Raw genomic sequence first — 72,089 nt, forward strand, 5'->3', positions numbered from 1 at the left:
TGGCCTGCCCTCCTACCCCTTTGTGCACCCTTCCGTTCCCCTGAACATGTGTGTATCCTGCTTCCCCTTCATCGCTTCTTTGTTCTATCCATCTGCATATATATGCACCCGTCCCCCTGCAATCCCTTTGTGCCACTTTGCTGTACCCATGTTAGATGTGTATCGCTCTGCCACCCTGCTTCAGCCCATCTCTGTTCTCCACTGCCCCCTTCAGTCCATTTATGCCACCTTGTGCCACTGTGCCTCAGCTGGTGCTCTGTCTGACTCTCTGGCCCTTTCTCATCCCTCTTTGTGCACTCACCTTCCACAGCATTTCTGTGTTCCCAGCCCCCATTTATGTGCCCCCAGTCATCTACAACTCTTCTGTGAATCCTGATCTCTGCAGATGCCATTGCTTCATAGCCCCTAATGAACCTTTACGTGCCACAACCCTAGGAGCCTGGTTGTGCCATCCTGCCCTTCAGACCTTCTTTGTGGTCCTCCCAGCCCACAGCCCCTTTGCATGACCTTTCAGCCTCTTGTATTCCCGGTGAGTGTCTGTTTGCACTTGCAGTACCTTTGTGTACTATCTCCATGGTGCAACATTGACAAAGGCAATAGGTGTGCCATTGCCAATGTTTTTAAATCTACCTTGATGTTTGCGAACAATGAGAGGGAATTTTTATAAATTGTGCCTGGGGACGGGTATGGTGTTTCTTTAGGAGCCCCACTATCTGGGGTAAGTTCTTTAACGTAACCCTCATAGACAGAGGTGTTCCAAAAGGTGGGGTTATTTAATAGTTAGGGGGCTGGTGTCCTGAATCTTCCTCCTTCACACATAGCACAGTTCTGCAGGCTATGGAGTAACAGTCAGCTGGCACCCAGACCTGTGTCATGTTGAAACAAGATGCAGGATCCAGTTGCAGCTCTATATAAATAAGCAAACACACACAGTATGTTTATCCTGTAAAGTAGCTTTCTCAGTTTCTCAACTCTATCCTCCCTTGGAAATACAAACAAAATGTAATTCTATTTTTGGGCGTCTTTGTTTATATTTTTAAATATAAGGTTCACAGATATAGGTTTACATGCACACACACACACACACACACACAGACATACGAGAAGAAAGAAACTTTTGCATATTCTCTTCTGTTCCCATTACAAAAGCAACTGCCTGCGTACAACAATTGAGTAAAACTAGAAATATAACACATTGAATGGTGCCTGCTCTGATGTAAGTTTATTTCGAAAAACACCGTTTTTCAAATCCTGAACTCAGTTTTGCACAGGATGTCTCCCTGTTGCTATCACAAACCCTCTAAGGAGCCCATGCCCCCGCTTATTTATAGCTTGGGGTTCCTCAAGAGAATTTGTGAGTCTGCCTTTCAGTGCTGTGCCAAGCATTGAAATGCAGCTTGCAAGACATAAAAGAACCAGCTCTGCAGTTCTCAGAGTATGTCAGATCCTGTTAGAATTAATCAATTTCCAAAGCCATGATGGGATTCCATTGACCTGGATATTCAAACAAAGATGGGAGGGAGACAGAGCAGAGATCTATTTCTGATTGATCTTCTTTCTTTCCTCATAATTATGGCAATACGTCCAGCACTGGCAAAGACACACAGACGTAATCAGTTTCCTAGTAACTATTTCATTTTTTGATGGAAGGGATTATGATGTTATGTCTCTCCAGATCTTGATCAATGTTTTTTCCATTTAGTTCCAGCTGCAAAGACATTCCATGAAAATGAAACCGAGCTACCTCGTGGTACATTTAGGCAATATGCTAGTAATCTGTTATAAAAAGAGGGAAACTATATGCATCAACATAGGAATTTAGCAGAGAGATGTGCCAAAAAAAGTAAAGCTATTTAATTGACTCATGATAGCTACAAGTAGATTGTTTAAAGTGTGACTTCTTTTTCTAAATAAAGATTTTTGAATTGTAGTGCATTTTCTTTTGGGTTCGTGACAGAGAATTGTGCTCCTGATTACATATTAAATACAAACAGGAACTTGTTAAGCAAGCATTGTCTTCGTTAATAGAAAATGGGTTGCAGGGATGTCATCAAAAGCCATGACGTTAGGGTTTTCTGGGATACGATATTTGTGCATCATTATCACTTGTGAAGACATAGAATGTGGGTTGACCTAGTAATTTCATACTTATACCAATTTCCAAGCTAAAAACTCGGAATATTTCGGTTTTCCCTGCACAATTTCCTCCAGGTTTCAGCTGCAAAACGCTGGGTATTTTCAGTAATATCACACTAGCCATAATAAAGATTCCAGCTCACAGTCCTGTGCTTCTGAATGGGAATAAACATTTCATTCAAAATGAGGGCCTTGGTGGGTTTGTGATAATGGGATTCATGTAGGTTCTGCTATTGCTAAACAATGGCATGTCAAGCGGCAAAAAACAGCACAGCTGCTTAGATGGAATGGATCTTGTATTTAGACAAGCAAGCTAGGTGGAAAGACCTGACATCCTGGACTAATCAGACATATACCAATCAAAATGCAGCAAGTAAGATGCCTATTGTCTGCAAATAAATACATAATTCTGTAAAATGAAAGATGAACATCAAATGAATAAAGAATTTCTAAAGCACACACAAGGGTGTCAAAGCGCTAAGCCAATCAAGGAACATGCGCCACAACATGCGGCAGTCGCAAAGGGATATTTTTATAGATTCAGATGACTAAGGAGAGAAAAGCCATTTTGAGATTTTCAGAAATGTGAGCTAGTAGATTGTTTCATAATTTCTCAGAAACAAAGGAAAAAGATCGTCTGCCACATCTGGATTTGCAGAACTTCAGGACCACCTACTTCCTGCTAGATGCAGATCTGAGCAGCCTGTTTTCCTAATAAACAACCAGATGAGCACTGGTCCCTTTTGGAATAGTGACGGGAAAACTGTACAAAGTGCTTTATTGATCACTTGCTTCCTAACAGGGAGCCAGTGAAGGGCCCAAAGGCCTTCTCTGAAAAAAAAAGCTGTTTATGTGTATTTAGGATAAGTCCTGCTGTAGCATTTTGAATTACCTCAAGGTTGTTCAGAGAAGAGTTATTAATGTTCATATAGAGTGTTTTGTAGTAATCGAAGTGAGAAGTGATGGGAGCAATGGCCACCGATTTGTGACGATCTGCTCGAATAAATTGAATATTTTGTTCAAAGTTGTAATAATGTAGAAGCAGATACTAGTAGTACAGTTGACTTGCAGATTACAATTCAAGGAGTTAACAATGAGACCCCAAGTTTTTGGATGACTCAACCAGGGTGTGTAAGGGGCCACATTATTGGGACAACCATAGTTCAGACAAGATGGGCTACTGACACCCAAAAACCAGAACCTCGGTTTCGTCTACATTCAAATTTAGAAAGTTGTACTTCATCCAGTTGTTGATACCTGTCATGCAGTGCTCAAGTTTATCAGCCACCAAAGGTATGCTGTCAGTAATAGACATGATAATTTGCATGTCCTCAGCATATGATGGAACCTGGAAGCCGAGGGTGTGCACCAACGCAGCTTGGGGAGAGACATGGAGATTAGCAAGCATTGGCATAGCCAATAGGTCTCACTCTTGGGACTATATGCATGTTTAGCCAGAGTTATTGGTTTTGCCAATAAGTTTAAGCTATTCTGTAGAGCAGCGTGGGCAGAGGGTGCACTCTAAGGCAGGGTACAGCAACTGTAAGCCCTTCTGAACAGTATGTGCACAGTAACACCGGAACAAAGGGGCACAGCACAACACAGGATAAAATGGGGCGCAGTGGGTGCTCCGAAAGGCACGGAAGAGCAAAATATGCTCTGTGCAACACAGGGTAGTTTAAAGGGAAGAGGCGGTCTTTGTTTACCACAAGGGCTGATGGTGGCACTACAACAGGTGCCAACCTGGGCACTCCTGTGAGAGTGAACACTATGAGTCATACTGTAAAAGTGCATAACCAGTGCACCATGGGCAGATCGCACACATGCACATTGTGGCCTTCTAACACCTTGCCATACTGTGCATACAACGTGCCCTGCAGTACAACTGCAGGATGCACCCACTGCAGTGCTTAATTTGAGCGTGTGGTTTCCGATGCTCGGAACTTGCAATTAATAGTCAACTCCGACACTTATGACAGTCTGCCACTTGGTGACCAGGTTTGACTAATTTAGAGATAAGCACAACAGTTTATTAATTCAATATATATTCAAAATGACTAATACCTGCCCCCCCAAGCCATTCCTATAGCTTTGGGCGCCTGGAAAAGTCAAAAGTATCACACTTGTGGGAGTGTGATGATTAGTAGTTGTGCTGGTACTTTAATTGGCAGCGCTGGCAAGGGCAATGGGTGTTGCAAACTACAATGACCTCCTGACAAAGGCCCTAGCACTTATGTTTTTACAAATTAAGCACTGGGCCACTGTGATATTGAACAACCTGTGACTTGCTTTAAAACTGGAAATTATAAGCTCTACTGCACAACACACGAGCTGCTGCTCTCGGCTCTGCGGTAAACTTGGAGACCTCTGTCCTTCCCATAGACAGCACGAATAATGGCCAGCTGCTATAACAGTGTCCGGACACCCTCTGCAACAAAGGCATAAAAAGCAGTAAAACAGGAAAAGAAAAAAAAAGAAGAAAATTACATGGGGAAGAGAACAAAAGAAAGCAGGAAAGACAACAATGCTTGAACAATAACGAGAGCGTAAATATGCAGATGTCCCTTCTCACCGTCGCAGAGAAGCACACATGGGTTCAATGTAAGGGGCCGTTCAGTTCTGCTAGAGGCATACGCTTGTCCTACGTGGAGTGTATGGTTATCTTCACAAGCAGGAGTTTGCTCTCAGACACGCTCTACTTTATAGATGCTCAGGAAAACCCAGCAGAAGTAGCCAAGCACAGCGTCTGCCTGTCTTAAATCTGAAAATACTGTACCGGAGCACTGCACAATTGTGTACTACCGAGACACAACATCCGTGCTGCGGTACACTGCGTACTGGTGTCCCTTGGTAGGGGCAGAGGGCCCTCTCCCAATTTTGTTTCTCCTGGCCTCACCACCATAGCTGCTGAATGTGTCAGGAGACAACACAAAATAAAACAGACTCTGCACCTTATCACAAATATGAACTTTCATGACTACCTTTCACTGCGCAGCAACTCTGCTTACAATATATGAACGTGTGTACAGATAAATACACCCATATATACTGGCTGAATCTTAACTTTGTAATTAAATGTGTATATGTCTTTATACACATGCATAAATACACGCACAAATGTATTGTATTGTATTGTATTGTATTGTAATCGTATTTATATATCGCTTACTACCCCTGACGAGGCGTCGAAGCGCTTTTCGATGAGTAGCACGCTACTCCGGAACCCAACAAGAATTAGTGATGGATTAGTATCGTTAAATAATGAGTACAGTTTTAGTATTATTATGAGTTAATTTGAGCCGCAGATATGAGAGTTTGTTAGTTAGACTGGAGTAATGGACGGGTGGAGGAGGAAATAAATCCAGAGGTGTTAATTGGGAGTAAATCCTTCATTTACTCAACCCAAAGGCTTGGGATGAGTAAAGGGGGGTGGAGGGGGAAGAGTATGTGGAAGGGTTAGGGAGAGCATAGTAGCAGGGTGAGATGAATGCAGGAGAATTTAGTAGGGTTGTGTGGGAGGTCACAGAGGTAGAGTGAGGTTTGGTGAGTTAGATGTGGAGGGAAGAGCTTAGGCAGAGATATTTAGGAGATGAAAGTGGTAGAAGGGATTTGGGATGAGTCAGAGTGAGAACGGAGGATAGTTTGATAGAGACATGACTTAAGAGTGATGAGTAGATAAGTGTGATAAGATGAGAGCAGGAATTCATAGATATCTAGTATAACAACCCAAAAAAAACAGGAGCCATGCAATGATCCACGAACATGCCAAGCACAGAAACAACATATACACATACATATATATATATATATATATATATATATATAAATATATATATATATATATATACACACACACACATACAATACATAATTAGAATCATGGGTAAAAAATACTTAGTCAGACAGGTTTAAAGAGTGTGTGTGTATTTTATTGTTATGACATAGTAGCAATACATATTTTCCAAAGAAACTATAAATAAATAGAAATATACATATAATCTGAAAAAAATATTTATCCACATAGGCATATGCAGTTCATAGTTGTTTGAAAAAGGTGGTTATGAAGGAAAGAGCCAACTCTTGAGTAGTTTTCTGAAGACCAGAATGTTATCTGTGGCTCTTATAGTTGGGGGTAATGAATTCCATAGTTTGGCTGCTTGGACGGAGAAGGATGTACCACCTATAGTCTTTTTCTTGTATGGTGGTGTTCTAAGGCGGGGTGCCAGTCTTGAGCGGAGGGTTCTTTGTTGGATGTATTTGGTCATTTTCTTTCTGATAAAAAGCGGTCCTGTTCCATGTATAGCTTTGTGGGTGATACAAAGCAGCTTGAAAGTGCATCTTCTGGCAACGGGTAACCAGTGTAGTGCTCTCAAGGCAGGGGAGATGTGGGCTTGCGGCTTTATATGTAGTAGTAGCCTGGCTGCGGAATTCTGGATACGTTGTAGTTTTTTCATAACAGATAGAGATGATCAATGGTAGAGGCTATTGGCATAATCCAGTTTGGATAGTACAAGTGAGATAGTAGCTTGCACCTTGTGTGGAAATCCGAGGTGGGGAAGATGCGTTGTAAAGTCTTTAAGGTGATGAAGCTTGTGCGTGCTAATTTGTCTACTTGGGCATTCATAGTTAACTTGGAATCCATGGTGATTCCTAGGTTTTTAACTTCCTTGGATAATGCCACTGCCACTGCTTACCTTTCATTACATGTAAGACATATCCAAGGTAGGCCCTGCGTAGCTCTATGGGCAGGGTGCAGTGTATGTTTAAGGTAGGACATATACTAATATGTTTTACATGTCCTGGCAGTGAAATACTGACAAATTTGTAGCAAGGCCTATCTCTCTCATAGGTTAACATGGGGGCTGCCTTTAACTATGATTAAAGTGTAGATTCCCTTTGGGAGCAGATAGACATCTGGAGTTTGGGGTCTCTGAACTCACAATTTAAAAATACATATTTTAGTGTAGTTGGTTTTTAGATAGTGTGTTTGAAGAACTTCTACTTTTAGAAAGTAGGCATTTTCTTGCTTAGACCATTTTGTGACTCTGCTTGTTTGTGGATTCCCCGTTTGGGTCTGTTTGACAGTTGGGCTTTTTGCACCTCTCCTCTGGACACTGACACAAAGGGAGCTGGGGTCTAGCCTGCATATCCTGATGAGCCATCTGAACTGAGGGGAGGAGTTGTCACTTACACCTGAAAGGGCTGTGCCAGCCCTCACACAAAGCGTTCTCCAACCCCCTGGTGTGTGTCTGGGGCCTGGCCAAGGCAGGATCTTGAAACTTAAGCCTACTTCAAAGGCAGAAATGGGTATAAGAAGAGCACCCAAACCTCTGGAAATAAGTTTACTTCTGAAACCAAGAGGAACCTCTGCCATATAACTACTCTCTGCTGTGGCTCAGTATGTGCCCCCGGTAACATTCACTTATAGAGACCCCGCTGCAGAAGCAACGCATTGCTTGAATGCCACCGCACAAAGTGTGCACTAATGTAAGAGTGAACACCGTGCGCCGTACTGTAAAAGTGCATAAACACTGCACGTGGACAGATCGCACACACGCACTTTGTGGCCTGGTCTGCCAACACCTTGCCATACTGTGCATAAACCGTGCCCTGCAATACACCTGCAGGATGCACCCACGGTTACAATCAACAACATGTGCTCTATTGCTAAAAATGCACGTTCTCGACTCTACTACACAACACGCGAGCTGCTGCCCTCCGCTCTGGAAACCTGTCCTCTTCCCATAACCATCACGAATAATGCCCAGCTAACATAACACAGTATCTGCACAAAAGGATGAAGGATGGAGTGCTGAAGCTTTTTAAACTGGACCTAGCCATATGCAAATCAATCTTGACCCTGCTCCCCATGGGAACGGTCCAGCTTGAACTGCTAGGCAGGGTCCTCCTTGGACCAAAAAAAAACATTCTGGGACTGGTTTCGGGGTATCACTGCTCATCAGCCAGGCTAGCTTGAATCCAGTGGCACAGTGAGGAAGGGACACACATCTGGGCATACTCTGGCCACTTAGGGCAACATTAGAAACACAAAAGGATGATAGACGGAGTGCTGAAACTTTTCAAAAACTCACCCTCAGTCACATATCTGTGTTAAGTCCATAATTCTTTTGCTCACCATGCCACCCCAGTTTGGACTCAGCTATATGAAAATCGGCCTTGACCCTGCTCTCCATGGGAGCAGTCCAGCCCAAAATGCCAGGCCAGGTCCTCCCTGGAGGGAAACAAGCATCCTGTGACCAGTTTCAGGGTATCACCCCCTCAGCAGTCAGGCTAGTTTTAGTTCTGGGCAAATGCTGCCACGTATGGCAATTTTAGCAACACAAAAGGATGATGGAAAGAGTGTTGAAACTTTTCAAACACCCACCCCCCAGTCATAGATCTGGGTTATATTCCTTATTCTGTTGCTCTCCATGCCACCTCAGTTTAGACCCAGCCATATACAAATCAGTCTTGACCCTGCTCCCAAGGGAACAGCCCAGCCTGAACTGCCAGGCCAGGCTAGATCTGTGACTGGGGGTGAATTGTTGATTTGTTCAACATTCCATCCATCATTTTTTTTTTTTTGTTGCTTTTGTCTCTCTAAGTGGGAAGGGTATGCCCAGATGTCAGTCCTGTGCTCACTGTACGACTGGATTCAAGCTATCCTGGCTGATGAGGGGTGATGCCGCAAAACCGGTCACAGGATTCTTGTTTCTGATCCAGAGAGGACGTGGCCTGGAAGCTCAGGGTGGATGTTCCAATGGGGAGCAGGGTCAGGAGTGATTTACATATGGCTAGGTTCATACTGGGGTGGCATGGTGAACAACAAAGGATGGCTTAAACCCAGATCTGTGACTGGGGGTGAATGTTTGATTTGTTCCGCATTCTGTCCATCAATTGTTCCTTTTGCTTATCACACAATGTTAGAAATGGGGTCTTTGGTTGGCAGTCAGGTTACCCCCTATCCAAGCAAGGACCCTCACTCTAGTCAGGGTAAAGGAGAATCACAATTAGTTAACCCCCGCTCACCCCCTTGGTAGCTTAGCACGAGCAGGCAGGCTTAACTTTAGAAGCAATGCATAAAGCATTTGTACCAACACACACAGTAGCCCAGTGAACCAACTACAAAATGACACAACACATGTTTAGAAAAATAGGTAATATTTATCTAAACAAAACAAGACCAAAACAATAAAAATCCAACATACACAAGCCAAGTTTTGAAATTAAAAAGAAAAAGAGTCTTAAATCCTTTAGAAAACAGTGAGAATGCTGTTATTGCACAAAAGCAACTGGGTAGCAGGGCAAGTGTGCATCGGAGAAGGCCAGCAATGCATCGATTTCTCACTCGCAAGCGAGACCGTGCATCATTCCTCCTCCGGTCAGTTCGGCATGCATCGTTTCCTCTCTCGCAAGAGAGAGATGCGTCGAAATCCAGTCGCACGGGATCAAGAAACTGCGCTGCGTGGGGGCTTGCGTTGTTAACAGCAGCCGCAATGCAGGCGGAGCATCGGTTTAGCTGTGAGGCCGGCTGCGCGTCATTTAGCAGCCGCAAGGTGGGTGGTGCGTTGAAAGTTTCCCCGCACAGCGGTCTTTGCGTGGATTTCTGCCCTTTTCCACCAGCTGCACCTTTCAAGGACCCAAAGACAGGTTAGGGGACCACTTGGCAGAGAGGACTCTCAGCAGAAAGCCCAAGTGCTGGCAGAGAGAAGTCTTTGTTGTCCCTGAGGCTTCAACAACTGGAGGCAAGCTTAGTTCAAGCCCGTGGAGATTCTTCACCGGTGGGAAGTCACACAAAAGTCAGTCTTTGTCCTCTCTCAGGTTGAAGCAGCTACTGCAGGCCAACCCAGCAAAGCACAGTCACAGGCAAAGGGGCAATACTCCTCCACCAGCTTCTCCAGCTCTTCTCCACGGCAGAGGTTCCTCTTGGTTCCAGAAGAAATCTGATTTTCAGAGGTTTTGGGGGCTCTTCTTCCACCCCTTTCTGCCATTTAAGTAGGCCTACTTCAAAGAGAAGTCTCTGTTGTTTTCAAGATCCTGCCTTGCCCAGGCCAGGCCCCAGACACACACCAGGGGGTTGGAGACTGCATTGTGTGAGGGCAGGCACAGCCTTTTCAGGTGTAAGTGGCCACTCTTCCCCTCCCCTCAGCCCAGACGGCCCATCAGGGTATGCAGGCTACACCACAGCTCCCTTTCTGTCACTGTCTAGAAGAGAAGTGGAAACAGCTCAACTGTCAAACTGACCCAGACAGGGAATCCACAAACAGGCAGAGTCACAGAATGGTTTAAGCAAGAAAATGCCAACTTTCGAAAAGTGGCATTTTCAAACACACAATCTAAAAACCAAGTTCACTAAAAGATGTATTTTTAAATTGTGAGTTCAGAGACCCTAAACTTCATATTTCTATCTGTTCCCAAAGGGATACTGCGTTTTAAGGATATTTAAAGACAGCCCTCATGTTAACCTATGAGAGAGATGGGCCCTGCAACAGTGAAAAACGAAATTAGCAGTATTTCACTGTCAGGATATGTAAAACAGTAAAACACAGAAGTACATGTCCCACCTCACTGCACCCTGCCCATAGGGCTACCTAGGGCCGACCTTAGGAGTGTCGTATATATGTATAAAAAGGGAAGGTTTAGGCTGGGCAAGTGGGTACACTTGCCAAGTGGAATTGGCAATTTAAACTGCACACACAGACATTGCAGTGGCAGGCCTGAGACATGGATAAAGGGATACTCCTGGGTGGCAGAACCAGTGCTTCAGTCCCAATAGTAGCATTTGATTTGCAGGCCCTGGGCACCTCTGGTGCACTTTACTAGGGACTTACTAATAAATCAATTATGACAATCATGGAAAGCCAATCAACAGTACAATTTACATAGAGAGTATGTGCACTTTAGCACCGGTTAGCAGTGGTAAAGTGCCCAGAGTCCTAAAGCCAACAAAAACAGGTCAGAAAAAATAAGACGAAAGAGGCAAAAAGATTGGGGATGACCCTGCAAAAAAGACCAAGTCCAACACACAGTGTCTGGACACCCTCTTTAACAAAGTTATAACAAGAAGGCCTCATCATAATGCGTGACATTAATGATGTCATTGCGCATGACATGTGACAGCCATCTTAAATTGGGGCAATATTCACTTAAAATTGTAAATGGTAGCAAATTTTCTCTGCGCAACGGCAGTGCATAACTGGAAATCAATGTAAATAGTTGTGGTCACGATTCTCTTTGTGCGGTGGGAAAAAGCCTCTAACATTTGACCTTGGTCTTTGAATCAACAGCAAATGTAACAAGAGAAAAGCATGATATACAGCCCCTGTTTACAGAAACAGATCCAGAGCAACTGAAAACATTGAGCGCTCTGATCAAATGCTCTTAGAGAAAGGGAAAAGTCGTCCCTAAACAGATGCTACAATGAGACAAGTGGAAGGGTACAAGAACTGGGGCACTGCTCCATGGACTGAAAAGGAGGGACAAATAGGAAAAATTGACGACTAGCAAGAAAGGATTTTAAAGGCCACGGAAACAAACCAATGAAATGCAGTAAGCCAACTAAAGTATAGTATATACTAAAGTAAATACAAGAGGTCTTTACAGCTCAGCCTAAAAAGGGTGGGGCTCAGTGAGGAGCCCTGTGACACTCTACAGAGTAAACTAAATGCCTCAGCCCTACACTGTCTGCAGCTGACAACTTATCCCCTGTCCGTGAAAAAGGAATGAAGAAGATTGAGCACTTTGGAATCCATACCCAGGATGTGAACAAGCATTACGGACTGACTAGGCAATAACTGTAAGGCACAAACACAAAGATAAAAAGCACACAAGAGGGCCACTAAAAGTGAAGAAGTTTGAAAAGCTATGCTGAAGTGTCATAAACTCAGAAGTGAGGAACGAAATTGGAAGCAATGCAATGTGAATAAAGTGTGTAGCCTCTGTGCAATGTTTTTTGCCTGGTCCATTCAATTTCTGGTAGTAAACCAGTGTGCTAGTCAGGTCCATGTGAGATGGCTCCAGTCCCCTTCATTATATGCTTACAGAACATTACTATTTCAGGTATTCATACACAATGGCACATTTCATGACCTGATATGCTGATGTGCTCTTGCTCATGCAGAGTCACTCTTCGAGAAGATGTAAAACCCTCAGTAAAGGAGCTATGGAATAGATGTACAAATCAATTTTGTGATTGCTAACCCTGCAATTCACAATGTCACATGGCTTGAGAGGCAAAATTAAATTATGAATTGGAAAAGCCTTTCCGACTTGCATAATGGGTTTATCTACCCATACCGAGTCACAGTTCGGAAGGGGTGTGAAAGGGGGCATTCGGTCGGTGGATAGTGACTGCAATGGATGGCAAATCATTCATCTGTTACTGACAACATAAAGGAGGTGGTAACAGGTTGCTCCTCGGAACATGTGTTCTTCATTATTAGTGCTGATGACCTTAAGGGGTGTAGGCAGTGGTTAGGAGATTTGGAAAATCTTTTTTGAAAAGGGAAAGCAGGAACATTTCTGTGAAGGATCAAGGCATGCTTAAGAAAATCCTGTTTGGAAATGGAAACAAGGGGATTGTGCACTACTGTTTCATGGAGGACAACACCCCTGCATTTATAGCTAATCAAAAGGGGTCTCAAGTAGTGACCTAACCAGTTAATATTAATTTGGTAGATCACACTATGACCACCTACAAGTGGAGATTTTGTGATGTGAACTATTAGTACATAGGTCACGTCCTAATATTAAAGTCTGGCTACAAAACGTCAGGCCACAATTTGTAGACAATTTTTGCAACCAGTCATTTGTAAATTCAGCGCCATCTATGCTTCTGTTCTCATCCCAACCTGCTTCACTTCACATGCTGTCTGCAGAGCTACAGACAGAAGTACTTTTTTTTATGGTTGTTAGAAATGGGGTTTCTGGTTGGCTGGGGTATGCACCCAAGCCAGGCAGAATCTACCACTCTAATCGAGGTAAGCTACCCCCCAAAGATTACATATGCTCACCCCCTGTTAGCTTGGCACAGAGCAGTCAGGCTTATCCTCAGAGGTCATGTGTAGAGCGTTTACACAACACACTCACACCAGTGACACAATGAATACACCACAAAAGAGGCTCCACATAATGATATATAAAAATATAAAATGTATTATACATAAACCATACACCAAAACATCACAAATCAGTGAGTACTTCGCCAATTAGGCAATTGTCAAACCATCACAGTTAATGCAATAAAATAACACTTATAAGGTGCACGCATCATGAAAAACACCCTCCTTGTGCCTACAAGGCAGATCCTGAAATAGGCTTGTTATCAGGACAAAACAAAAAAATATGCATATACCATAAAATCAGAACATGAAATGCAGCAGTTATATTAGGGAGAGAAAACACATGAATCATGAAAGCACTGTCAGGGGACATAGGCTGGCTGCTTACACTGCACGTCAATTTGACAATGCGGTGGTGATACCTTCTGACTTCTTTCAGTGCAATACTTCAGGCCCACGCAGCCAGGAAATCTTAGTGGTGCAGTTTGCACAGGCCATAACTGTTGATCAGGGGCCAAAACAGCAGGCATTCACCCTGCGCTGGTCCCAGCAAATAAACCAACTTGAGCTAGTCCTCCTAGCCAGAAGAAATGTCCACACACTAAGAATTCCACTTTTAGCAAAACAGGGAGTGGGTACACCACCCATCCCCTGGAGAACAATTGGGGAGCACAAGAGCAGGGAACAAGAAGCAGGCCAGCACGTCAGAGACCTTGAAACCAAGTGGCAGTCCTTCTTGTAGCCCAGGAGGCCACAGGTCAGCTCAACAAGCAAGACAGTTCATTGGCGGTTCCTCCTGGCAGCATAACAGTTCTTTCTGACACAGTGCAGTCTGTAGAGCCAGCAGCATCTGGTTACAAGTTCATACAGTGTCTAAAGGCATGGGGCTAGAGCCCCTGCACTTATACTTAAAATGTCTTTGATCTAGAGGGCACTTCAAAAGAGCCTTGGAAGTATACAACACCTCCTCTCAACCTGAGCCCTGGCTCCAGATATCAGTAGGGGGTAAACAAGCCCTTTCTACGAGGACAGGATACAGCCTGTACAAATTTAAGTGTGCCCCGCCTCCCTTTCTCTCAGCCCAGAAGGATATTCAGTAGGCAGATGTAATCTTTTTACACCTCCACCCTCCTGGTGTGATGGCGATCTGGAAAGAATGCACAGAGGCCAGCTGTCACTCTACCCTAGACCTGGATTGGAGACAGGCTGCAAATACCCAGAGTTATAAGCATAGAAAAATGCCCACTTTCTAAAAGTGCAATTTCTAAAATAGTAATGTAAAATGCACCTACACCAGTAAGCAGGATTTCTCACTATCATTCCAACATACCAAATATGCCCACACTACTACTCACAGATCAGAAATGACCATTTCGACATTTATAAGGGAATTTCCAATGCAAACCTATAGGAGGAGCAGCACTCACAGCAGTAAAAAATGAAATAGGCTGTTTGTCACTACTAGAACATGTAACACACAAAAATATATGTCCTACCTTTTACATACACTGCACTCTGCCCATAGGGCTATCTAGGGCCTACCTTTGAGGTGGCTTAAGTGTAGTAAAAAGGGAGTTTAGGCTTTGGCAAGTAGTTTGACTTGCCAAGTCAATGTGGCAGTAAACTGCGCACACAGACGCTGCAGTGGCAGACCTGAGACAAGTTTGAAAGACTTCTGTGGGTGGCGCATTCTGCGGTGCAGTCACACTTAGTAGCATTTCATTTACAGGCCTGGGGTATATGGTATGCCACTCTACAAGCGACCTACAGGTAAACTGAATAAGACAAACAGGTGTACCCCAATAACACCAAGTTTTTGGGAAGAGGGCACATGCACTTTAGCACTGATTAGCTGTGGTAAAGGGCCCAGAGTCCGAAAGCCAATGGAAAGAGGGTCTGAAATATTGGAGGTGAAAGGCAAAAAGTTTGGGGATAATACTGCAGAAAGGGCCATTTCCAACAATGGTGCTGTTCACTTAATTCACCAGCTGATTCCATTGTGAACAGCTCTTTCGTATCCATGAGGTGACTTCTAAAGACTTCTAAAGAGATATTTATAAATGTGTTCTATTAATGACACTCCACAAATGCATATGTCTGGCACACTTCACATAAATGCAGAGGGATTGTATTTTAAAACAGGTAGCTTTGGACCACAGTAGATGCAAGTAGCTTGAACACTGGAGAATAGACACCTTCCATAGAAAAACATTTTTGACCACAGGTGTAACCATCTGAGCTGACTCTGAACCACCTAAATGAGTAGTCCTTTAAATTAGTTGAAACGTCCTGACTGTCCAAAATGCATGTGTAGTCTTTCCCACAAAGTATGTTGCAAATTCTGCTGCACTCATCTGATAGGGAGGTCAATCATTCCTAACCTAATCATCTTTCCATGAAAGTGGTGTAGTGTAGCCATTTGTAATGTAGCTTTCTGCGCGTTTGCTTAAAGTATTAGGCCTCTGTGCACTTTGTCCTAGATGCATTTTATTTAGCCTCGCACTGTTATTTTACAATAACCAGTTTCACGGTCTTGTTTTATTTTCTTCTATCACATTGTTTAGCTTACTTCAGCACTGAAGTTCTCAAACAATACATTCTTGCTCGCTCTGTGCTTCAGTCAAGGATACAGTCTGGTACATTGCCGATAGACGTGGTAGGAGTTTAGTCTTTAGGGTTCGTAGAAAGTACACATTCTTACGTAGGAACATTTCTTAGAACACCGGCGTGTTAGTTATAAAAACACTTCCTAGTCCTGGTACACGTAAGAGGGAGATTCCGACCAGGAACCCACAACTAGACGCTGACTGCCCTGTTGCAGATGCTGATCCCGATCACAGGCCTTTGCTCAGGTATGAGGGTCGTTGTCCTCCCGGGGGAACCTGAAAGGCAGGCTTAGAGCTTAACATGCTGTGCTCAAAATGGAACTTAGAAGAGAGAACATAATCTAGTTGCACTATGATAGCGTTATTCTTATGTTTTACTCTCCTCATTACTATTTCAATCCTACTGTGTTGTATGGTTCTGGTTATTGCGGCTCATGCCTTGTTATCTAAAATGCAGTCATTTTATTAAACCAATCTTTAAAACTCAAACTGCCTTTGTCATTTATATATGAGACCACACTGTGTATGAGAGAACTGACTGCGACCTGAGTGGCCACGACTTCCCTGGGAAGCACTAAGATGTCATGCGCTCGGCTGCCCAATTGTCTCTTCCCTTTGGGAGAGATGAGGCACTGCTAGTTAGCCGGAGCTCAACCCGGATTTGGGGTGACAAGGGTCCTTCGCCGTGGGTTAGACTTAGTCCCCCACACTGTGAACGATCTTGCTGCCCAAAAATCCAGTAGTCTCATTAGGATAATGAGAGCCTACGTGACATGGCGCCGCCAACGATTGGTCTGGCTCTAATTTTCGGGTCCACCAGTCTCTCTTGCTCTCATATATTATAATGATCCCTCAGTTCCTTTAACGGAGATGTCCGTGGCACTGAGGATTTCCACCACCGCGATATAGGTAACCCTAAATATAGCGGATGGTTGTTCAAGCTTGAACCTTAAAAGGAAAGACCCCGTTTTGGTGTGCCTTCTCTGAACCAACGCTGTTTTTTTAATGGCGAATCCCCAGGTAATACAAATAGCTCTTAATATGAGACAGCCACTCACAGCACATTTGCTTGCACATGATCTTACGAACCAGGGTGGTCCAGTCACGTTTCTGGTGGCCGCCCATGCGGCCTATAGAACAGAACTTTTCTACTCCTGGGTCACATTTCCAGCAGTTGATGGGAAATACAAATACATTTCACACATATACGGTTGCGAACGCGCCTGGCCAGTACAGGGCGTACGCATACCTAGAGATACCTCTATCTTATCAAGAATATAATAATTGGCTTGATGGCGCCCTACCACATACAATATTGCCAGTCAGGTTAGGTCCACTGAGTAATGATGGTCCGACCTGGCCTTTATTGGCCACATATACACCACATCCTGCGGTTGCAAATATGCCGTTGGCTGAAGTTCGTCGTTTATATACAGACTTAACGGCTACATATACACGCTTAGTACAATTTGTGATGCAGACACTAAATACAAACCCAGCGCATGCTGCTCCAGCACAACCACATGCAGTAATACAAGGTATAAACCCGGTGACTGTACACTCTATCATGGGTAAAGTTCCAGCAAAACGGGAGGACACTCCATTTTGGCTGGCACAGAAAATTAATACGCTGGAGGCGGTATTTCCCCATACGGGACCTCAGGACAAACAGAATATTAACTATGTGTTTACCATTTGGCATGGTTCCCACAGTGGAACATTGTAATACATGGGGCACGGTGTTTGCCGCGCTCTATACAACGGCACACGGTACACTGACCTTTGCCAACCTACCGGAAGTGCTTAAACAGATTCAGGATGAATACTGGGCTGCCCCAGACTTAGATTTAGGAATGCAACCGATGGGCAACTTTGCCACGGTTTCTTTAATAATACTAAGTAATGTTAACGGGGAGGCAGTTGCACTTGCGGTGCGTATGTGTCTTCGTGACGTCCTGCAACTAGATCAGGGTCGGGAACTGCCTAAAATAATAGCGGAAACATATTCCAGTATCGGTCGAGATAGCCTAGGGGCTAGACTGCAAAAACCACAGTTTCAAAGAAAAATTAGTAAAGACAATGCTAAACAGCAACCTGAGGGTAATAAGAAGTGCTGGGAGAAAAAAGAACAGACACCTAAAAAAGAAAGGGGAGGATCTCCGCCTACGGAGACCCCGCAGAATAGGTATAATCTCAGAAATAGGGATAATTTGAAGACGCCTGATAGATATCAATACACTGATACACGCCAATCTCGTTCCTTTCAGGAGTCATCGGAAAAGAGAAATGAGAGAGGTGGGCGGTCAGAGCGGAGAACAGAGTACGTGAAACCAAGACAGGAATCACAACGCCCTTCGGAGGTTTCTGTCAAGAAGGAAGAGAAACCGATACAACAAAAACAACAGTTTAAAAAGAAAAAGGTGGCAGCAGTCTCAGTTAGACATGCCACACAGGAAGAGAGTTCGCTTGAAGAACAAGATATGGGCACTAGCACTGCTAGACAGCACGGCAGAGGTCACAATAGTTTGCCAGAATCTTCTATAGCATCTGGAGGTGAAAGCAACTGATGACTTGATACAAGTTGAAACAGCAGATATGTGTGTCTCTGAACCCGATAGGGTGTATACTGTGACTTCAGAATTGGAAGGAGACATTGAACGCACTATAAACGCAATCTTTTGGGATTGTGTAGTCAAGATTTATGCCATTTTGCTGGCTGAACAGGATTGGCCTCCTGACTTTGTTCGCACCTGCCCAGTTGGGGAGGAGGTTATTAAATCTTCGTTCTCACCACTTGTTCCAGGGGAACTCGCAGAGTCCTATTGCATCAAATGGGCTCTAGCACAAGCAGCTGCCTTATATAGAAATCACGTAGGGTGGGATAGGGATTCCCCATATCATGTAATTCCAATTAAAGGTGAACCTCAGCCACAACCGCAGTATCCAATAAAACATGAAGCAAGGGCACCGGTGAGGGAAATACTTACACAACTAGAATACCAGGGGGTAATTGAACCCTGTGTCTCACCGATGAATAATTCCTTATTCCCTGCAGCTAAACTGGACCATTCATATAGAATAGTCTTAGACTGCAGACATTTGAACGGACATACACGTACATATGCTATACAAAATTCCCATAGCGCCGCACTGATGAACAACAGTGTGCGGAAAAAATATAAAACGACTTTAGACATCTCAAATGGTTTCTTCTGCAAGAACATAGCACCCAAAAGCAGGGATTTGACAAGCTTTAGTGCGTTAGGCTCCCAGAAAGAATTCTGTTGTTTGCCTCAGGGGTAGCCCGGGACTGTTTGCGGCTCGTGTGACTGCAATTTTACACGACTTGGACCCTGAAGCGTTGTCATATGTAGACGATATATATCTCACGGATGATGAGTTACTACAACATTTAAGACGGGTAGCCCACATTGTTGTAGTGTTTGCCAAAATTGGCTAAAAATGTAACTTAAAAAAATCTAAAATTGCCTTCCTCAGCGTCATATCCCTGGGACATGATCTGTCGAATGAAGGTAAGAGCCTAGCACCACAATTTTTAGAAAAGTGTGCACAATTGCAACCACCTATTGCGATTAAGAAACTTCAATCATTGTTGGGCTTTTAAAATTTTGGCAGAACATACATTCCTGATTATGCTACACGCATAAAACCTTTATACGAATTAATCCGTCCTGATTTTTCAAGCAAATTCTGGACAATTGAACATACACAAACTCTTCGGGAGTTACAAGCGGATCTACTAGCAGCAAAACATTTCCATACACGGGACAATATGACGCATTTGGTCATGAGGGTGATAGCTGGGGCCATTGGGTTTACGTATGTCACATTTAATGAAGGTGAGACAGTCCCGATTGGATACAAGTCCCACTTGTATTCGACTGCTGAACAATGCTTTGCACCAATAGAGAAAATTCTCACTGCTGTACAGATGGCTGTTATTAAGGAACGACCTCTTGCCCAGGGTAAACTCATTATTGTCGTTTCCCCCATTCCGGCCCTGGAGGCTGTTACAAAAGCTAGCGTTCCTAACGCAAAAGCACTACACCCGCGATGGATACAATGGGCTACATCTTTAACAGCCACTGATGTATATTACATTTTTGACACAAAGTTACAAACTCAAGAATTTCTGCAATATGAAGTTGAATATCCAGTTCGCACTGACACGTTGCCTATTGATCAATATCAAGTAGTCATGTATACCGATGGCTCTGCACAACCGGCGGTGGGGACAAAACACCAATATTCTGCTGCATGTGCAGTAGTGAGCGGCCATATGGAGGGGGAGAAATTCTGACCCCAACATACGTATACACAGACCTTAGGGGATTATACAGCACAATTGGCTGAGCTGAAAGCTCTACTAATGGCATTAGAACATACAGATCGGACACAGTTTACACTGATTGTTTGTGATTCATATTATTGCGTCCAGTCTTTTAATGAATACCTACATTACTGGCGCTTGAATGGGTTCAGAGATTCGAAAGGCAACACGATAAAACACAGACTACTGTGGGGGAAGGTAGCAGACCTGAAGGAGACACTACCTAAAGTCCGTGTTGTACATACTCTTGGACACCAGCGCGTTGGAATACACGTTGCTGGGAATACTTTGGCTGATGAAGCCTCGAAGTCGGCAGTGGCAGTTGCCACTGTGGCCGCAGTGACTCGTTCGAGTTCCAAACCAGACACGGAGATTCTGGCTTCCATAAAAGCTACTGTTGATGGCACGCCCTATCCTAAAGGATTTCCTAATAAATATCAATACTTCATGGGAAGTATGCTCAACGCTGAGGTTAAAATACCTACTGTAGGCATACGCGAGATCCCCAATAAAGTCAAAAGACCACAATTGATAAATGCAGCGCATGAGGGAGTGGCATCTGCACATGCTGGCTTGGCTGCCACAATTTTGCTACAGGCCTGTTACTGGTGGCCTGGTCTCTATAAAGAGACTAAGTAGTATGTCCTTTGTTGGGACATCTGTCAACAAATTAAAGTTTCAACAGCTAAGCGCCCGCCGCAGACACCCCTCTTAATATCCAACAGACCATTACAATGTGTGCACTTGGATCATTGCGGTCCACTCACACTGGATAGTGCATACAAATATATACTAGTCGCTGTTGATTCTTGCTCCACATTTGTGTGGGTGTGGCCACAGCGCTCGGCTGACGCTCAAACTGTTATTAAAGATTTGCTTGTCTTTGTTGGTACATATGCAGTTGCGGCATTCCATTCGGACCAGGGCCCTGCTTTTGCATCAAGGGCATTCAGGGACACCATGGCTTCATTGGGCGTCCAGATCCAGTTCTCGTCTCCATTTCATCCCGAGGAAAATTCTGTTGTGGAGCGATTAAACCGCGATTTGAAGCAATCCTTAAAAGCCAGAGTCTTAGGTACGGGTCGTAGTTGGCTAACCCACCTGTATGGAGTTCAGAGAGCACTAAATAACATGCCTAGAAGGTCCCTGGGGGTCGTACTTCATATGAGTGCCTCCTTGGAACACAAATATTTGTTCTGGATCTTGATGGTCCTGGTGTGGAGGCAGCGGAAACACCTTTTGACATAAATGATCGTGTCACTGTTTTGCAGGAATTACAACAGTTCCGTGAAGATAACTCTTCTAAAAGTGCTGCCTCCACAGGAATTAAAGATGTGCCAGCACCACCTACTGGTTGGATTCCCAGTGTTGGGGATCTTGTGCGTGAAAAGGTCTCAGTGAAAAAAGAATTTGGCCCTTCTTATCGAGCACCAGTCCCTGTGTTGGGGATACACAGAACGAGAACTGTTATTTTACCACCGTTGCCAGGTGCCAAAGAAAATCGCTTTGTTTCTATTGACAATGTCAAGTTACAACATGTGGCCGATTCTGCACTGCAGACCAAGGGGAACACCCACTAGTTCCTGAATCCCTCTCACTACTGGGGAAGATGTTCCACTCCAAGTTATTTATACCAACACTTTTGCCTCTCCGAGCTTGGGGAGGGTGGATGATGATATCGCTTTAGTTCCACTGACAACAAATAACTTAGAAACATTTGATCGAGTCACTATGACTACTGACGTTGCGGATGGTGCTATCTACAGTGTACCGCCGCAGGAAACACCAACTCCTCCATTGAATACGGCGACACCTTTTGCACGAACTGCCTCTGGGTACTTTGCCAACAACAACGATGGTCTATCGGACTCGTTTGCCTCTTCAACTACTGACCCAGGTCCACGTAAGCTGATGTGTTGGCTTAAAGATACGTATTTTGTTTTTCATTGGAACTATCTGTGGCTCTTATTGACTATGTTTGCATTTTTTCTCTGGATAGGGTTTGTCATTACCTTTTTTCTGTTGATACATGGTCATTTTCTTCCTGAGAGATCAGCGGTTGAACAGGTGGAGGAGGTATTGAAGCCACATTTTTCATCACATAAGGTTCGAAGAGACTTGTCCTTTGTGAACATTTCTGCAGTGCCAATTCTGGATGGGATTGTGTGGGATAAAGTAATGTTTGGTGTATACGGTCCCACTGAGATCATTCAAATACCGTATGTCCCCAAGTTATCTATGAATGATATAGTAATACCAGGCATTGTATCTGATGATTGGGATGTGAAGACAGTTGATTCCATGATGACTGAATTACAATATTATACTGTCTATGAAAATGAAGATGTTTACCAGTTTAAAGACAATTATGGTGACATGTTTTGCTATAATTATTATGGGCACCATTTTATACATAAAGCAAGTAGTCCGAAAACGATATTTGACTATACGCAATGGGAGCATTGCCCAACTCCCCCGCAAGGGAGTTCCAAAACGTATTCTGACAAATTTACGTATTTTTCTGTGCATCATCAAATTAATGCTAAGTCATATTATTTTAAGTTAACTCCGTCTAAAGATAAGCAAATGTTGTTAACTAATATGAGGTTCATATACTCAGATTCCTTTGTTTCCCGACTGTTGATTGAAGGTTATGAATATTGGTCAAATAATGTTGATTTGAAAAGTGTTTAGGGAACAAAACATTGGCAGACAAAGGGTAGAGAAACATTGTTTAGAGCATGTCTCATTCCCGTCCAAATGATTTTTTAAAATGAAACAGTACAACAGACTAGCTGTTTGGGCTTAGCAACAATTAGGGAATTGAACATGCCTAGTATACCTGTCCCTACAAAGATTAATAACTGGCAGAAATACATAAATGCCACTATTAGTGAGCTTACAGACTGGGTCCAGAATGGTACATTTAACTCTTCATTGACACGTCCGGGCGGGTGGTTATTGTGGCCTATAGACACCAATGAATGTCATCAACGTTTTGTCACCTCCTCAGGGGGTTTCAGGACGAGTCAGGCAGACCCTCGCTATATATCACCAGAACATGCTGAAATTATTACTACATATAGTGTCGGAAAATTGTGCCAACAGTGGTTAAAATCATCCTCACTAGATGCAGTCAAGACACATCTCACTCTCCTGTCTAATAACACTGACTTGCAAGATTTTTTGTCAGGCCCGAAGACACCACGTAGGAAGCGTTTCTTGTAAGAAGTGTACAATGAAATATGGAAACTTTCCCAACAGGAGGCTGCAGCCAGGTTAAGGCAAATAGATCAGGAAAATTTGAAAAATGCATTAGCTGTTGTGGATAATGGAATTCCCACCTTGTCCGACCGAATATATACGATTAACAACATTGTTTCTTCTGCTATAGACATTATACGGTCTGATATGTCTTCTTTATATTATGGACAAAGTCAGACCCGGTCCATTATGCAGTTGGGTTGGACGCTCCAGACATTGAAGGCGGGTCGCGTTCCGTGGCAGCACATCAGTGCCAGGGAAATATTTTTTCCTTTAATTTAACGATACAACAACAACTAATGGCTAAGAAGGAGGCGACTTATGTCATACTTAACACTGAAAAATTAGAAAGATTGCCTTTTACTGTGGCCGAGATTCCCTCAGCAGAGTGGTTGATACACGGGGTTATTAATCTGCCTATTTCTACATTACAATTCACTTCTTGTTTGAAACATGTTCCGGTAGGCAGATATGAAAAGCTAGGAGATAGTTACATCCATGAGGTGTGGGAGCTTCCTTTCTTGTACAAATGGCTCAATGGCATGAAAGAGGTCTTTCTTAGTGATAGTGAATGTGAGACTTCAGTCAGCCATTTGATGATTTGTAAGCAGCTGTCCTTGCATGGGGCATCTAATGCCTCAGTTGTGAATTTGGCTTGCTATCTGAAGGGAGTTCCAGTCCCCTTGATTAAACACATGTTCCAGGTGCTTTCAAACGGCAGCTACGTCCTCCTCAATAGTGAAGACTGTTGTGGCATGCGGGCCGGAATAGTTTACGTTGTTTCGGTCACCAAGGTCGTTACTTTCTGCAGGAATGTGTTGTTTTCCCCCCACTAAATTAAGGGAGGTAGCAGATATATGGCCTCACATTGCTACTTCCAAGGTGAATTTCGACAAGTTATGTCTTTATTGTTTCAAAAGAATGTGGCCCTTACATGTGGACGCGAGACCTACGCACTTCAGGTGGCAAGGTCATCAGCAGAAATACAGTCCCTGTTAAATACAAACTTTCCGAGCCACTTTGGTGAACTCGTGGGATGTATATTTAATGCGTCCAGCACGGCTCGATTAGCACATTTTTTCAAAGCCGTTGGTGTTGGTTTCGTTCACACCTTCTCTTCCATATTTGGTTTAATACCTTCGGCTATTCATTCAATTTTCGGAAGCATTTTTGGGGGATTTCCGATAACTTTGGCTTTATTAGCCGGCATTTTGCTGTTGCTGTTGCTGTTGTTTTTCCGCAATGGCTGTCCCACCGCAACAAGGACGAATGTGGGCGCTCCCATCAGCGCAGCTGTGTCCTGAATGCATGATGCAGCACTTTGGAGCAACACTCCTGGAACATTTGGGGTGTGACTGGTCTCTGTCATCCTACCGGTTTTGGATTGTGTGCAGCCTGTGTTTCGGTGCCGTTGGTGCTCTTTTGAACATGCACTAGACATCTGTCTCTCACAGCAACGCCCCCCAGTGGTTGATGCTGATCTGTTGATGTTCCCGATGAGGGCTCATTCCCAGACATGCGCGCTGCGGCTGCGTTTGCTTCGTGAGGCTGATTACGAGATACCCTTCCTAGAGGAAGTTGATATTAACTCGTTCCCGGACTCTGTACGGGATGCCGCCTTGGTTGACACTGGGGCTTTGGAACACACCTGCTCCTTGGTAGTCTTTGGCGTAGATTTTCCGGTCTTGTCATCTGCCGAAGTGTAGAACCTCCTGCTTTCCATGGCCACTGCTGAAATTGGATCTGGTCTAAATTAACACTGTCACATGAATTTGGCTCTAAGCCGCATGCTTATTTTGAAATTGAGGATTAATGTGCTTTGGTGTCCTCTTGAGTTGTTGAAATTCTGCAGGGTTTTAATTATTTTTTAGCTTAGGGTATTTTTAGCTTCAGCTTAAACCACTTTCTACCGACAAGGGGAGGGTGTAGTATAGCCATTTTTAATGTAGCTTTCTGCGCATTTGCTTAAAGTATTAGGCCTCTGTGCACTTTGCCCTAGATGCATTTTATTTAGCTTTGCACTGTTATTTTACAATAACCAGTTTCACTGTCTTGTTTTATTTTCTTCTATCACACTGTTTAGCTTACTTCAGCACTGAAGTTTTCAAACAATACATTCTTGCTCGCTCTGTGCTTCAGTCAAGGATACAGTCTGGTACATTGCCGATAGACGTGGTAGAAGTTTAGTCTTTAGGGTTCGTAGAAAGTACACATTCTTACGTAGGGACATTTCTTAGAACACCGGCTTGTTAGTTATAAAAACACTTCCTAGTCCTGGTACACGTAAGAGGGAGATTCCGACCAGGAACCCACAACTAGACGCTGACTGCTCTGTTGCAGATGCTGATCCCGATCACAGGCCTTTGCTCAGGTATGAGGGTCGTTGTCCTCCCGGGGGAACCTGAAAGGCAGGCTTAGAGCTTAACATGCTGTGCTCAAAATAGAACTTAGAAGAGAGAACGTAATCTAGTTGCACTATGATAGCGTTATTCTTATGTTTCACTCTCCTCGTTACTAATTCAATCCTACTGTGTTGTATGGTTCTGGTTATTGCGGCTCACGCCTTGTTATCTAAAATGCAGTTGTTTTATTAAACCAATCTTTAAAACTTAAACTGCCTTTGTCATTTATATATGAGACCACACTGTGTATGAGAGAACTGGTTGGGACCTGAGTGACCACGACTTCACTGGGAAGCACTAAGATGTCATGCGCTCGGCTGCCCAATTGTCTCTTCCCTTTTGGAGAGATGAGGCACTGCTAGTTAGCCGGAGCTCAACCCGGATTTAGGGTGACAAGGGTCCTTCGCCGTGGGTTAGACTTAGTCCCCCACACTGTGAACGATCTTGCCGCCCAAAAATCCAGTAGTCTCATTAGGATAATGAGACTACGCGACAATGGATGCTCATTTTTCTTGTTTTTTGGGGGGGATATTCATTAAAATGTTACCTCTGCTCTTTGAAGCATGTCTCAAACTGAAGCATTTTTTATCTTTAAGGGTGATCCTCTTAGTTAAGTTGGCTGCACCTTACTGTGGATTGGGGAAACAAGAGAGAAATATTTTGAAGGAAACTATATGTCAAGAGAGGATATGCATATTTGAGTGTTGATGGGTAATGTAGGATTCTACTACAGAAGTAATGTCTCATCAGTAAGGGTCTTACAATGTCTGTTGTGTCAAAGATAAGCACTTCAGGCAATACTTGGGAATGTTTTGGAAAGTGAAAGCTATCTCAGTTTCAAGAATAACGTTTTAAATGTATGTATCAGGGGAGTGATTGCAAGAAAGGTACTGCAGCAAATCAGGAACTGGTTCAGGCCCTAAATGTTGCACACTACTCTGCATTTCCATGGCACATGTATTGGACTAGCGGTATTGAAAAGGTCCGGCTAAAGAGACCACAAAGGCGCAATAAATTACAGCCAGTCCTTTGTTATCAAATGTGTGGATCATGTGATTGAAAGCATCTTGTGAAGTTAGTGTTATGGGTTAAAGTGATGGATGAGTGCTGACTAACTTCCTTAGTCCAGAATAGGGAAAGAAAATGGATTATGCTCAAAACTGAGGCAATCTGGAGAACCATTATGCATTGCTTTGTTTACGCATTGTGGAATGTGAAGTGTTAGATATGGGGGCTCTCGTTGTCAGAGTATGCACTCTGTACAGGCAGGAACCACAACCATACTCAAGGTAAGTCAGATACAAACTAAGAGGTTGTGCTCACCTTCTGATAGCTTGGCACAGAGCAGTCAGGCTAATCTAAAAAGGCAATGTGTAAAGTATTTGTGCAACACACCCACAGTAATACAATGAAAATATGACAAGTATGTGATTATATTCTGAACAATACAAGACTAAAACAACAAATATCCAATAAGTACAAGTCGAGATATGAATTTTAGAAGAATAAATGTAAAATAACGCTTAGAAGCAAGTAGCACTTTGAGGGTTACTTGAGGTCATGCTGGATCGGCGCAAAGTCAACAGTTCAAGTTGACTGCGATGGAGCATGGGCTGATACAGGAGCCACCCAGGGATTAGAGTACCTTAATTCTGGTGCAAACATGAGACTCGGGGTTGATGTGTTGGTAGATGCATCAATGTCAATCCTGAAGTCAAGGGATTGATTTTTCCAGTGCACTGATGACGATGGGTTGGTTTCTTAAGACGAGGGCCAAAGCTGCAATTGATTCCGAAGCTAATGCGCTGGGATTCTCCTTGCTGTCGAAGAGGCGCATCGATAGTCCTTCAGCAATGGTGGGATGTGGTAGTTTCAGTGTGGCATCGATGCCGGTGTACTGGGTGCCACTTTCAGCAGTCATGGGATGCGGCGGACGATGCGGCGGTTCAACAGATGCTGCTTGAACCCCAAGAGTGATGTGCTGATTTTACTCCTGCAACAGGGCTGATGCATCAGTTGCCACTTCCAGCAGGCAGGAGATGTGTTGATATCACTGGTGCAACTATCTGGGTCCACTTCCAGTGAACCAGGCACAGGGGCAGGGGTAGATACTTTGATATCACTGAGTCTCTAGCAACAGGATGTAAGCCAAAAAGCCTTTGATGATCACTTCAGTTTCAAAGTAAAGAACAGCTTTCCCTCAGCAGGGTCAGAGAGCAGCAGACAGCAGGACAGCACAGAAGAAAAGCAGTCTTTCCAGGTCAGCAGTCCAGCAGGGTAACAGTCTTTGATGCAGCACAGCAGTTCTTCTGAGAGAGTCCAATTGAAAGGTCCAGAAGTATCTGATTTGGTAGGGTCAGAAATGCAATATTTATGCTCAAATGTGCCCTTGAAGTGGGGGTGACTTCAAAGAAGGGTCTTTGAAGTGCAGGAGTATCCTTTCTTCCCAAGCCCTGGCTCCAGACTATTAATAGAGGGTAATCAGCTCATTGTATGGGAAGAGGTAGTGCCTTTTCTGGTGTAAGTGTCATCCCTTCCCACACTTCCTGCGCAGGAAAAGACACCAGAATTAAGAAGGATGCAGATGAGAACTCAGACATGCCTAACCTTCCTGTGTTTGTGTAGCTGTTACCCAACCTGGACATGTGTTGGAGGCAGGCTGCAGCCACACAGAGCTCGACGAGCAGAGAGATGTCCACTTTCTAAAAGTGGTATTTCTAAAATAGTAATGGTAACTCCAACTTTGCCAGAATAAAAGATTTATCACTATCATTCCAATGATATGAAGGATGAAATAGCTACTCCTTCTCAATCAGGAGTTACAGCTTAAAGTGTAGTAAGGAATTCCCGAAGTTAGACTACGAGTAGACCTCACAGTAGCGAAAAATGAATTTAGATGGCAAAGCCTAGAGATTCAGGAAATGAGAAGAATGTTTTGCTTTTCGGGGTCTGTGTTTTCTCTTCTCTACACTTGCGAGGTAGCTGTAGTGACCAGACAAACGAAAACAAATCAGCACTATCGATGGATGCAGGTTGATCTATTGCTGAGACTATGAGAGCACCGTTGAATGGTTAGCATTGGTTTAAAAACCTTATTAACATAGTAGCTTTTTGGTTTACCTGATAGGTGAATTTTAGTGCTCACCACGCTATACTAAGAGCTCTGCTGCTTTGGAAACAAGGTTCATAGCTCTTGACAGACTCATGAAGGTGAAAGCAGAGCCAGGCTGAGTCGGAGTAGTGTGGGTGCAGATGCCAAGGACGAGATGCAACCCAAGAGTGTAACCCAGGAGAAACCTAGGCCCAGGTTTTGGGCCCCTTTTGACATCTTCCACCACCTGGCTCCCAACCGCGTGAGTTAATGGAGTCATAGAAGTAACCATCCCCACTGTGCCATCAACCTCACCCCCTTACATCGTCCTCACGCCCCAAGCATTTGCTGAGCACCTCTTACGGGACATTTGGCACTTGAGGCTCTGCATTGGAGTTGCACAGAATGAAAGCAAGGGCGAGAGAAGGGTCAGGACACGCACTGAGACAGCAGCTATGAGAGAGGTGAGAGGGGAGAGGATAGGCAAAGATATGGTGAAGCTGTGCTGGGGGTTGGCTGCCTCCAGACTTGGGTGAGCCTCGTGGTCTGCAGAACAGGCCTACCTAGGTGCAGCTACGGCTTGCAGCCTGGGTGAGCTCCGCCGCTCCCCCTCATGTCCCCCCATCAATAACAATTGTGGTCTCTCGGAGCAGCCCATCGAGCCACGCCCAGTCCCCCCTTCACTTTATGAACTCTCCAGCCACATAAGTAAGACACTCTCATACCCCTCTCCCCACCAGCACTGCCATTGAAAAGCTGGAGAGGGGAGGCGAGGCGGTGCCCAACGGCCCAATGGACTAACATCTAGTTAGGAGGAAGGAATGTTTTCCCTTATTAAAAAGGGCCTGGATCCTTCAGGTGTAGGAGTGGAGCCCGGAGATAATCTGCCCTCCGCTCACAAACCTTCCTTTGGAAGCCTTCCATCCTGAACAAGATAGGTGTGCTCATGCCCCTCTCTCCACCTAAAATTGCTGTGGGAAAACTGCTTGAGGAATGGTGAGGCACTGCCCAGCGTTCAATAATCAAGCCATGTGGAAGAAATTGATCTACAGCATTAAGACTTTTTACTGCTGAAAATGTATACAGTAAAAAGGATTGAGTGGAGGATCAGATAACAATTCAGAGAACATACAACAATGTTATCTGGTAAAACAAAGGGGGACCCAGCCCTGCGCAAGAAAAAGGCATTAAGGAAGTCAAGAAAACCCAAGCAGGTCCCAGTATCAAGTGTGGAGGAAGTAGAGATATTTAACTTGGACTCCTCCAGTTTGAATCAAAAACCTAAAATGGCCAAAACTGCTAGTGTGATAAAAATGGAGGGGAACAAAATAACAGACTTCTTAATTCAGAAAATGTAAGACAAAAAAACAGGTACACCAACCAGTACCAATAGCTCACAACCTACGCCAGCTATCTTGGGCACTGTATCACTGAGTGAGAATTCCCTTACAGTCAAAGAAAATACACAGGAGGGAACCGACTCAAGTGTAAGAATATCAAGTCAAAGCAATGCAAATATCAACCCAACATAGGTAGAAGCACAGAAAAGAAGTTCATCAGCGACACTCTCATACCTGAACCTTTCCATCCTAAGCATCTGGGGGGTACAGCCAAGTTCTGACCCAGTCAATCAAGCCAGGTCCCTTGAAATGCAGGTTCAACTACTGATAGAACTCTTAGAAATGTTCTTAATCGCGAATGACGTTGAGACAATTCAAATAAAAAATCCTCTTGTGCCACTTCTAGCCACATTGAAAGGGGACGTCAACAAATGGTCAGTTTAAGCCTGTTTTTGGTATGTAATAGAAGGACAAATTTACCTTTTACGATAAGGCCACCCTAAGCACCACCAATAGGACTCAGCAAGAGGAGATTCCGACAACCAGAATAAATGTCCAGGTTCAGCTATTAATGCTTCAAGTTGGGAAAAACCAGTAGACACAGCATCTGAATGAGCAAATATTGGCGACTCTGCTGGTATATGGGTGGGCTCCCCCATTCGAGCAGGAGGCGGTTTCCACTATCAGCCCAAAGGCCCCTGGTAGACCTAATCAAGGCTTTCATCCTGGAAATATCAGCAGATGCAGCATCTGCAGCAGCAAACTTTGAAGTACCTGCTGGTACATGGGGGGCTCCCTGTTGATAGTGGAGGCAATGTCATCAGCAATGCACCAGCAGACTGACAAACAGGAAATTCAGGTTGACCTCCTCAATATTTTGGCAGTTCATATAGTGGACATTGACAAGAAACTGCTGGCACTTAACAAACAGATACAGAGAGGGCAAACTCAGCCCTACACTCAACAAGTTGTTTGTCAATGTGAAACCTAGGGGACAAGCTCAAGGCCCTACCATCAGTCCTTAATGACATCTTGCTAGAAATAAGATCTCAAGCAAGAAGACCTCGTGAAAGGCTGCAGGCCCTAGAATTTGACCTAAGTGACACAGTGCCTGCATCCAGTGCAGAAGTAACAGTGAACAACCAGCATCAGAAGAATCCAGTGGACCCTGTGCAAGCAGTCTACCGGGTTTCAGCAGGGAAATAAAGGTGAAGGCACAGGTAACTCAGCAGTTGAGGTCCCGGAAACAGAAGCTGCAGTAGGTCCATCCAGGGAAATTTAAAGAAATGGGTTGACCTTAACAAAAAAGGGAAAGGGCATGGCAAAGAGAATCTGGTAAGAAGAGTAAAGCGATGCAACAAAGCAGTATTATTAAAATTGTAATTGTACTTATATAGTGCTTACTACCTCTGACGAGGCATTGCAGTGTTGTTCGGCGAGTAGCACGCTACTCCAGAACCCAAAAGGATTAGTGGTGGATTAGTATAGGCGAATATGAGTACAGTAATAGTATTAATATAGGGAGGTATGATTTAATTTGAGTGGAGGACATGTGAGTCTGTTAGCTGGATTGAATAGAATAATGGAGGGATAGAGGAGGGAAGAACCGAGAAGTGTTAATTGAGAGCGCATAGTAGTAAGATGTGATTTGGGATGACTAAAGGAGAGATGGAGAAGGGAAGAGCCTGTATAAAGGGATTAGGGAGATCGTAGTAGGAAAATGGGGTTTGGGATAAGTCAAAGGAGGGATAAATGAGGGAGAATTTAGTAGGGTTGTGTGGGAGATCATAGTAGTAGAATGGTTTGGGGATGAATCAGAGAGTAGAGCTGGAGGATAGATTGATAGAGGTATAGGGTGATGGTGAGACAGAGTAAAGCTTTTGAGAGATTTTTTTTCTCTTGTACAGAAGGACTAAAGTAAAAAATATATATTTACATGATTCCAAATTAATAGAACATATGTGTAAGGAATATAATATATTGAGATTTAAAGGTGTATCATATAAACACAGACTTTCAAGAGTTGCAGTATTTGAAGTCAATGTAATTGTTTATTTATAGGAATTGGGTGAATCCCAAGGCCCTAAAATGGCTGCCATGCACGTGATGCGCATCTTTTTAATGATGTACTTCTTTCCTTTTTATTACTAATTATCTGAGCTCTTCGAGGGCTAGGATAAAAATCCGAAAATGCAGAGCAACAACAAATTTCTCTGCACAGAATCAAATCCAACAAGGCCGCGAGCCACAGAGCAGCATCGAAAAAAACAGAAACACAGCAACAAAACCTAAGAATATTAAATATGTCACAAAATCGATCTCAAACAGACTCTTTCAAGACAAATCTCCTCACATATTCGTCACTCAAAACTTTTGACAATCCGTAAAACTTTCAAATGCCTTTTATATACTTACTAAAAGTATGTAAACTATGTGCCTGAACAAACAATCATCAACAATTAACCAAACAAAACTTTTTCCCATACAAAATGTTCAATCTGTACAAGTTATGAAGAAACTACTTATCTCTTTGAGCTGCACCATTAAAAGAAGGAAGATGGCAGGGGGTCCTGGCCTTTTATTGAGTTTAGACTTTTGTCAAAGCTCTATAACCTTTAAATGGGCTGCTGTATCTAGTGGCAATAAAGAGATTGCAATAATATTAGCCTCTGGTCTTGCCATAAAATCAAACTATAAATGTTTACATACTCAAGGATATGCAGTCCATTGCTGTTTGAGTGTGGTGGTTATGTAGGAAAGAGCCAACTCTTGAGTATTCTTCTGAAAATAAGAGAGTTAGCAGTAGGTCTTATGTTTGGGGGTAATGAATTCCATAGTTTGGCCTCTCGAACACAGGAAGATGTAACGTCTACTGGCTTTTTCTTGTATGGTGGTGATTTGAGGTGGAGTGCTAATCTTAAATGGAGGTTTCTTTGTTGAATGTATTTGGTGATTTTATTCTTGATGAAAGGCAGTCCTGTACCATGTATTACTTTTTGGGTTACACAAAGCAGGTTAATGGGGGATCGTCTGGCAACTGGTAACCAATATAGGGCCCTCAAGACAGGGGAGATTTGGGCTTGTGGCTTACCTGTAGGTGCAGTCAAGAAGCCGAGTTCTGAACGTGTTGTAGTTTTTTCATAGTAAATAGAGATGATCCATGGTAGAGGCCATTGGCATGATCCAGTATAGATAGTACAAGAGAGATAGTAGCCTGCACCTTGTGTGGAATTCTGAGGTGGGGAAGATGTGTCGCAGAGTTTTCATGGTGATGAAGCTTGATCTTGCTAATTTGTCCACTTGGGCGTTTATTGTTAATTTGGAGACCATGGTAATTCCAAGGTTTCTAACTCCCTTAGATAATTTAGGATGTGGTCCCAGATCATCATGCCAGGTGCAGAGTAGGTCCTCATTTTTCAGATCGTCACATGTGAATATTTCCATTCTGGAAGCATTCGGTTTGAGATGGATCCATGTCATCTACTGATCAATGGCTCTGAGGCAACTGAAGATTTGTGAGTTTCCAATGTCTTTAAGGCATTCCAGTTTAAGTAGTATTTGTGTATCATTTGCATAGTTGTAGCATGCAAGTTCAAATTCAGTGATCACTGCCAGTAATGTCATCATGTAAATGTTGAAAAGCATGGGTGAGATGATTGAGCCTTGAGGGACCCCTGTTTTTGTGAAGTAGGGTTTGAGCGAGAAAGGGGGAGTATGGATGACATTTGTTCTGTTTTGAAGGTAGGATGTGATCCAGTCCAGAGCAGTCGGCACCATGTCAGCTTTGTCTAGTCTTTGCATTAGGGTGTCATGGTCACCTGTGTCAAAGGCAGCTGAGAGGTTCAAGAGAAGTAGTGCAGCAACTCCATTGCGGTTTGTTGTGTTTTTAACATCATTCCTGATGGCGATGAGGGCTGATTCATTGCCTTTTACAGGGCAGAGTCCAGTTTGGTAGTCTGAAAGTATGGAGTTATCTTCAATGAGTTGTGACATTTGGGTGAATGCTAGTCTTTCTATCAATTTGCCCAGGAAAGGTCCATTTGTAATTGGTCTATAGTTGTTGGGGGTCATACAGGCCCAGGTTTGTTTCCTTCAATAATGGGCGTCTATATGCCTTTTCAAGGTCTTTTGGAAAGATTCCTGTAGTTAAAGAATTATTCATGATTCTTTTTACTGGTTTGACAGCAGAGGTAGATAAAAGAATGTTTTTGAAGATGTATGGTAGACAAGGGGCAGAAGGGCAGCCCAAAGGCCTGCTTTGACTAGATCCATGAATTCACTTTGTGATATTTGTTTGAAGGAGTGCAGCGTCTAGGTTGACTTACTCTTGGAGGGAATTTTTGGAAACGGGTTGGTGCTAGAAGGTTTCCTTGCTATTTAATGGGAATCCAATGTGTCTGTCTTGGTAGTGTAATAATTTGCCAGTTGTTCTGTGAATTCTTGAGTAATGGGCTGTGTTTCTTCCATGCATTTAGGTTTTCAACATTTGCTAACAATTTTATATAATTCTTTATTTGCACATATAGTAATTTGAATTCTCTGAGCAGTACATTTTTGTTGCTTTTTTGATTGATGATTTGTATATTTTGTTGTTTGCGTAGGTGACGGCTGTCTTCAATGTTGTTTGATTTGAGCCAGGTTCATTGCAGCCTTCTGATTTGTTGTTTTATCTTTTTTAGTTTTGTGTTTCTCCAAGGTGCTTGTTTTCTTTTGCCCGGTTTTGTTTTTCGAAGTGGTGTTAGGATATTGAAAGCTTCCTGTATCTACTCACAACAGGTTTGAACAGAATTCATTGCTTCTAGATCTGTGGTGCTGTTAGTTGTGTTTCTAAGTGTTCAAAATTGAGTTTGTTCTGTGGTCAATAGGTGGATGTGTGTAACTTGGGTGTGTTGATGTGTGGTGTTTTATGTTGGAAAGTTACCAAATGGTGGTCTCACCATGTGACTGGTGTGATGCTTTGAATGAAAGCTAGTTCTGGGTTTGCAAAATTGATAACTAGGATGTGTCCAGCGATGCGTGTGGGATTGTGTACAATCTGATATAGGTTCAATGTGACTAGGCCAGTGATGATAGCTATTGGATGGGGCATGATGGGTTTGTCGAACCAAATCTTTAGGTCTCCAAGAATGCATAGGTTGGAGTATAGTGTCATTAGGTTTGAAACTGTGTCTGGGAATGTTGAAATGCTAGGTGATAGTCTGTAAAGGAGGAGGAAGTTGTTATAGGGTTGCATCTGGTAATGAGGTCCTCACAACCTTGTGTGGAGATGTTGTTGGTTTTGCTGAGATTTATTGCTTGATTGAATATAATAGCTAGTCTACCTCCTCTTTTACCTATACAGTTTTGTTGATGGTTTGATAGCCTGGAGGAACAGCTTAATGCAACACCGGGGCCATGTCATCTCCCAGTCATGATTCAGTTATGAAGAGCATCAGTGTATCAGTGAGAAGGTTGTAGATGTAGTGCTTGTTTTTAGAGAGTGATATAGTATTTATGAGTAGGCAGTTTAGAAACTGTTTATTGGTTGTGATGTGATCATGTTCTGGAGAAGAGTGAGCAGTATATTTTGAATTTGTATTAGGTGTGTCAATAGTGTTGATATTAACTGTGTGAGGGTCACAATGCTGTTGTTCGTCCTCGTCCAGTAGGCTTAGAAAGCTTTTTTTGGGGTCTGTGTGTGCAATGGTGGGGTTGGTGGTTGAGAGTGACATGGTGAGTTATGATTTTTTTGTGGTGTAGACTTGTTGTGTAATAAACATGGGGATGCAAATCTGTGAACAGTGGCAGTATTATGCAGCTATTTGCTCAGCCGAGAGCGCTGCAGACAAAGAGGAACCTAACAAAATGAAGATATTAAAGCAATGGAATTGACCCAGGATACTAATCAAGGGCCAATGATAACACAATGGCTGTTTAGAATCCAAACAATTCAAAATCGCCCAACGCCCATGATACAGTCCAGGATGTGTCAGGCACTCGGTTTGCATCCACCATTCAAAAGGGAAATAATGAAGTCTGGTTCAAAGCCAAACTCTGGGAGAACACCAAACAGACATCACCTCCCAGAGTTTCAGACAGCAAGGAGTATCAAAGTTTGATAGCATGTAACAAGGTCCCAAAAAAGGGGGGAGGGAGTAAAGAACAATCTGACTCAGCAAGGAGTAGCAGGAAGCCTTCTAAGTATGGAGAATAGAGCTACAAAGGGTCAAACCACCATGATACCCACGTCTCTCTTTCGCGCTAATTCAAGAAATAAAATCGATAAGTCATCCACTACTGAAAAAAGGAGCTCAGTCCTAAGAGGAGCGCTGGGGCAGTCCTGGATCCAACACATTTTGAAACTTTAACCATAAACCAAGAAATGTTTTTGAATGAATGCATGGTCTTTATTTGATTAATAACACAAAACCAAAAAAGAACATACACAATATACAAAACATATTTTTAAAACACAGGTTAATTGCAATGTTTTAAAATTAACAGATAAATAGACATAAAATATAAATAATTCAACAATTTGTTAAAAACTAATGATGTTACACCAACATAAAGCATTTCTTAAAAAGGCACCGACCACAGGCTACACACAGGCTTGTTGATCATACATAAATAATAAAATGCTGGTCTGCAAGGGCGAAATCCAACGATTTTTAAAAGTGGCAGTAGGTGTCTCCAGCTAAACGGCTCATAATATTTACAAAACAGGGTAAACTGTATTAGTGTTTGTGCAGAAATGTTATCACAGGGGCAAGTCAGGATGCATTTTGGATGAAGCTGTCCAAGCAGAAAGCAAAGACTGCACCTGATTGAGCTCGTCCGGGAACCTAGTCAAAGGAGTCCTTTCCCAAACATTATCAACATTAAGGAGAAAGGATTAAATTCCCGGGTTGGGCTTGTAAACTAGGTAAATGCTTACAGCAGGCTTGGAAAGTTCCCTCAACTCCCTGGTTTCCCTTGCTAATCTAGTGAACTCTTTCTTAACTCAAAAAACCACACCTTTGCGCAAGGTGGATGGAGATGAAAACAGATCTGGCCTGCGCAACCTATCTGCCACGTTCTTAACGTAGTGGAGCCAGGGAATTCTATGACCAAAGTCACAGAACAAGCAATTCAGAATTACCTCCCTTTTAAAATCCATACATTTCCTGGCCCAAATAGATAACCAAAGTTAAAAAGGAGCAAGTCTGATAGAATCCTCAACATAGCTAATGCCTAGTTCTTCATGAAGAAGAAAGTATGGAGTACCTGGACCAACCCCCAAAAGACACCTGCAGAATCTGTTTTCTTCTTGCTGGAGGCTGCTACACTCCTGGATTCCCGAAATCGATGGCGCAAAAGTTAAAATAGGGAGCCACTTAAGTTTATACATCTCCAACAACAGTAAAATGGGTTTGTTACCAACTCAAGCAGCCAGCTCAAACACTGCCCCTACCAAAGAATTAAAGCGGAAGCATCTTTTAGACAAGCTAGGGAGCCAACTCCCCCGGGAGTTAAAGGTATCCCCCAAATATAATAACTCCTTCACCGGGCTAATAGGTTGGCCCTTTTATGGTCAGTGCAGGAGTAACTTTTCCACCTGCCTTACCACAGACCATAGAGCGGGTTTTAGAGATCTTAACACCCAGGTCTAGATTGTACATAAACTTTACTAAAGTGTTAATAAGAGACCTTAATCCGTTCTCTGTCCGTGCGAGAAAGACTGCGTCATCAGCATATAGGAGACACAGTATCTGCTTACCATTGTCAGACAGTGAATCAATATCCTAGGACAGCAGGGCAGCCTGAAAACCAAACCATCTATGTATAGAAGAAATAAGATGTGGGCCAACACACACTCCTGCCTGACCTCCCCATGAAGGGGAAAGAGTTGGTACATTCACCTGTCATGCCATCCCTGACTGACGCATTAACCCCCTAATGAAGGACCCTAAAAAATCAATAATTGGCTTAGACAGACCCCTTTTTGCCAATATACACCAGAGTTTACTTCGATTCATCCTGTCAAAAGCACTACTGAGGTCCATAAAAGCTAAATACAGGGTACCTGATTTTGTGATCATATATCCCAATAATTAAATCTAACTTTAGACATTGCTTAAGGGTGCCATGGCCTACATGAACCCCATTTTGGGGGGTCTAAGTATGTTGTTATCTATGGCCCACATTTCAATTCTATGTAAAATGATCCGATCCAAGATCTTAACCACAGAATCCAACACGGAACTAGGCCTATAACAGCTCGAGTCATTCTTATTACTTTTTTTTAAAATGGGGACAATACATGCCGATTTCTAAGAGTCGGGTATGCCCACCATAACAGCAGCATTCAGAACATCAGTGATGATGGGGAACCGGAGGGAAATATCTTCTTTATAAAGATCTAGCAGAATCCCATCTTGACCTGGTGCTTTCCTTGCTGGACTTTCATCTATAGCCAGCAACACCTTTTCTAGGGTGAATGTAATATCCAGGGGTGGGTAGGATACAGTCATACTCACGCCTAAGGTCACCCCTGAAAGAATAGACACTGTTAAATGCTTGAACCAGGAATCAGGAGGAATATTGGCTCCTAGGCGCTCAAAGGGAACAGCATGGGGGACCGCTTTATTAACAACATTCCAAAAACCCAAGGCATCCTTCAGTTTATATGCTTGAACCAACTTAGCCCAGGTTTCCCTCCTAATAACTTACTTCATTTCCTTGATGATCCATTTATATTCACTTCTGACAGCTGCTTCCTGGCACCTATTTCTAGGGTCCTTCCTAAGTATAAAGTGCAGATTCTTGCATGCAGTCCTGTATTGCTTCCACTTTTCCAACACTGGCTGACTAACTCCTAATGGAGCAATTAAATTGCCCGAAGGTCGATAGGGTTTCACACACGGAAATATTCACTGCCAATAAGATATCTACAAATAAACTAAGACTAGCTTGTACAAGGGAATTCAGAAGGGATGGAATATGGGCCCTATACCAGCTGACCCTAACTCCATGGTCTATGATAACTAGATCATTGGGCCCAGATCATTCTCCTGAGAGGGAATATACAGGACAGCATAAGACCATCACAATAGGGTTATGGTCGCTGTCCTCATTTTCCCTCACCTCCCGAATACCACTAAATTACCTAAGCCTGAGAAGCAAAGATATAATCAGTCACAGACCCTAGACCCCAACCAACAAAAGTAGGTAACTGGGTATTAGGGTCACCCGATAATTCAATAACGTTGATCAGACCAAAACTGCTTATAATCTCAAATGTTTATAATACTCAGGATCAGCAGCTTCAGCAAGCATATACGGCAGATACAAACCAGGGTTGGCCTCCGACCCCTAAAGTCCAGTTAACTAATTGGTCCTGACAGCAATAGGCAAGTGACGGATCCAGTTTGCACAATCAGCTGCACTTGGAACACCTACGGCAGTAATTCTCCTGAGGTGGTTCCAGATTGATTCAATATCTGCTCTTGGAATACCTTTGGCTGGGAGAATCTACTACAAAACGAAGGCACAAAGGGCCTCATTACAACCCTGGCGGTCAAAGACCGCCAGGGTTGTTTTGGCGATTGTACCGCCAATAGGCTGGCGGTACAATCTGCCATATTATGACGCCGCGGTCGCACCGTCGGGACCGGTGGTTTCCCGCCGTGGTTGTCCCGGCGATTTTAATGCACCAGGGTAGCGCTGCTTGCAGCGCTGCCCAGGGGATTACGACTCCCCTTCCCCCCAGCCTGTCCATGGTGGTAGATACCGCAATGGAAAGGCTGGTGGGTAGGGGAGTCGCGGGCCCCTGAGGCACCCGTCGCATGGCCGCAACACCGCCGGCTCCATTAGGATCTGGCTCCAATGTTACGATTGACATCCCCGCTGGGCCGGCGGGTGGAAATTCTGTTTCCACCCGCCGGCCCAGCGGGGATGTCGTAATGCGACCGGTGGGATTGTGGTCCAACCCGCCCGCCAATGTTGTAATGAGAGCCGCTAACGTAATTTCTCCAAATTTTTTACATCATTTTTGCCCAGGAAACTTGGAGCCTTTATAAATTGTTGGCTAGTGGAACATCACATCCCAGCTGAAAAGTCCTCAAGAGTCGGGCCCCTGAAGGGGCCTGTCTATGCACTGCTCATCAAAGTTTAATTGTGTTCCTGAAACAATCGATTGCAGGGTAATCTATCTACAAGGAATCAAGTTTACACATAAGAAGCTTAGATCCTATCAAAAGTAACTCCTCATTATAAACATTTACATCATCAATCTAAAGAAAGGAAAGCGGAAACAATTGCAGTCCTGTTCAAATTAGTAAAGGCATTATAACATCTACATCGGGATTCTATCCTCATCATTTCTGGTGACTTCAACACAAACGGAAGCCACAGCTGCAAAAAAAAGAGGCAATCAACTTAGTGGTGTTAGGGTACAGAACAGGTTTGGAAAATTAGGCCTAAAAATCATGAATGGTAATTTGAAGGAGGGCAGCTCAGAATAAATTACCTAGCAATGAGGTAGAATAAGTTCAACAATAGATTTCACCCTGATGAGTGAGGCAGCCTTCCATGCATGTAAAATGACAATTTTCCAAATTTCTGAATAGGCTGTATGTTCAACCAGCTCAGTGCAACAAATGGACTCATTACTGCCCCTGTCACCTACAACCTAAAAATACTTCAATGGCGTGGTCCGGAGAAACAGAAGGTAATGACTGAAGTCTTCCGTTGTACAGGACTGCTTGAAGAGGTCAAAATAGTATCGGAAAATCCTTATGAAGGAAATATGGCAGCAGGCGAGCGTGAGAAAGCATGGCTAACCGTAATTTCGTCTCTACTCACCAAATTCCTAGCCAAAACGCAACCATCGAAGCTTTTTGTCTGCATAAATAAAAAGGGGGCTCAGTAAGCCAATGCTGGTACAGCAATGAACTATGCAAAGCTAAAATCTCAGATCACAAAGAGAACTGAGAAGAGCAGCAATCACAATTAATAAAGGGAAGCGGTCTGATAGATCCAGATTGCATACCTTATTTCAAACATATTTTTATTAATTTGGACAATAAATCATTCTATACATAGAGATTAACGTATTTCCGCAAACCAGGGAGGTTTTAAATGAGAAAGACATAGTAACAATGGCATATTGTTCTGAAAAATAAACAGATGGAAACTGTGTTGAATCGTTACAGTATTCATAGAAGTCGATATGCTAGGTCAGTATAACAAAGCAGTATTGTTCCTATTTAAAGGGAGCAGGACAGTAAGGGCCGTATCAATGGGCACCATCTGGCCCCCGATCATCCAGGGTCAGAAGGTAATCTCTCAACTGTTCCCACATGTCCTTCGGGCGGGACGTGGGTGGTTTCAGGGATGCGTACAACTCACTAGTGACATTGCAATAGATGAGGCTTCTTAGCCAGGCTTTGGTTGTGTGTGGGGCTTTTGAGCCCCAAGGCAAGGCTATCTACCATTTGGCCAATGTCCACATTGCATATCATGAGACTGCAATATCATAAGGAATGATGGGCAGCAAAGAGAATGTATCAACAGGATATCTGGAACAAGCTCTTATGGTCCAGCAAACAGCCAAATTGTAGAGAAGTTTGGAAAGTGATATGAGGTTTGCAAACTAAAAGACAAGACAACAAAACACAGGGGTCGCGGCAGAATCCTGGGAAGGCCACATTTGAGCAATCTACTCACTGCCAGCTATTGATGGCGGGGTTAAAGGCTTCCAGATCAAAATGGTAAATGCAAAATGTGAGGGCAGCATCTACATTTTGGGCAGCCAGTTATACCCTGCAGAAAAGATGACAGGCTCAAGAAACCTCGAGAACAACAGACACTGACCAACTAGTAAAAATATTGAAATAGCTGAAGGGGCCGCAGGGCCAAAGAATTTGCCTAATACCCTCTTTAAATGGGATATCATTTATTGGGCTCATTATTTTGCACCAGTCTAACCAAATTTTTCGTAGAAATATTTTCCCATATTCATGGAAAGGTAGTGTCTTTCAACCAATTAATAAGAGCGGAAGTCCACATTATCCAAGCAAATACAGGTTAATTGCTCTTATTGATGTGGAAGCAAAATTATATGCTTCATGTCTGCTCCAACATCTGCAAACATGGGCCAATGAAAAAATGTATTGCCACAAATTTAAACTGGGTTTAGACCTGGTATGGGCACCAAGGCCCTTATTTATACTTTTTAGCGCCGCACTTGCGCCGCTTTTTGACGCAAAAGTGGCCCAAACTTACAAAATACAATTGTGTTTTGTAAGTTTGTGCCGCTTTTGCATCAAAAATTGACACAAATGCGGCGCTAAAAAAGTATAAATATGGGCCTAAGCATCCTAGCAGAGAAAGCATAATAGACGAAAACTAGTTGTTTCCATGTTTCGTTGACCTTCAGTTAGCTTTCGACCGGGTTCCTTGCGGTCGGCTATGGACTAAGGCCCGTATTTATACTCCGTTTGCGCCGAATTTGCGTCGTTTTTTTTCGACGCAAATTCGACGCTAAACTAACGCCAACTAACGCCATATTTATACTATGGCGTTAGACGCTTCGGGCGCCAAAGTGCCCGGAGAGTGCGTCATTTTTTAGCGTGAACCCCTTCCTTGCGTTAATGATATGCAAGGGAGGCGTTCCCGTCCCGTCCCGAGTGGGCGTGACCAAAAACGGCGCTTTTGCGCCGCTTTTTAACGCCTGGGTCAGGCATGGCGTTAAGGGACAAGTGGGCTCAAAATGAGCCCAGAGTGCCCTCCCCTGCCCCCAGGGACCCCCCCTGCCACCCTTGCCCACCCCAGGAGGACACCCAAGGACGGAGGGACCCATCCCATGGACATTAAGGTAAGTTCAGGTAAGTATTTTTTTTTTTTTTTTTGGTGGCATAGGGGGGCCTGATTTGTGCCCCCCTACATGCCACTATGCCCAATGACCATGCCCAGGGGACAGAAGTCCCCTGGGCATGGCCATTGGGCAAGGGGGCATGACTCCTATCTTTACAATGATAGGAGTCATGTTGATGGGGGATGGGCGTCGAAAAAACATGGCGCAAGTCGGGTTACGACGATTTTTTCGACGTAACCTGACTTGCCCCATTTTAAGACGCCCATACGCCATTTTCCCCCTACGCCGGCGCTGTCTGGTGTACGTGGTTTTTTTCCACGCACACCAGGCAGCGCCGGTCCGCTTGCGCCGGCTAACGCCATTCCATAAATACGGCGCCCGCATGGCGCTTCAGAATGGCGTTAGACGGCGCAAAATCTTTTGACGCTAAACTGCGTTAGCGCAGTTTAGCGTCAAAAAGTATAAATATGGGCCTAAATTGGAAAAATGGGGCATTTCGAGAGACTTATTGGGGGCAATTAGCATTGTACTCAGAGACCTGGGCACAGGTCAAAAAAGGAGATGGCAGCCGAGTCACGAATAAAATTGCCACAATTAATGGCCTCAAACAGGGAGGCATACTTGCCCCAAGACCTTTTAATTTATACCTAGCAGACTTCGTATAGTCCATTCCACAAGCCAACAGCCATCGACCATCTTTGGCATCAGAGAAAATAGGATGCTTACAATATCCAGACAACAATATTCTTCTGAGTCAGACACCAATGGGCTTGCAATGCAGCATGGATGCCTTAAAAAAGATATATTGACCATTAAGAGCTGGAATTAAAGTTACGCCAAACCAAAGTGGTTTGCTTGATTAACACTAAACTCAACTCATTCACCTGGTCCATAGAGTACAAAAAGGTTGAGGTCGTCACAACATACAGATATTTAGGCATCATCGTGGACCAGCAAATTACCTTCAGTCATCATTTGCCCTCATCGCAGGCCAAAGCTAAGTCACTAACCTTTGGGTTTCAGTTATTGAAAAATAAACTGTAGCCCATATGTATACTTTTTGACGCAAAACTGCACAAACACAGTTTTGCGTCAAAAAGTTTAGCACTGGTTTGCTCCATTTCCATCCGGGCATAATATTGATATTATGACGCACAAAGGCACTAAGAAATGGTTAGAGCCAAAAATGTGGATGTAAATCCTTGCGCCCTGTTGTAAGGCAAATTGACCTTCATGCTGCAAAAATGACTATCACCCATTTTGCAGCACGTAAACGAATGTGCACCATTTTAACCCTGCATTTGTGTCAGCTTTAGATGCTAAACCAGGAAAGGTTGCAAAGCGAAGGGAAGATGGAAGCAGGAGGCCAGGAGAGACACCAGGGTGACCTCATACACCCATGAACCAGCCAGGAGCAGACACAGAAGCCCCAGAAGAAGGAAAGAAAATCAGAAAGTGTCAGTTTAGTGAGGAGGAGCATGAGATCCTTGTGAGAGAAGTGACGGAGCACGAAAACCAGCTATTTGTCACCTCCACATTGCAAGAGAGAGGCAATATGCAGCAAGTAGTGGACAAAATCATCATTGTGGCAGAGGTGAAGCGAACTGTCACGGACTGCAAGAAATGCTGGCATGATTGTAAGCTAAGAACTAAGGAGAAAATAGCCAGGAACAGAAAGGCAGCACTGCAAAATGGAGGTGGATGTCATGGAGGAGATAGTTGCAGCGGTCATCCCAGAGGAGCTGGTCACAAGAATACAAGGACAGGACGGCACAGACTTTAAACAACCACAACAAATGCAGGGTAAGTTTCATGGGGCAAATAACTACCAATTTTACAAATGCTAGAAGGGGGTGGCACATAGGACACACGCAATGCATGCAAAAGGAGTGCAGCGGGACAAATTGCCCATGAATCAAGTTGTACCATTCAAACATAAGCAACACATGTACACACACCTTGGTCGTGCCATGCACTACAACACATACACAACCTGGACATACGTCAATCACCAGGGCTATATACCAACATGTACATATGCAGCACATAGCATGGAAGGCATGTCTAATTACTGTGCCTGTGGCTTTGTCATCACAACATTCCTTGCAGACAGTCAAACCTACCCTTCTCACACAACAGAGACATCAGAGGCTAGGAAGTCAGTCAATACCATTCCTGGGGTTATATAATGGTAGTGTCTTTTGCAGAAACACTTCGCACCTCCACGTCCCCTTGCCAAAACGCATCTTACAGCACACATTAATATGGCATCTTAGCTAACATTACTCAGACAAGGGCAGGAAGCAACACCACCCGCACATAAACAACATATCCTCATAAGTCAGCTATTTCTCCATCATGCAGCAAGAATACCTCTCTGGGTGCAGAGAAAACTAATCTGAGCAGCAGCTGGGGGAATTGCAGGGTGGTCTCGTACACATACAGGCTGAGCCCACAACAACTGTGACACAACCATGCGAGCCACATAGGAATGGGGAAACAATCACACAAACACAACATATGGTGTATGTCTGTGAATATCATGGTGCACAGCCTCACATTGACAGGCGGGGGATGGCGCATGGCATGACTGGTGTTGGTAAGACTGCTAGTGCAGTTTACCCTCCACAGTTGGCAGTATGAGTTACACACTGGGATGGTGGATGGGAATCTGTGACCTCATGTCAGCTCTGTGGGGCCGTTACCACAACATTGTTGCTGGATCAAATAGAAAAAGGAACAGATGATGGATGGAATGCAGAGCAAATCAAACATTCACCCCCAGTCACAAAGATCTGGGTTTAATCCATAATTTTTTTGCTCACCACGCCACCCCAGGTTGGACCCAGCCGTATGCAAATCAGTCTTGACCGTGTTCCTCATGGGAACAGTCCAGCCCTAACTGCCAAGCCAGGTCCTCCCTGGACCGGAAACAAGCATCCTAGGACCAGTTTCAGTGTATCACCCTTCATCAGCTAGGCTAGCTTGAATCCAGTGGCGCAGTGAGCACGGGACCCACGTCTGGGCATACCCTTCCAACTTGGGGCGACAAATGCAAAAAGAACAGATGATAGACGGAATGCAGAGCAAATCAAACATTCACCCCCAGTCACAAAGATCTGGGTTTAATCCATCATTTTTTGCTCACCACGCCACCCCAGGTTGGACCCATCCATATGAAAATCAGTCTTGACCCTGTTCCTCATGGGAACAGTCCAGCCCGAACTGCCAAGCCAGGTCCTCCCTGGACCGGAAACAAGCATCCTAGGACCAGTTTCAGTGTATCACCCTTCATCAGCTAGGCTAGCTTGAATCCAGTGGCGCAGTGAGCACGGGACCCACGTCTGGGCATACCCTTCCCACTTGGGGCGACAAATGCAAAAAGAACAGATGATGGACAGAATGCAGAGCAGATCAAATAGAGCCAGCGCCAATCTTGGGGTGCAATGGGTGTAACAGCACACGCTGCACTTGTCACTGCAAATCAGGCAGTGGAAAGCGCAAAGGGCCTTGCATGGGGCCCCCTGCACTGCCCATGCCAGTTGCAAGGGCTGTGCAGGGACACCCAGGGGCACACCACCCCACATTACCATCAACCTTTGCATGGCAGTTGGACCGCCATGCAAAGGCTGGCAGAAAAGTGGTAACATACCTGGAGGATAGCTCTGATTGTAATGCTTAGCTGGTGTCACAAACAGGTGGCATTGCCAGTTTGTAAGTTTCCGGCAACCTGCCAGTGCCAGCCCATTGGCCCATGGGGCACTCCCCATGGTCAACATGTGCCACTTCCACCTGCCCTGTTGTTGGTGGTCATATCGTCAATGGCAGTCTGGTGGTCATAGGACTGCCAGACTTTTAATGAGGATCCATGTGTGCACCAGTTCAACTAGCTGCAAAATCTCAATCAAGCTAGCTCAAGGCCCTGATCAAAGTTGAAAATGAGTCAACTGCCAGTGTCCATAATTTGGTGGCATCAGAAAATAGAAAATGATGTTCACATCAACAAATTATACCCATGCTGGCCATCCCTGGGTCCACCCCTGTGCCAGTGTTTAATTAGCTGCACTGCCACAATGCTGCATCCCTTGCACGATAGTGCAAGTTTGGCTGCATTGAGGGGGAGACATTCGTAATGTAGGAGGTGCACCTTCCAGCACAACCAGAAACTGAAATGGCAATCTGCTAGGTCCATAAGTGCTGTGGAATGTAGCACACTTACACATACATCAACATGAGGAGTAATCAAAGTAAACTACAATATTGTGCCTTGGTAATGCCATCCCTGGGGTGGTGTAAGGTTTTGGTGCTGCCCTGGTACATGAAAAACATGTAAAACTGGAAAAGGGGCAAATTGCAATGTGTGTTGGTGTGGCTTCACCACTACAACAGCCATTGCAAGGCCCTACCATGCAAATTAATGAATGCGAAGGTACCACAATAATAAGATGGTGTCAAGCCACCAAAAGGGAATACATCACACCTTGTAAATATGACGCAGCCTATTGCGCCATCTGGGCTTCCCTTTATGTGACACTCAGATGGGGCAAAGGGCTGATAAATTGCACCCATAATGTACAAGAACAATGTTTGGGTGCAAATTGTCACTGAGCCTCTAATAGCAATTAAATGACGCGACATGTCAACTGCCACAACATAGAAAGATTGATTTTACACCATCTCATTGCAGATAATGATGGCTCTCCTGCTGATGTGCCTGTCCTGGAGTTCTCCGATTACCTGGATGACCAGATGACAACCATCAGCTGACAGACTCTCCAGGATGTCATGGCATCCCTCCAGGCACCACCTCCAGTTTCAAGGAGGACAACCAATGTTGCAGCCATCCGAGATGACCCACCCAATACCCAAAATTTACTACATGCCAGTACAGACACAGCTCAGGACTCCGAGGACAAGCTTCCAGAGGACAGTGGTAGGAGTCCAGCGGGAGCTGGCCAAGCAGGTGTGGGGGGGATGGATACTGTGGCAGCCAGCCTAGAGGGAATGCGCATGTGCCTTGTGACAGCTAATGAGCACACAGCTGCCAACTGCAGCACACACACCCCTTTGCGTGGACTCCAGCAGTGTCTGGTGGACATAGCTGCTGCCATGAGGGAGAGGTCATAACAGCTGCCCTCCCAAACTGGCAGCAGCATGATAGAGAACTAGATGGACTCCATTCAGCGTGAAGTGGTCTCCCTCAGGGAAGACATGGCTGCCCCCCACTGGGATGTTGCTGCTATCCTGAAAAATCAGCAGTTCCTCCTTGCTGCAGTGATGCCATATGTTATACCACAAATGGCAGGTGCTGGGAACTGGGACTCCACATCTTTAATCACTGAAGTTTGTATGGCCACCTCTACCTCTCCAAAACTACCACCAATGGCGCCCGGTAGCACCAGACAATCCCACATGGGCAGTATTCTCCTTAGTTCTGGGCTAAAGATCATGCCACTGTTGTCACAGTAGGATATGCGCACTCTTCACCCACCCACTGCTGACCCGCCTGCTATGGACTGTCATTGTCTCTCACTTACCAACTGGCAGGTTTTGTTCCTCTACACTTATCAACACTACTCTGAAGCATGTATCATGACATGCCCCTCAACGCTGGATTGTGTAAAAAAAACTGTTATTCACAAATGGGGTTTCGCACCTGGACATTGTTGATATATCACTTAGACATTTACACCTGCAAATATACACCTTGTAGACATTTTCCATGTCAAAGATTTCTGTGATCCAACTACTCTGCGTAATGACAGTGTTGTGTGAATCTATGTCAATTACTTTAGAAGATCTGTATATGAGTGCTGAACTGTGGGGCCACAAAGCTACACACAGGGATCCAAACTTGACTATGGTGTGTGATGTAGACTTCTCATAAACTGATGGATTCATATAGACGTTAGTAAAGATATACGGCAGGTCAGGTAGAAAGCCTAGTAAAAGGTAATGTAGCCAGCTGGGAGTAGCAGAATAACTCATTGGTGTGGTACAGAGGTAGCTAACCTCATCAGTGATGGGCACCGGTCTATGTTGGAGGATAGAGTACCCTTTGGGGCTGATGTCTGATTTGTCACATTTCCCAACATTGTCCAAACAGGACCCCAACAATGACAGATGAAAGACCAGACTTACCTGGCCAAGAGAAACCATTCATAGATATAATGAATGATGGCTATGCTGCATGGCAGTTGCATGGACTAGTAGATGTGATGTTGCAGCCAATGTGACAACTCCATTTTCAATAGGTGACGCACATGTTAAGTGAGGGATTTGAAGGCAGGACGGATTCCCTAGGCCAACCCCCAATTTGCCCTGTACACTCAAGGGAAGACCCTGAGACTCAAGCATATTACCCAAATTGTTTGGGAGAATGCAAAAATATGTATTTTAAAAACAAAACAAGAAACCTAAAACAACTAAAACCTACCCTATCCTAAACTAACCTAACCTATACTAACTATACTTATCCAACAACTAAAGCTATCTACCCTATGCTAAACTTAACTTACACATTGAACAACACACTTTAAACATTGTCTCCCACCCCCTTAAGAAACAAGACACAAACAGGACAACAATTACTAATACTACACATTTACTGACTAATATATTGTTTTGTTTTTTTGTTAATATATTTTCTGTTTTTTTAAAACACATATATACACCAACATGACCACCCACCCAACCACCCACCAATAAATACATTAGAAGAAAAAACCCACCCCAACTACACTTTACCCCTACTTAATCACTCTTCACAAACACCTACCACAAGCACCACAACCCAGCAACTTTCATTCACTCGCCTCTCCTCCATTGCACAATTTAGAGCCTTACATCATAATCCACATGCACCTCCACCACCCCTAACCCATACTCCATCCACACTAAACAGACACAAACAAAATAAACAACATGCCACTCTTAACAACCTTGCATCCCCTTGTCTATTACATAATATGACTACCCTACAAAAAACAGTACATTCTTCATGTCTCTCTCAGCCACCAAATCCACCACCCACACACACAAACCCAACAAAATTCCTCTTTAACCTGCTGGAAGAGGAACACTATATTGAAAAGCAAGACTATTGTGAGCCTCACACAGTTATCACAACTAACAACACACCTGCTTCAAGCTCATATTATACTGCTTACCCTTCTCCTAAATAAAACAACACTACCACTAACACACCTTTTCTAAACTGCCAACTCATAAATGCTTGATCACTCTGAAAAACAAGCACCACATCTACGACCTGCTCACAGACACACAACCTGACTTACTATTCATAACAGAATCTTGGTTGGGAGATGACATGGCCCCAGTGTTGCACGAAGCCCTTCCTCCGGGCTATCAAACCATCACACAAAACCGTATAGGCAAGAGAGGAGGTGGACTAGCTATTATATTCAAACAGGCAATAAACCTCATTAAAACAGACAACATTTCCATACAAGGTTGTGAAGCCTTCCTCACCAGATGCCACCCTACTCCAACTTCCTCCTGTAACTTTCTCCTCCTTTACAGACCTCCGACTAATAACTCGACATTCCCAGATACTTTTCTAGATACAGTCTCAAACCTTATTACACCATACTCCAACCTATGCATTCTTGGGGATCTAAACATTTGGTTTGACAAACCCAATATGCCCCATCCAAAAGCTATCACCACTGGCCTAGTCGCATTGAACCTACATCAGATTGTACACAATCCCATACACATCGCTGGACACATCCTAGATGTCATTTTTGCTAAGCCTGAACTAGTTACCATTCATAGCATCATGCCAATCACATGGCCAGACCACCATTTGAAAACGTTCCTACATAAAACACCACAAATCAACACACCCCACAACTACTTACATACATGCACCTATTGACCATGGAGCAAACTCAGTTTTGATGACTTAGAAACACAACTAGCAGCTGAAACAGATCTAGATACAATTAATTATGTTCCAAAACTTTATGAGTGGCTACAGAAAGCTTTTGATATCCGAATTCCACTCAGAAAAACTAAACACTGCAAAAGAAAACCAACACCTTAGAGAAACACAGAACTTAAAAAGATAAAGCAACAAATCAGAAAGTTGCAGCGGACCTGGCTCAAAACAAACAACAGTCAAGACAAACTGCAGCTGCACAAACTTAACAGAATATACAAATCATCAATCAAAAAAGCAAAAAAAAGGTACTACTCAGACAGAATTCATAATGCTAAATCTACAACCAAGGAATTTTATAAAATTCACAATGAATTGTGAAAACCTATATGCATAGAAGGAAGTCATCCCACTACTCAAGATTTCACAAACAAACTGGCAACTCATTACACAACCAAGGCAGACTCCTATTTAAAACAGAAGAAAACCATCAGCACCAACCCCTTTCCTAAAATACCCTCTAAGAATAAACCAACCCAGCCTCTACAGTCCTTCCAACAAATATCCCAAGGTGAATTTATGGATTTGGTCAAAGCAAGCAGGCCTTCCGGTTGCCCTTCTGACCCTTGTCCACCACAAATCTTCAAGAACATTCTTTTATATACTTCTGCTGCCGCACCTGTAAGAAGAATCATCAACGACTCTTTAACTACAGGAACTTTTGCTGTAGACCTGAAAAAGGCATACATATGACAGTTATTAAAGAAAACAAACATAGACCCGCAGGACCCCAACAACTACAGACTAATCACAAATGGACCTTTCCTGCGCAAACTGATAGAAAGAGCAGCATTCGCCCGGATGTCACAATTCATTTAAGACAATTCTATACTTTCAGACTTCCAAACTGGATTCCAACCAGGAAGAGGCACTGAATCGGCACTCATAGCAATCTGGGATGATCTTAAAAGCACAGTCGACCACAATGGAGTTGCTGCACCACTCTTTGACCTCTCAGCTGCCTTTGATACTGTTGACCATGACACCCTAATTCAAAGACTCCACGAAGCCGGCCTACAAGGGACTGCTCTTGACTGGATTACTTCCTATCTTCAAAAAAGATCTAATATCATCTACTCGCCCCCCCTTCTCGTCCAAACCCTAACTCACAGAAGCAGGGGTCCCCCAAGGATCAATCATCTCACCTTTGCTTTTCAACATCTACATGATATCATTACCAGAACTGATCAATGATTTTCATCTCACATGCTACAACTATGCAGATGACACACAAATACTACTTAAATTAGAATGCCCCAAAAACATTGAAAACTCACAAATCTTCAGTTGCCTCAGAGCCGTTGATCAGTGGATGACCTGGAGCCATCTCAAACTAAATGCCTCAAAAACAGAAATACTCATATGTGGTGACTGGAAAAGTTACGAGCCACTGTGCATCTGGCCTGATGATCTCAGACCACCTCCTCAATTATCCAAGGAAGTTAAAAACCTTGGAATCACCATTGACTCTAAGCTAACTACGAATGCCCAAGTGGACAAATTAGCACGAACAAGCTTCATCACCTTGAAGACTCTACGACGCATTTTCCTCCACCTTGGATTTCTACACAAGGTGCAAGCTACTATCTCGCTTGAACTATCCAAACTGGATTATGCCAATGGCCTCTACCATGGATCATCTCTATCTATTATGAAAAAACTACAACGTATTCAGAACTCCGCAGCCAGGCTACTATTACATGTAAAGCCACAAGCCCACATCTCCCCTGCCTTGAGAGCACTACACTGGTTACCCGTTGCCAGAAGAGGCACTTTCAAGCTGCTTTGTATTACCCACAAAGCTATACATGGAACAGGACCGCTTTTTATCAGAAACAAAATAACCAAATACATTCAACAAAGAAACCTCCGCTCAAGATTGGGACCACGCCTTAGAACACCACCATACAAGAAAAAGACTATAGGTGGTACATCCCTCTCCGTTCAAGCAGCCAAACTATGGAATTCATTACCCCCAACTGTAAGAGCTACAGATACCTTTATTGTCTTCAGAAAACTACTCAAGAGTTGGCTCTTTCCTTCATAACCACCATATTCAAACAACTATGGACTGCATATGCCTATGTTGATAACTATTTTTTCTGATTATGTGTATATTTCTAGTTATGTATAGTTCTTTAGAAAATATGTATCACTACTATGTCATAACAATAAACTGCACACACACTCTTTAAACCTGTTTAACTAAGTATATTTACCCCTGGTTTTAAATATGTATTGGCTGTACATATATGTTTTCATATGTGTGTGTATTCATGTGTGTATGTATGTATGTGTGTGTGTGTGTGTGTATATATATATATATATATGTAAGTATGTATGTGTGTATGTTGTTCTGTGCTTGGCATGTTCATGGGTCATTGCATGGCTCCTGGGTGGGTTGTTATACTAGATATCTATGAATCCCTGTTCTCATCTTATATCACACTTATCTACCCATCATCATATGTCATGTCTCTATCAATCTATCCTCCATTCCCACTCTGACTCATCCCTAATCCATTCTACTACTTTCATCTCCTAAAGAACTCTGCCTAAGCTCTTCCCTCCGCTTCCACATCTAACTCACCAAACCTCACTTTACTACCATGGCCTCCCAAACAACCCTACTAAATTTGCCCTCACTTATCTCACCCTGCTACTATGATCTCCCTAACCCCTTCCACAGACTCTTTCCTCCTCCATCCTCCTTTACCCATCCCAAGCCTAAATCCTATTACCATATACTCCCAATTAACACTTCTGGATTCTTTCCTCCTCCACCCCTCCATTACTCCAGTCAATCTAACTAACAAACTTCCATATCCACGGCTCAAATTATCTCATAATAATACTAAAACTGTACTCATATTTCCCGATACTAATCCATCACTTATTCTTGTTGGGTTCCGGAGTAGCATGCTACCAGCCAAAAAGCGATTTGACGCCTCGTCAAGGGTAGTAAGCGCTATATAAATACTATTACAATACAATACAATACAATACACTTATCCTAACTGATCTATAAACCTACACTAACCTATAACTAACTGTCTGACACCCACAATAAAATAAATAGCAACATCATAAGGGAGGGGAAAGAAGTGGGAGGTTGTCAAGTGATAAACAAAGTCAAAGTTTGGCCTTCTTAATTTTTCTCTTGATATATTTCAACAATTTTTTGTTGTCCGCTACTTTCCCCTTCAACTTGTCCAAACGTGTTAGAATGAGGGACACATGCCTATGCAGATCCTGCAGCAACTGCGACGAACCAGCAGCAGGTGGTGTGACCAGTTGTTCCTAAAAAGATGCCATTCCTCACTTCTTCTTTATGTTCTCTTTTATTTTCCAATAAGATACACACGTTGAACCCTGGTAGATCACAGTCAGCAACTGTCTCTGCCTTACAATCTATTCCCTTTTCATTCAAATTAGTTGTTAGGCAGTCACTGGGACTTCCAGCAATGATCACACTGAATACAATACATCTCCCTCCTTATCATAACCAAAACTACATACAAGGCTAGCATATAACAAGAAAAAAACAATGTACCTAAATCTCTCTCTCTCTCTCCCTCTCTCTCTATATATATATATATATATATATATATATATATATATATATATACACCCCAATGCTGCTAGGCACACTACTCTGTATAATAATCTTTTAAGTAACCTGGTTTTCTAACCACTTTCTTTCCCTTCCTCATCCACACTACCTCCTCCTCATCACTACCTTCAGACCCTCCATAACCATTTTCATTCCACTCTCGCATTTCCATATCATTACATTTGACCACACTCTTCATATTCCATCTGCTACCATCCTCCTAATCCACACTGTACCTTCTCACCCTGATCACCTGCTTAGGCACAGACCATTACGATAAACCCTTTTAGGTGCCTTGCCATAGCCTGATTTGCACCTGGTCCCCAACCGCCATTTACACTCCTTGACCCCACTCATCATTCTTTCATCATACTTACCTTGTATCCTCTCCACCCGGCATAACAATCTCTTTATATCTTTCTTTCTCTTACCTGCTTTGCCCATCCAACCCGGTACAGCCCTGGTACATGGCTTCCTGCATTTTAAGAACATAAAAGGTGTCTCCATCGTATGGGAATGTGGAGTGATGTGATAATTCCACAATAAATTCTTAATCTCCCTCTTCCAATTGAATCCATTTTGGAGTGACAATTGTATATTGTCACTCAAAACCCTGTTGAAACTTTCCACCAAACCATTTTCCCCGGGATGTGCTACAGCTGTCTTAATGTGCTTAACACCACAGCATACTAAGTAATCTTCAAATTCACACGATGTAAACTGCGGACCATTATCAGTCACCACCTCTTCAGGATAACCTTCCCTTCTCCAAATTTCTTCACAAAACTCTATAGTCATACAGTATTTGCCTTGATATCTTTCACCACACTAACTTCCGGCCATTTGGAATGATAATCCATCATAACGATTGCGTAATTTTTTTCCACTTTCACCAAATTCAAATGGACCACACACGTCCATACCCACCTTCTGCCATGGTTTGCCCGGGAACTGCATGGGAACGGCAAGCGTTCTCTCACTAACATGTGCCTTGTCACTACATGCACAGCACAAACAATTCCTCACATACCTCTTGACATCCCATCCATACCTGGCCACCAAAAATCCTCTCTTGCTTTACTCTTCATACCTGACATACCCCCAGGTCCATCATGTAAAATTTCCAACACATCCTCTCTTAACTTATACGGCACAATCAATTTGGCCCCTCTCCTCAAAAGACCGTCCTGTTCAGATAACTCTGACCACACGTTCTTATAATTAGCAACCATCCTGGCCTCCTCTCCTAACTTCGACCAATGCTTGTGTGAACTCTTCTTTAAGACTTGCATTTCTGCATCCTCATTCACTGTTGTCTTCCATACATCTTCACTTATAGCTTTGGTTTTCATGTCCTGCAAGTCTGCCACCAACCAATCTTCATCTTCTTTTTCATTCGTTCCCTCAATAGGCAATCTATACAGACATTTGGCATTCACATTTGCCACACCTGGTACATACTTCACCGTAAAAGTATACTCCTGCAATCTATATAACCATTTCGCAATCCTAGAAGATGCTCGACTGGCACCCTTTGTGATGAAAATATCAACCAACGGTTTATGGTCCGTTCGTAATTCAAATTTTCTCCCCCACAAATAATTCCTGAAGTACTGAATCCCCCACCAACAAGCAGGTGCTTCCTTCTCAATTGCAGAATCATCAAGCAAAAACTATAATATTCTCCTTCCCTTTATGCATTTGCATCAAAACTGCTCCCATACATACTAGCATCGGTCAATATTATAGTAGGATTTTGCGTCACAAAAGGTTTCAGCTTGACAGCATTAACAATGCTTCTTTTTGAGATTGTCGAACGCCTGTTGACATTCATCTGACCATACATACTTCTGATTTTTCTTCATTACCTGACTCAACTTCCTGGATGTGGTGGTAATGTACTGCCCTCTTGTGGAAGTCACGCCTCTCCTCATTTGTCATGTTAGCAGCTATAATATGAATGCAAGCAACCATCAGTGTCGGCATTGGGTGGAGTCTGTCCAGATTACTATTATACACTGCTACATCTAATTACATATGCACTCCAAAACACATTCCTGAAAAGACAAATTCCTCCTCATCTGTGTCTATTTCCAACCATACATCACCAGTATCTTATACATGTTAGTGGGGGGAGGGGAAACCGTTGGTAACCAAAAGGGCTCAGAGCTGATAGGAACACATGCAAGCCTGATTAACATAACTGTCACCTACATTGTGAGCATCACGTCTTTCTACAAGCTTGGTATTCCTCTCCCCCGAGCTTAAGGGGGGATGGCCATGCTATCCATCATCTCTACAGTCCTGGTCATTCACCAAGGCCTGACCACTCATTCATGGAGTCAAGAAGTGGACCATTTGATAGGGGGGCTGACAACTAGAAAGATGGTATCCAAAGGTGTGAGAAAACAGGGCTGATTGCAGAGGCCCCCTAACTTTCTGCCCCATTTATCACTTTTTGCTGGTGTTTTCCTGACTCTGATGGTGCCCTGGGTACTGCTAACCAGTCCCAGGGCCTGTGCTCTGTGTAAAATGGATATGCAAATTAGGCTAATTATAATTAGCTAAGTGAACCTACCTATAGGTCCCTAGTATATGGTAGGGCATGTAGGTTTAGGGACCACAGCATAGATAGTGCACCCATAGGTGAGGTGCCCAGTGTCATTTTAAAGGCAGGCCTGCCTTGCTGGCTGCTTTTAAGTTAAAGTTATATGCAAATTCGACTTTAGAATTAAAAGTAGTTCCAAAGTGTTAAACTACCTTATTTTTACATATAAGTCACCCCTAAGGTGTGCCCTATGTGCCCCTAGGGCTGGGTGCCATATAACTATAAGCAGGGTCTTCATAAAAATAGCTTTATAAGCCCTGGTGAGGTAAAAACAGCCAAATTCGTTTTTCCCTCATTATAGTAGATGGCCTTCATAGGCTAGAATGGGGAGACTTTATTTTAATTTTTAAAGTCTCCATAAATGATGCATACCAAGAATTTGGTATCAAATTAATTGTTGTAATAAATCCCACAACTTCCAGTTGTGGGATTTAATATAACTTGTTCAGGTAAAGAGTTTTAAACTTTACCTGAAAAGTTGCCAATTTCAGCCCTGCATTGTTTTTGCTGCTGAGCTGTGATTGGCCAGCCTCTAGCAGTCTGGCCAAGCTGCCTTGATGAGGTGTGAAGTGGCCTGGCTTCACACAAAGGAATGTGCCTGTGGGAGGGAATCTCCCCTCAGCAGATGGTGAGGCAGGAAGGGGGAGGGCTGCCAAACTGGTCTTCAAAGCAGAGAAGGACATTTGGAGCAACCAGCAACACCCCCACATCCTGCAACCCCAGACAACTAGGTTGATTAGATTAGGAGAGGGCAGGAGAGGGGTGTGTTTATGATTTTTAGCCACACCAGTGGGTGGGCTCAGCCAGATGTAACCTCCAAAAATCAGATTCAGCCATGATGGATTTTTAGAGAATGTTGCCTCCTGGGATTGATTTTTGCCACACTTCCCAGGAAGTGGTCATCACAGGTGGAAGGACCCTGCACCTGATTGGAGAACCAGGACCCCCCTGCTTTTCACCCAGGAGCAAGGATAAAACTGGCAGACCTGCACCCACACCTCAGTTCCCTACCACATCCAACAAGGAAGAACAACAGAAAAAGAAGGACTGCCCTGCTGGACCCCTGGCCTGCACCTGGAACCTGCACTCAGAAGGACTGCACCAGCTGCACACTTGGGCTTCACCACAAGAAGGACTTTGCCTGGCTTCAACTGGTTCAAGGAGAGACTCCCTGTTTGCTACAGGTGAAAAATTGCTATCCAGAGTCCCCTGCACCAACTCCTGAAGAAAGCGACCAGCTGACCACTGTCCAGTGGCCAAAAAGGAGTTTGCGCCAGGAGCATTCTGGGAGTTGTAGTCCGCACCCCCCAAGGACCATCTCAGAACTTCTGGACCCTTGGGGTGAGCTGTGGACCCCAAAAGAACCTTAAAAGAACATCTGGGAGAAGCCCCAGAAGTTTGGAGAAGTTTGGACAACTTTTGTATAAAAGCTCCATAGAGGGACCGACCCGCCACGGCAACTCTAGCCGGCTTGCCTCAACCGCGACCCAGCCTGATTTGCTGGTTCATCCCGGTAAAGAAAATCTCCAAAAAAGAGACTAAGTCCGGAGGTAAAAAGTTGACCGGGACCTCCCAGCCAGCATATTCGAGGAGGGCTCCATGGACGTCGGATCAAGATCCAGGTTTACCCCGGTCGAAGGATTTTCACCTCAAAAAATCGACTAAATCCGAAGGTAAAAATCTCCACCGAGGATTCCAGCATCGCGTATCCGGAGAAGGGCTCCAGGAGGTCGGATTGGACTGGCAGGTTCGTCCCGCTGAAGAAACTCTTCGAAAAAGAAACTAAGGGGGTCATTCTGACCCTGGCGGTCCAAGACCGCCAGGGTCGCGAATGACGGAAGCACCGCCAACAGGCTGGCGGTGCTTCCAAGCCCATTCTGACCGCGGCGGTAAAGTCGTGGTCAGAAAACCGGGGCAGGCGGTTTCCCGCCGTTTTTGCCCCGGCTGGGCGAATCCGCCATGGCAGCGCTGCAAGCAGCGCTGCCATGGGGATTCTGACCCCCTTTCCGCCAGCCTGTTTCTGGCAGATTTCACCGCCAGGAAGAGGCTGGCGGTAACGGGTGTCCTGGGGCCCATGGGGGCCCCTACACTGCCCATGCCACTGGCCACTGCACTGCAAGTGCCACTGGCATGGGCAGTGCAGGGGCCCCCTAACAGGGCCCCATGAAGCTTTTCACTGTCTGCCTTGCAGACAGTAAAAAGCGCGACGAGTGCAACTGCACCCGTCGCACGCCCGCAACACCGCCGGCTCCATTCGGAGCCGGCTTCTGTGTTGCAGGCCTCCTTCCCGCTGGGCCGGCGGGCGCTAACATGGTTAGCGCCCGCCAGCCCAACGGGAAGGTTGGAATGCCGGAAGCGCTATTTTGGCCGCGTGGCGGCCAAATGGCGGTTCCCGCCTGGCAGGCGGCTACCGCCGCCCGCCAGGCTTGGAATGACCCCCTAAGTGTGAAGGTAAACTTTTAACCGAGGCCTCCCTCGGCCTTTAGCCGAGCAGGGCTCCATCGCGGTCGGCCTTAAACTTTGACTTTGCCTCGGTCGAGGTGCAACCAGATGACCCGATTGGCGCTTTTTTGTTTCTAGGCGCTAAAAAATAAATAATTCTTTAAAAAGTCATATCTCCGGTTCCCCTTATCCGATTTTATTTGTTTTGGTGTCATTTTAAAGATAAAAATATAATCTATTTTTATAAATTGGTTTTGGATTTTTAAACTGTTTCCTGTTTTTTATTTAATTACTGTTTTGTGATATTTGAATGCTTTACACTCTGGGGGTCATTCCGACCCCGGCGGTCAAGGACCGCCGGGGCCGGGGTCGGCGAGAGTACCGCCAACAGGCTGGCAGTGCCCCGCAGGGCATTCTGACCGCGGCGGTTTGGCCGCGGTCAGAACAGGAAAACCGGCGGTCTCCCGCCGGTTTTCCGCTGCCCTCAGGAATCCTCCATGGCGGCGCAGCTTGCTGCGCCGCCATGGGGATTCCGACACCCCATACCGCCATCCTGTTCCTGGCGGTTCGCCCGCCAGGAACAGGATGGCGGTATGGGGTGTCGTGGGGCCCCTGGGGGCCCCTGCAGTGCCCATGCCAATGGCATGGGCACTGCAGAGGCCCCCGTAAGAGGGCCCCACAAAGAATTTCAGTGTCTGCTAAGCAGACACTGAAATTCGCGACAGGTGCAACTGCACCCGTCGCACCCTTCCCACTCCGCCGGCTCCATTCGGAGCCAGCTTCCTCGTGGGAAGGGGTTTCCCGCTGGGCTGGCGGGCGGCCTTCTGGCGGTCGCCTGCCAGCCCAGCGGGAAAGCCAGAATGGCCTCCGCGGTCGAGCGGCCATATGGCGGTTCCCGCCAGGTGGGCGACGACTGCCGCCAGCCGGCCTCGGAATGAGGCCCTCTGTCTCCTAAGTTAAGCCTTGACGCTCGTTGCCAAGCTACCAAGGGTTGAGCTGGGGTTAATTTATTGAGACCTAACTGGACCTTAGTGGAGGTTAGTTTTTCGGACGGAGAGCCGCCAGCAGCCATACCGGCGGTCGGCGGGGAAGTGGAGGCTGCTCCACCTCCACCGCCATGTCATCAGAACACCACCCACCAAATCCCGTCGCATGATTCGGTGTGGCGGTGTTCTGGTGACGGGGTGCTGGCGGCGGAGCATCCCCCATGAATCCTGTTCCCTCCCGGAGGATCACCGGAACAGGTAAGGTGATCGTCTGTTAGGGGAGGGAGTGGGTGGTGTTGTGTGGTGTGTGCGTGCATGGGGGTGTGAGTGTGAGTGTGTAGAGGGGGGGTGTGAGTGCGTGTATGCATGCACGGGGTGTTGTGTGTTTGAAAATGTGTGCGTGTCTGTCTATTCGTATGTCTGTGAGTATGTGTGCGTGTATGTCTGTATGTATGTGTGCGTGCATGACTGTGTGTGTGTCTGTTGAAATGTGAGTTAGTATGTATGCAGGTATGTGTGGTGGTGGTGCCTGTGTGCATGAAGGGGGGTGTGTGTCGATGTGGGTGGGTGTGGGAAGTAGGGGACTACCACCTTTGGGGAGTGGTAGGGGGGTTGGGTGTGGGGGAAGGACTCGGGTGGAGGAGGGGGGCAGGGGAGACCCCTATCAGTGCCAGGGAAGGAATTCCCTCCCACTGATAGTGCCTACTGCCATGGATTTCGTGGCGGTTCCAAACCACACGAAATCCATGGCAGTTTGCAGGGCCCTGATACCGCCAGCGGTCTGGTGACGACTGCCGGGCTGGAGACTCCATTCGTCACCGCCCTGGCGGTCGGAGTAGAGAAGTGACGGATGACCATGGTGGTAACTGCCATGGTCATAATTCAATTTTTTTTCCCGCCCGCCTGTTGGCGGTATTACCGCCACTTCTCCCCCGCCCGCCAGGGTTGTAATGAGGGCCATAGTTCCATGCCAGGACACGTTGGGCCTTGACCTGCATGCAAGCCAATGACATTCCACAACAGTGGAACATACATCACATAAGTGTAATTTGTAGGTATGTGCCACTTATGCGTCAAACAATGACACAAGGATGGCGCTAACTTTTCATTAATCCGGCCCCTAGTGCTGCCCCACATGAAGTGTGCCCCTTAGCACACTCCTGACAATACCATGTATGGGCTGTCTTTACAAAACGGCACACCATGGTGTTAGCGGGAGTTGTGGTGTAAATACCTGTCACTTCTCTGGTGTTTTGCAAGACTTATATCTATCTCAGGTACTTATGCTAGTCCTTCAAGGCACCCAGAGGTGCAGCTCTTCTGAATCTCTGCAATGATCATGCGTTAAAAATTTAGTGACTAATGTGGCTAACATCTCGTTGACTCAATTGCTCCATATTCATTGCCCCTTTCGGGCGGGACGACCCCCCTTGCAAACATTATGCCTGGGGCAGGGCTCATGTGTGTGAAATGTTGACAAAGTTGCACTGTGCATGCATTGCGCCACTTTGTTGATGCAATCCTGGGGAAAATGGTAGGGTTGCGGTGCCTTAGCGCTTCATACATGACACAATGCCGGTGCAAAGGTGACGCTATGGGCTCTGAAATTCATGCCTTTGTGATTTTTGTGCAGGAGTCATCAAACATCTGACCTGCATTGGTTTCATTGTTGGACATGTGAACTCCAGGCCGAACGTAAGCAGAGACTCTTAATGTTCATGTTAAACCTGTTCACAAGCATTGCGTGCAGCACTCCAACTTATCTGCTACTAGCATTCAAAAGTAATGAACAATCAAATGTATGCCAATGGGAGACTTACCAACAGTTCCGCCAACCTCAATCCCCAAATGATTCAGCAGATCCTGCTCCCTGGCAACCTGATCTGCCCAGCGATGCTTGATCTGGTGGTCCTTCCATCCTGTGTGATAGATGCGACTCAGGTGGTGGAGCACCTTGCCCCATCGCAGCCGCCTGGCCCCATCGCAGCCGCCTGGCCTCCGTCCAGAAGCCGAGGATCACCCGGCCACCCATTTACAGCATATTTGGCAGGTAGTGTGCCACAAGCCATATAAATACCCCCAGCTCATCTGCAGACATCCTGCTCATCCTCCCTTTGCCAGACATGGCCACTGGTGAATATAGTTCACCAACAATACATGAGAAAAATTAAAGAAAACTTAAACTCACTAACTAAACCCAACTACTTAACTACCCCAGACAGACACCCCACAATACAATGACAAAAGTGTACAATCACTACACAAAATACAACTTATTTGACTAAATACATACAAAAAACATAGGACACAGCACAATGGACACTACAAATTTGACAACACACTCAACAATCGACCACCAGCTCCAAAACACAACAACACACAGTCACAAAGGAACAGACTGTAAAGAGAAAGTGAAACTACTGTACCATGTTTGTAGACAGGATTTCCTGTTACATCACTTTCTGGGCATGTGCATCACGTTTTTCAGTTATGCGTCTTTTTATTTGACAGATTGGGCTTATGTGACGCAGTAAAGATGCACGACGCCTGTGCATCGTTTTCATTGATGCGGCGATTCCATCTGGTCCAGGCATCAAAAAGCCTATGGATGTCCGATTGAGCTTCTGAGGCTAGGCGTCAGATTGGTGATAGGATTTGTATTGTCCATGCGTATGTGTGAAAAATAATCACATTTATGCGTCAATTTCTCACAAGAGTGCATTAAGAGGAGTGTGAACGTTGAATTCCCGCTAAAGACCCATGTGTCATTTTCTTTACGTTGGTGGATGTTTTTGATGCAGTTGCATCATATCTTTTGACTCATTTCTTGTTTGTGTTGTTTTTTGCATTTTCCTTGAGTGCACCCTGATTCACCTAACATATGACATGGGCTGTGCTGCAATGTGGTATATGGGGTATGGCTACATGTGGAAGTCCATGCAGCAATGTGGTAAGGGTGAGATTGGTCAGTCCCACCAATAAGTGTGTTTTGGAGTCAAATGCGTGCAATCACTCTCACTTTGTGAATGTATGCATGTGTACCTACAGTGTATCCACATATATTTTGGCACATGTGTGCTCTATGTGAACATATGTGTAGGTATCTGAATGTGTGGGTGTAGTACATAGTAATCTCTGTGACAATAGTGTTTAGACATACCCATAACTGATATGAGATGGTCTGACTCCATCACATGCTCAGGCATGTGTCATCCACTACAACTTTGACTCAGAGTATACAGTGTACTTGGACTGCTTTAACATCACATGACCTGACCTGACAAGTTACGTGGCATTGTGTTTTGGCTCTGTGATTTGTGGTTGGATGTTCCGTGTTGTTGCTCAGGTACATGTGTGCCATGCGGTTGCCCATGCATCTCAGTTGCTGGTGATGTCATGTACACCTGTGTTAGTGAAATATCTTCTATACCATGTGTGTGTTGAAACAAGTGTAAGTGCATTTTAGTAACACATTACGAGATTGGTGTCTGAAGGGGACGTTCAAGGTCACATTACAATCTTCCAGCATGGACAGATTTTGGCATTTAACTATTGCAGATGCAGTCACATCACTGTCACCTATATATTTTATATGTCAGAACACATGTAAAGATGATTTGTAAACGTCACAGGCTTTTTGCTTATTATGCCGTTATTGTACTGCTAGGTTGTTTTTGTCCTGACATGTTACTCTGCCAGAGCCATTTTGATGGTAAGTGTGCTGAGAAATGTTGTATATGTGTGTCAGCCTCCAATTGGACACTCAGATTTGTCTAGTTCATGTTTGTCATTACTGTCACATACTCTGCTGTACCACAGGGTACCAGTGTTGCAGTGTGGCATAGATTGCAGGCCTACTCTTTATCATCACTGTGTGGGTATGTATGGCAACAGAAACACGTTTGAATGGGAAGCTGCAGGTTTCTGGTGCTCTACTTTGTTCTTCCCCCTGTGCAGGTACATCAGGCACCTGACTATATCATATGTTGATGTAGGCAGGACAGTGATCTGTGGCTTAATAAAGCTGGGATCTCGGCCATCAATGGTTGGAACTCAGCAGCCTATGCAGACTCCCCAGTGGTTGTGCACATGCACAAATGTGTTCATACAGACCTAGATGTAGTGCTTTGCTAGGCGGCACTTGATGTCAGGCCTTCCCCTCTCAGGTATAGTGCTCGGCTTCTTGCACATTTAGGACATGTGCAGCATGTTTAGGGGTTGTATAACTGTAGTGATTTCAACAATCAACTAATGGCATGATACAGATGGTGTTGTAAGTGACAGGATCATGTCCTGGTGCCAGAGCAAGGCCAAATACCATGTTATGGTAGTGCCAAAGATGTCTGGGTCATGTACGTACCTGGTCAGCGTCAAAATACATATGTGAAGGATAGACCTGCAGGCATTGATGTGTTGTACTGTCTGTTTTGGAGTATGTCTGTTCATTTCCCTATTTTTTCAGGCATTACTGTTAAAATATGTATTGCGTCCTCCATTAATCCCAGATATTTGGCAGCTACTGCTTTGTACGCATCTTCTCACAGCAACATTGTGTGGTGATGTAGGGACACGTTCTAACATATGACTTGGGTAATGTTGGGAACTACCCTCCTCCTACTACTGGCAACGTGTTAGTTCACATACCATTTGTGGTATTTGTGAGATGTAATGAGTGCCACGCACACATACCATAACTTATGGCACAGCACTTGTGTAGTCTCCAGGTGACATGGCGTGTTCTGTCTGGTACTATCAGTGGGTATCTCTGAGCTGTACATCCACACCCTCCATGGAACATGGTTATGCAATTCTTCCAGCATCTCACAACCTAGCTACCTCTTACCATGACTGATTGATGTAACAGTTAGAAATCATCCCAGTGCTGTATTTATCTTTTGGAACAACCTACCTACATGGGTAGGTGTACTCCGACTCAATGTGATATTGGATATCTGATTGTATTGGACATTGCAACACACAGTAGTGCACCCACACCAGATTGTGCTGTTGGAGTCCAAAACATGGATGGGATACATTTTTACAGTTAGTACCATGCAATTGTTTTGTATTGTGAATGAGATTGAGTGTTGTGTTTTGGTATGTGATGTGTGATGTTGTCATACAGAACATACTATTTAAAGCTGCATACACAGGGCAGGCATTGTTGATGATGGGCTAACTGTTGATACCTAGGAGATACAACCACACATCTGTCTCCATATTTAGATATGTATTTTCTGGAGACATTTGTGAAGACAGCATATTTGTCTGACAAGTGTACATCTTTGGTACATAGTGAGTGAAAAACACTTTGCCTACATTCCACCCAGACTATGCTTTGATCACACATTGTGGAATTAACTCATTGCTCTTGCCAATAGTTGTTGTATTTTTATAGGGAACCTGCAGCCTAGCTGCATTATTTCTCCTCCAAACCAATGTGCTTTCCACAGACATGTGTGTGCAATAAGTGAGGTCAAGTGTACCCTGTTACAAGGTTGTGCCCCATGACAGTGGCATGACAGTCTTGCATGGAGAGACTGTGCAGGCTCTACTTTTTCCATTGGCTATTATCCCTGGGCAAATCAGGATGGCCATAGTTACCTATGAAGTCCCCCCTTTTTTACACATGTTCAATGCAGCCATTTCAACTAACACAGTTGTGACAGTGTTCAGTTCCAACATTACTTACGTAAAATCTTTTGACATCCCCTACCTTATGTATGGGCCCCTTGAATACATCCTATTAGGCCATGATGTAGTTGGGTGTGATGGGCTATTAAATTGCAAGTTAGCAACGTGAATGTACAAAATATGTAGTGGTCCATGGATTGTGTCCTTCAGTTGACACATACCAGTAATTAGGCTGTAAGTGATATGTGTGATGGAGGCAGTATGATCTCCTAATTCACATATGATGTTGCTACAATACTTGTCACTTTAGTGTTTGTTACATGCTCCCTGAAGTTAGAACCACAGTCCTATGGAATTTGTAGTGGAGAGTGAATAGACCACAGCAGACTTGGTGAAAAAATGAGAAGTGTTTTTTTACAATATTTACATGGTGATGTCTGTGTTTTTTAATGTATAAAAGTTGTCAACAATATGAAGTCTCCGGCGTACCCCAGCAGCTGTGTTCTGCTGTTCCCCCTCCAAATCATCAGCACCATCCTCCTCTTCCTCCTCAGGGGGGACAGCAACCTGGTCGTACAATGGCATGTCCATTCGCACACAAATGTTGTGCAGGACGACACATGTGAGGATTATTTTATAGACAATGGGTGGGGCATAAATCAGGCTGCCTCCTGTTAGGTCCAGGTATCTGAATCTGGATTTGAGGATGGCAAATGTCCTTTCCAACACATTGCGTGTCTGACGGTGTCCCTCATTGTAGGCACGCTCTGCTGCTCTGTTAGGGTTAGCAACTGGGGTCATCACCCACGGCTGTATGCCGTATTCCCGATCCACTGCAAAGGTAAGAGGTGAAAATTGTTAAAGCTTGAAACAGGTTATGTATGTAGCATAGCAGTTGTTAGTTGGAGTTGGATTGGTGAATCAGGCGTGTTTGTAGTATAGTGTGAGTTCCTGGCCTTGTACTAAGGTTTACTTGCACTGTTTTGTTGGACATGACAATCTTGGGTATTGGCTCAAGGACCTGGGACATATTATTAGGATTCCTAATTGATGCTCAGTATGTATATACCATGTGTTGTGTAGAGCATCTTTGTAGCAGTGTTCTATTTCTAGAGGGGACCTGACACATCCTTGCACCACAATGGTGTCAGATATGGAGACAACATTGTAGCCCTACAAAGCCTGGCTATCCCAGCCATTTTGCCATGTGGCGGTACAGATGCAGTGCAACACTTAGGTCCATATTTAAGGGTAAATGACAGAGAGCAACGCAGCTCCTAAATTGGCAGTGCTGTGCTGCATCATTTTCACCATGCAGGAATGCACCATGTGTAATATGCTACAAGGCAAAGCTTTGTTGTCCCCTGTGCCGGCGCTAAATATGCAGCCGTGCACCAACGCTGCCAACCTCGTTCCAGGGTGCTTGGATGGCTTCACTGTGGGGGAGATTAAATCTGTGCAGGAAGGGCCACCTTCCTAAACCTAAACTATCTTCATGGGTAATATGCTCTTTCTATGTGTGCAGCAGTATGGAACACACATAAGTGGCCCATTCATATGAGGACAAATCAAAGTATTTTTCCTTATTGCAACATGCAAACGCCACCCTTGGGATGGTGTTTGATGTTGGCACTGCCTCAGGATTTAGGAAACACCTACATCTGGGGCAGCATCATCATGCTATGTGTCTTGCCATGCCACACCTACAGCAACACACCCCTTCCCCGCAAAGTGCTGCCCTATTTACAAGATGGCATCAAGTCACAAAAGAGTGGGCAGCCACCACCTTGTACATACAGTGCAGATCATGCTGATGGCACTGGGACTCTTACATATGGCCCTTAGTGAGCTTGAGTGGCAGCTGATGTTTGTGCCAGCCATCAGGTGTACAAGGGTGTGTTTCCCATTGTTTCAGGATGATCAACATTGCTACTGGTGTATTTCCTAGCTTCCAAAACATGACTCGGCATTTATGCTGTGAACACATGAACAGTGCAGGCTTTGGGTTGGGGCACAGCTACTTTACAATTGTGCACCTTAGCACAGTGCATTAAGCTCAGTAATGTCCCCTATACTTCTACAGGTTCCCAATATGGCATCAATGATCTTCACTGTTTGACAGTGACTCTGCCCCATGGTGGACCATTTATTGTCTACGGTACAGACATGATGGTGTTAGGGGGTCAGTAAGTAGTGATTGTGAGGTGGCACTACAATAGTTGTGGTACCATTTCTCATGAACCTGGAACATGGTATGTAATGGCCGGTAATTTAGTATTCCTATGTGTGTGGCAGATGTATGTGCACATTACAGGTAAGTCAGATATGTGTAGATGAGATGTAGTTGGTATTGGCACCAGCTGTCTGGCATTTGATGTTTGTTCTGCCAGAGACTTGCACAGTATGATTTAAGTGGGGCTATGCCAATGTGTGGCTTTCTTTACATGACCATGGTGTATGCCATTGAAATTGCTGAGCTATTCTTTTGTTTGGTGTAATGTATGTGTGAAGTGTATTTAGTAGCCAACCTGTGGGCACTTGTAGTGGTTTGTGGACATCTTCTGTTCGCTAAGGGGACATATCTCCACTTGTCCTTCACCTGGTGTGCCTGTCAAGTTGTGGTATGTATGTTCGTGATGTGCACTGATTGTGCTGTACTACAGCATGGTGCATATGTGTTATTGTCTGCACATCTGTTTTACCCTGGCCATATGTTTTTGGTGGGTGTAAGTCTTGTGTGTCCTACACGGTTGGTATGTTGTGTGTATATTGCTAAGTTTGTTGACTTACCCATGAGTAGGCCATTGCCATATTGGCCATCCTGGAAGCATTTGTTGATCATGCAGTGCTTGAATATGTAGGCGTCATGGACGTTACCAGGATATTTGGCTACAATGTTCATAAATAGCCCACAGTGGTCCACTATGGCCTGCACATTTATGGAATTCGTATGTTTCCGGTTCCTGTATAAGTGTTCTGTTGCTGCAGCTGGGACAAGTCGGACATGGGTGCTGTACATTGCACCCAGCACATGCAGAAACCCAGGATTTTGGTAAAAGCCTTGTTTGCACTCCTGCTGCATTTGCTGGGTACTGGGGAAACAGATGTGGCGGGGTGTCAGGGAGATGATTGCATCTAATACCTTCGGTAGGAAGACCAAGAAAGACGGCTGTGACACACCAGCAACTAGTGCACCCGTTGTCTGGAATGAGCCAGATGTCAGCATGTGCAGGACAGCTAGCAGCTTTTTGATGGGTGGTATGTTAAGTGGTGTTTGCAGCCTGGCTGTGATATCTGGATCAATGTAGTGTAGCAGGTGTAGCATGAACTGCCAATTGAGATGATAAGTCCTGATGAGGTCTTGTTCCCTGAGGCCAAGGAGGGTTGTCCTGTTCCGGAATATCCTCTCCTTCCTTCTGCGTTGCCTTTGTGGGTGCCGTGGTGGTGCTTGTGGTTGCTGCGGTAGTGTTCGAGGGAGGTGCTGTGGTTGTTGTCCTCTGCGACGTGTCCCAAGCTGGAAAAGTAACACTTCCATCTTGTCCTGTGGGTTGCCAATGTTGGTTCTGTGAGTTTCCCTTAAGTAGTGGTGCGTGGGCCTCATTTTAACACCTGGTCTGACCCAGGCGTTACAATTTTACGCTAATCAGGGTTCACGTCATTTTTTCGCTCCACTTCTTAGTTGTGCACCATTTTTGCATCAGAAGTTAAATATGGCGCTAGGGGGTTGGTGTAATTTTTTGCACGGGAACGCATAGCTTGCATAATATTAATGCAAAAGGATGCAAGGTGTTTTGACGCATCCAAAAAATTACATTAACTCCGATATTTTGGCGGTAGAGAAGTCCAACACCAAAATATAAATATGGAGCACAGTTAAGCACTGTGTTTGCGCCAAATAAAATGTTGCAAATTCGGCACAAACAGAGTATAAATATGTCCCTAAGTTGCCCGTCATTCAGCCATCTACTCACAGTAATGTTGGCGCAGTTAATGCCAACTGTGGCTTATGGCATGGAAATCATGCACAGAAGAGAAATAGCAACACTCAACAAGCTCCAAACAGAAGTTTACCAAACTGTGTTTTCCAGACAAAAATCTGCTTCGCCCCCCCCAGATTCGTCTGGAGTTCGGTTTAAAAAATCAGTCACTGCACAGGTTGAACGCTTTCCTCAAATTGTGTTAGAGACTGCATGCTTCAGAGAGGGGCTCCATTAACAACTTATGTTGGATTGAAATTGAGGAGCAACATTCTATCAAGCAAAAATGATAATGGGGAGAGTATTTAAGTCAGGTAATTGAGAAATTAGGTATAGAGGATGCATGGGCCACCAGCATGGGTAAAGCTGCATTCTGCCAGGTAGCCAACTCCTCAAGCCGTTTTTTTGTCGCACTTAGGCCCTGATATTTATGGAATAGTGCAAGCTGGTGCAAAGGGTAGGTTTTTGAAAAAATAATGACATTAGTCATATATCTTCGTTTCTTACAAATTTTAATATTTTGTGTAGATATGGTTGAAGTAATTGAACTGGGTCATGATGGCTCCAATGCCCAGAGGAACAAACGTTTTTCACTGGGTTTGCATCAGAAAAGTGGTACAAATCTTTGTAAACTGTTTTTTTTTAAATTTGTACTCCAGTGCAAAAGTAGTTTTTCACTGGAAGTTTCCTCGAAGTAATAAAAAGCAGTGCTTAGCAATGCTTCACCTTACTCTGCATTAGAAGTACTCTGCATTAGAAGTGCATAGTACTTTCCCATGCAACTACATATGGGTTTTTGATGCAAAACCCTACGTACAAACAATAGTAGACAGCACTTTGTGCCAAAATATAATGCCACTTTGAAGCAGTTGTTAAATAGATGAAATGCTTTTATTTCTCCTAACCGTTCACGCTACACATATATGCACTGTACAGCCCACATCCGATGTGGGAAAAGCTTTAAGATTATTCTTGCATGGTATTTTGTATTGCAATGCTACCCTTCCAGTACAAAAACTTTGCAAGACTCCAGGAACCCTTGCTCTATTTTGGAAAGGTGCTTGTGGTGTTGGGCTGCCTGACTGTATGCCAGGGTTAGGCAGAGGGGAGGATTGTACCATATCACTGTAGATATAGGTGGTCATTACAACCCTGGCAGTCGGTGTTAAAGCGGCGGTAAAACCGCCAACAGGCCGGTGGTGAAAAATTTGGAATTATGACCGTGGCGGATACCACCAACAAAGACAGCCACTTTAACACTCCGACTGCCACGGCGGGACAGACAAACAGCACGGCGGTCACCGCCAACAGACAGGCGGAGGACAATGTACCGCCCACAGTATCACAACAGGCCAATCCGCCACCTTTTCCGGGGCGGATTCACCGCGGATAAAAACACAGCGGAAACAGCCATTTCAAAGGGAAAACGCTCACCTCTACACACCCCACGAGGAACGACAACACCATGGAGCCGGACCTCCATATTCTCCCTGCGATAGTCTTCCTGCTCCTATACGAGGATGAACAACGCCGGCGGCGAAGACCACGGTGAGTACTACACCTACGACATAGGGGAGGGGGAGGGAAAAACACAGGGACACACACAACCAACATCACAACCCCCACCCCAACCCTCACCCACTACAACACACACACCAATGCATAACCAAACATTACAGTAACAACCCCCACGGAAGAATGCAAAGACAAAAGGAAATGAGCTGAAGCATTGTAATATATCACAATACAGTAACCAAATATATACATATATATATCTA

Source organism: Pleurodeles waltl, chromosome 11 (genome assembly GCF_031143425.1).
Source record: "Pleurodeles waltl isolate 20211129_DDA chromosome 11, aPleWal1.hap1.20221129, whole genome shotgun sequence".
Lineage (NCBI taxonomy): Eukaryota > Metazoa > Chordata > Amphibia > Caudata > Salamandridae > Pleurodeles > Pleurodeles waltl.